This window comes from Macadamia integrifolia, unplaced genomic scaffold, assembly GCF_013358625.1.
Source record: "Macadamia integrifolia cultivar HAES 741 unplaced genomic scaffold, SCU_Mint_v3 scaffold1432, whole genome shotgun sequence".
Classification (NCBI taxonomy): Eukaryota; Viridiplantae; Streptophyta; class Magnoliopsida; order Proteales; family Proteaceae; genus Macadamia; species Macadamia integrifolia.
Genome location: NW_024868203.1, coordinates 779 through 69057, shown reverse-complemented (window position 1 = coordinate 69057; position 68279 = coordinate 779). Strand labels below are relative to the sequence as shown.

At 37.7% G+C, this 68279-nt stretch overlaps 4 protein-coding genes across 7 annotated transcripts; 1 reads left to right on the top strand and 3 right to left on the bottom strand.

The window, feature by feature from the left end:
• Positions 1-12326: 12326 nt before the first annotated feature.
• Positions 12327-18280, bottom strand: LOC122063728 (transmembrane 9 superfamily member 7-like). Of its 2 annotated transcripts, XM_042627430.1 has the most exons (7): positions 17109-18280; positions 15899-16063; positions 15581-15690; positions 15267-15366; positions 15080-15192; positions 13991-14129; positions 12327-13904 (listed from the first exon to the last, which is right to left on the bottom strand). In XM_042627430.1, the coding sequence occupies exons 1-7, from the start codon at positions 17214-17216 to the stop codon at positions 12747-12749; spliced, it is 1893 nt and encodes a 630-aa protein (XP_042483364.1). In that variant the 5' UTR covers positions 17217-18280; the 3' UTR covers positions 12327-12746. The 2 variants fall into 2 exon arrangements, with proteins under 2 accessions (XP_042483364.1, XP_042483365.1); XM_042627431.1 differs by lacking the exons at positions 15581-15690; positions 15899-16063.
• Positions 18281-18415: 135 nt separating this feature from the next.
• LOC122063727 (transmembrane 9 superfamily member 7-like) lies at positions 18416-23385 on the bottom strand. The gene is made up of 7 exons (XM_042627429.1): positions 23007-23385; positions 21874-22038; positions 21548-21657; positions 21229-21337; positions 21041-21153; positions 20025-20166; positions 18416-19947 (listed from the first exon to the last, which is right to left on the bottom strand). The coding sequence occupies exons 1-7, from the start codon at positions 23112-23114 to the stop codon at positions 18790-18792; spliced, it is 1905 nt and encodes a 634-aa protein (XP_042483363.1). The 5' UTR covers positions 23115-23385; the 3' UTR covers positions 18416-18789.
• Positions 23386-26013: 2628 nt separating this feature from the next.
• On the bottom strand, positions 26014-55563 carry LOC122063729 (WD-40 repeat-containing protein MSI4-like). 2 transcript variants are annotated; one of them, XM_042627432.1, is made up of 15 exons: positions 55328-55563; positions 45423-45486; positions 44574-44660; positions 44367-44429; positions 42892-42957; positions 42660-42734; positions 41988-42063; positions 41510-41726; positions 41020-41101; positions 37270-37343; positions 36974-37085; positions 36730-36804; positions 31996-32075; positions 29186-29285; positions 26014-26437 (listed from the first exon to the last, which is right to left on the bottom strand). In XM_042627432.1, exons 1-15 carry the CDS (start codon positions 55453-55455, stop codon positions 26336-26338), a joined length of 1401 nt encoding a protein of 466 aa, XP_042483366.1. In that variant the 5' UTR covers positions 55456-55563; the 3' UTR covers positions 26014-26335. The 2 variants fall into 2 exon arrangements, with proteins under 2 accessions (XP_042483366.1, XP_042483367.1); XM_042627433.1 differs by lacking the exon at positions 55328-55563 and adding an exon at positions 46823-46990.
• Positions 55564-63316: 7753 nt separating this feature from the next.
• LOC122063726 (uncharacterized protein At2g29880-like) lies at positions 63317-66856 on the top strand. 2 transcript variants are annotated; one of them, XM_042627428.1, is made up of 3 exons: positions 63317-63800; positions 65748-66084; positions 66175-66856. In XM_042627428.1, exons 2-3 carry the CDS (start codon positions 65755-65757, stop codon positions 66736-66738), a joined length of 894 nt encoding a protein of 297 aa, XP_042483362.1. In that variant the 5' UTR covers positions 63317-63800; positions 65748-65754; the 3' UTR covers positions 66739-66856. The 2 variants fall into 2 exon arrangements, with proteins under 2 accessions (XP_042483362.1, XP_042483360.1); XM_042627426.1 differs by lacking the exon at positions 63317-63800 and having other exon boundaries at positions 65574-66084.
• The last annotated feature ends 1423 nt before the right edge of the window (positions 66857-68279 follow it).

The window sequence follows — 68279 nt, the reverse complement described above, 5'->3', positions numbered from 1 at the left end:
AATGTAACCAACCCCATGGATTTGATTTGAACTTGATAAAACTGTCCATCTGGTTTGTTTCTCTCTCTCTCTCTCTCTCTCTCTCTCTCTCTCTCTCTCTCTCTCTCTCTCTCTCTCTCTCTTGTAGTCCGTTACTTCTTTCTCTCCAATCTTTGGATAAATGAAAATCTTCTCCCATAACTGTTGGCATCCTTTTCTCTCTCCATATAACCACATAAAATTCAAATAATTAGATATTTGTCTGATTTTTATTCTGGAAGTTTCTTATTCGGATATGACAATTGTTCTCTTAGGATCTGGCCTTTGGATTTGATTTCAGTTATAAGAGATCTGAATCTTCTTCCTCTCATTGTTAAATAAGCCCGCCACCTGCAGGTCCATTTAGTCGATCTGCAATACTTAACCTCAAAACTAGGGACTCGTATGGTGGTAAAGGGATACCCGTTGCATATCTATTCTTGACAACCTAGATAGAATCCTGCTCAATAATTCTCTCAAGCTTTGATGGATTTGAGCACTTTTGTAGTTTAGTGAACCCAAACAATGATAACACATCCAATGCCTCTGGTGGTGGGTTTTTTTGTACTGGAAATTAATGTAGGAATGGATTGGAGAACCAAACCAGATCCAAGATTGCAGGATTTTATAAACCATAGAACAACCAATAATCACCCAAAATTAGGCAGCAAACAACAGTCCAGAAGTAAGAGTCAAATAGTCCTTGTAAACCAGAATTTTCAAACCCAAAATTTGGAATTTCTGAAACAGAGATTACACCAAACAAATAGACTAACCAGCAGCAGATATAGAGTACTAGATAAGCCACAATCAGAAACAAATACCACAGGAGCAGGTAAGTCAAACCAGATCTGAAATCTGGGTAGAAACACAGTCGGCTAGAAGTATTTAACACCTCAGATCAGACAAACCCATAGTCTGATTGGTTCCAAATTAAGGTCAAACCTCCCTCTTAATAAACCCAACAATCAATCAAAAGGGGAGGGCCATCGGCTGGCTAGATCTTCAGAACAATATAGGGGCAGCAGGAGAGAAACTTGAGATTTTCAGAACCAGAAATCAAAAGCAGTTCAGATCCCTTACCTGGTTTGAAGAACTTTGCAATTAACTTTGAAAAGAAAGAAAGAATAATTGAAGAGACCTCTTGGACTTCATGCCACAAACAGTCAATTGGACCAAACACCAATTCCTTCAGCCTTGATCAAACACAAGACAACTCTTCATGAAGAAGACAATAGCAACAGCCATTAATTTTTTTTATCAAAATCATTCTGGCTTTTAGGAGCCTCATCTTCTTTATTTATAATGTTAATGGGGGAGGGAATTACAAAATAGAAGGTTCCTCAAAAAGGAAACCAAATATTCTCCTAATACAATAGTTACTAAAAACTGAAATTAGAAACTAGTTGAAAAATGAAACTAACTACTAATGACTTGACTCAATTAATAACTTGACTTCTAAGGAAACAAATATAACCCAAATCAAGCCCAACTAAAAAGGAAACTAATGAAAATGGAAACTTACTAGTAATCCCGTACTCAATCTTAGACCCCCCCTTTTAAACTCATAAAAGTGGTCTATTATACTCAAAACACATAGGATCAAAGGCCCAACATGTATGGAACCCAACCCTAAACTTATTCCTAATAAAACAAGCCTATTTTGATAATTAATCTGCATCACTAAGATGTGCTGATTCATGGTCGAAGCCCTCTCATTGGAGTCTCGATTTGTCTATGGGAGTTAAGAAAGTTTTGGTTGAGGGAGACAAGATTATAGTATTTCTGAGCTAGAATTTGATTGAAATTTGGAATGGGACTTCCAGAGTCTGGGCTCAGTAGTCCTGGATTATTTGGGTTATCTTGGTTATGAAAGAAAGACAAGACAAAGGTGCTGAGAATGGGCCATAGTTTATAGCTGAAATGTAGCCAATGATCAAGGAATTTGGTTCTGGAGATAAGGTTTCTCCATGGGAGATGGTTAAAATAAGGCATGGACAAAGGGTAGTGTGAGGGTTCACTGTGTTTCTGCTGTGTTGTAACAGAGAGGAAAGGAGGGGTGGCATTTTAGAGATATTAACTAACCTTTTGTTAGTTAAAAGGCCTAGTCTTTAGCCTTTATTTGGGCTTCAAACTAGTTAATTTGCTTACTGGATTTATCATATAATGGGTTGGCAGGTTTTTGAGGGAACCTTATCTTTGTAGAGTCAAAATTTATCGAGTGTAAAATAGCTTAGGACTGTGGAACTGCTGATACAAAAGCGAAGACCATGTCATCATGCACTCAACTTTTGGCTTCAGAAGTATTAAAAAAATGAGTTCATTGCTGCCTCAAAATTTCGCTTTTACATGGGATTGCTTCTGTCATTCATTCATTTAAAACTTTCTAATTAAGGCCCGTTTGGTATCGTTTCTGTTTCAGAAACACCATTTCGTGTCAAAAACAAAAATTTCAATTTCTGTGTCAAAATGCAGTTTTTAAAAGAAAAAATGGTGTTTCAAAATTTCAGATTTTTATCGGGAACTTATTTTTTCTTTTTGTTTGTAAAATGGAACGAAACTGGGAAGAATGAACTCCAAATGGAGTTCCGTCTAATCTCATTTTTTCAGTTTTTTTTTTCACTTTTTGTTCCAAAAAAACAGAAACTGACCATAAGTGCGCCAAACAGAAGATTCCATTTTTTCGTTCCAATAAAACGAAAAAACTCCAAAAACGTTTTTTTAAAACGATACCAAACGGAGCCTAAGATTAGTTGCAAGTATATTTCACAGCTATAGATCTTTCTACTTTTACTTAATTTTCTGCCAGTTATTAATAAATTACCTTATTGCTTTGATCTATATCCCAACAACTATATCATCTAGTTTGACAGCTTTTTCTTAATCTAAATCCCACCATCATCAATCCCTAAACCAATGGCATTTTATTCCTTCAGACCTCATTATCACAGAATAGAGATTCGATTCCAGTCTATGTAAAAAAACTCTGAAGCCCTCAACTATCTCAGACAAACTTCGAACTCTATCCTTATATCCAATCCAGCTCCAGCCTTTCACATGTTCACCTAATCTCTCACTTCATTCCTTTTTTTCGACCTTAAATTGTAAATTTAAGTCAAAACCCATTATTTTAACCTCTCCTTTTCACATCTCCTGCTATTTTGCAGTCAAACTTCAACATGACCCTTCCATTAGTTTACGAGAACCCAAGCCCAAAATATTAAAGCACCATTCATAAATTTTAAAAGCCCATATCCTGATCATGTACAGAAATACATGAGCTACACCAATACGTATATCATAAAAAACAAAAAAATAAATTAAAAGGGACACTTAAAGACTAGAGAACCAAAAAAATAAATTGAAAGGGACACTTAAAGACTAGAGAACCGAAAAAATAAATTGAAAGACGGCCTCAATGCATTCAAGTCTTTGGACTTGAACAAAAGGTGAAAATAATGATTATGTAACACATAATTAACTTGAACAAGGCATTGTTAATTCTGTATTTTTTTATATTTTGGAACCACTATTTTAATTTGGTATCCACTACTTTAATGTTGCCCCAAAAAATTATCAATTTATAATATTACTTTAATTAGTGTTATTTTTGTAATTATTGATTTTCAAAAAAAAAAAAAAGTTTCATAAACAAGCCTTACCACGACACAACTGTCGTTTCTCCATTCTGAAACTCTCTGAAACAGATTCATCAAACACCTTTTTTTCGTTTAAAAATAACATTTTGATACAAAAACTGAAATTTTCGTTTTTGACACGAAACGCAAACGATACCAAATGGAGCCTAGGTCTTTAATTTAGTTGTTTGGAACATTGAGTCTCAAGCAACTAAAGTGAAAAAGTGTATTGCAAAGCATAAACTGATAAGGTTAGTCAAAACCCACGGGGGATAAATAAAGATTGGATTTTCCATTCTATTTGTCCTTCTAGTTATAAACAAGTTTCAAGCGTTAAAGGTCAGGATTGGATTTGTTGGGAGGATCACAAGCATCCAAATAATTTACAAATAAGATGATTGACTTCCCCAGACGTTATTGATCGGGTTGTAATTATTCATGAAATTGCTATTCAATTGTTAATTTTAATTAGGTTTATATGGTTAATTTGATCACATATTGTGATGATATTTGATTGTAGAATTTTCAAGTGATGTGCATAGATTTGATGCTAAATGGATGGAGATGGTTTCGTCTAGAAGCAAGGGCAAAGGATTAAGGGCAGATTTGGAGTTTCCAAGAGAAAAAAGAGAATAAAAGAAAATAAAAGAAAATAAAAAATAAAAAATAGGGGAAATTGAGGAGAGAGAACCCACAGTTCTCTTTCTCTCCCTATTTCACACGCCCCTCTCTTCCTCCCTCTCCTATTTTCTTTCTACTTGTCCAAATTAGATTAGGATATCTCTACCTCCTACAATTTCTCTCTTTTCTCTCTCATTTCACATGCACATCCTCTCTCTCCCTATTCTTTCTCCATCTCCCACCAATTATCTCTCCCCTCTACACAATTTCTCTCTCCCACAAGTCCATCTCCTCTTAGAACTCTCTCTCACGCCCTCACTTCTCACGTTCTCTCTCTCTCTCTCTCTCTCTCCTTTTTCTTTCCTACTCCAATTCCAACTCTCATCCACATACCCCTCTTTCTCCCTATATATCTCTCTTTTGGTCCTTCTCATTGGAGACTCTACACACACATTCTCTAAGATATACGTTGCCCATATCAATCCCTCACATACATCACCCTTTGCTGGTTTTCCTTTTTGGTTCTCACAGTTCTTCATTCTTTTTGGATTGCACCCTCTTGTGGACAGATTTTTCTGGACAATATTGCACAGAGGACATTGCCATTGTAACGAGGTTCCATCACCATGATCATCATTATTTTCCTTCATTCATTAGTACCATGAGCGGCTAAGTCCCCTTTCTATCTTTAGGTTAAATGAAGTTTTGAGTTATTGTTATTTAATTTCTAGTTGAAATTCATACTTGATTGTTTGATGTTAAAAACCCATTCCCATTGTGGACGATTTTTAATGGTTAAATTAGTTTAGAATATTTGTCTCTGTGATTCAGTTATTCTATTCAAGCAATGGTATTTTATATTGATTTTTGGCATACATTAATGATGGCCTTTAACCAATCAAACTAAACGTGTTAAGTGAAAGCGATAGACAATAGTGCTTGACAGAATAAGTTATGCTTAGGGTAGCCAGAGATTATATGTGATTGCATTGGAACTTGTAGTTTCGAGACTTAAGGATAGTTTCGTCTCTTTAATTCTTGTTTTGGTTAATTGGCTTACTTAGTTTAATTTTAATTCTGGATTTTTTTTTTCAAAGCACATTTACCTCAATCTTAGTAGATTTAACCTTCTAACTCCCTGTGGGTTCGACCCCTTTTTCTTTTTTACCACTATCTCATAATTTAGCTAGACTTTATTTTGATTCATTCAGCAATCAATTGTTGCTTCAGATAGCAAAGGAAATCAAGAACTATTCTATTTTTACAATAAATGTAGGCAAAGCTTAGAAAGAAAATTATTAAGTTAGCGAAGCAAAGAAAGAGCAAGAGAAAGTTCTTCGCTCAACAAGCTAGCCAAGCAAGTAAGAGTAGTAGCCCTAATTGACCGGATGGGGAGAGTTTTCCCAATCATTGAGTCACAGTTGAGCTGGGAATTCTTAGCTAAATATCCATTTTCCAGATGGGGTCAAAAGAGCTTGTGCTATTGGTTGAGGTGGAATATGATATTTAAAATATATAGATTTTTAGAGAAAGCCTACCAGCTTGCACAAAAGAACAGACTGTGGTTCAATCTCCATAAAATTCATCATAAATGTGAAATATTTAATAAAAAAATGTGGGAGAAATAAAAAAGATGCAAAGTCCTTTGTCTACCTGGCTAGTCAAGATCAAGTTGATAAGGATCAAAATATCCCTTTTATTTTTCTACTGGTCTTTATGATCATCGATCATAGGGGCCCCCCTCCACCAATATGTATAAATGGGTTATTCTATTTTTTTGATATGGTAGAGGGCCCATCTAATTCTTGTTTGTCTATTCTTTCCTAATTTTCTCTTTAGTGCAAGGTAGAGCAGCTTGCTATCTCGCAAGGCTAAAAGGCCAGAGGTAAAACCCTCAGTAACAGAGCCACCACAAGGGCAGTGAAAACTACTAGTGTATAACTCTCCCTATCCTATGGCTTTTGTGGACTTGAGCTTGCTGGAAAAAAATGTGTTATTCTCCTCCTAGTACAGTCAAATTACATAGATAGTCCTTCATGGCACCATTCCTGATTATCAGCAGAGTGATGGGGAGGCGCTTCCGCATATCTGTGATGCTTGTAAAAGAGCTTAATAGATGTATCAAGAGGCATCAAAACCTACACTTCCTATTGACTAAAGCCAGCACAAGTATTAGTAGCATAGCAAAAATGCGCTCCTTGTCATTAATATGTTTGCTCGTAGTACTTGTCCCCTCTGGAGAGAATCGATGATGCATCTTTGATGCGTTGCTAGTACTTTGTCATGGAGAATTAATAACTGGCTAGTGTAAAAATAACCCTAGGGCATGGGCTATGGAAACAAAGGATTAATCCCAATCTAACACTAAAGTATTGATGGTGATTCTCAAATATCGCAAAACAAAATGTAATATGATGAGATAGAATGCAATAGGAAGAAAGAGAGGGAACATGTTTCCTACTATTTTCCTATGAATAATTTATTTCGTGTAATTTTGTTCGTATACATATAATACTTTTATTGCACAACGGAAGAACCTAGAAGATGTAAAAGATCCACCAATCCCAAGGATCCACATATGCTGGGAATCCAGAAGGAGAGGCAGGTCCAATTGGTTTCCGTATATTTCTCTCTCTCGCTTCTGCCTATTTGGGATTCTTCTTTATCGATACCAGTCCCATATCGATCTGGTTTGTCTTGGATTGGATAATATTGGACAATATTACCCTTAGAGCATAACCCTTCTTTTCATAGGATGTGATCCCATCATCACTTCTTTATTTTAGTAGTCTTTCATTTCTCTATATGATGTTTATATGTGATGTAATCCAGTCATCACTTTTTTTATTTATTTTAGGAGTCCTTTATTTTTCTATGTAATATAATTCCCATCGTTTTAAGTGGAATCAATAGAATGAAATTGTACTTTGGTTACAGTCTCTATGAGAACTGAAATGAATAGAATGAAATTGTAATTTAATTAGAGTCTCAATGGGAATTGGGTTATGGGATCATCCCTATATATTTGTTTGATTTATTATCAGAATAAATTCATATTTTTATTCTAAATTTTTGTAGATTGATTGAATTAAATATATAAATTTCATTTATGTTTGATTTTCATATCAAAAATAGAATTTTTCAGTTCCTATGTCAAAATGATATTTGATGAATGTGTTTCAAGAACAATGTTACATTTTTACCGTGTTTTTTCCCCTCTTCATTTTGAAAAAAACAAAAAACACTACGAGCCTGTTTGGTATCGTTTTTGTTCTAAAAACAACATTTCATGTCAAAAATAAAAATTTCAATTTTTGTGTCAAAATACAGTTTTTAAACAAAAATGATGTTTCAAGATTTCATATTTTTATCGGGAACGATATATTTTTTATTTTTGTAAAATGGAACGCAACTAGGAAGACGGAACTCCAAAAATGGAGTTTCGTCCAATCTCGTTTTTTCAGTTTTTTTTTTTCACTTTTTGTTCTAAAAAAACAAAAACAGACCATAAGTGCACCAAACAAAAGATTTTTTCGTTCCAATAGAACGAAAAAACTCCAAAAACATTTTTTTAAAACGATACCAAACAAAGCCTAAGTTGATACTGAATGTTTAATTATGTTTTTTTTATTCGTTTAAAATAAAAATATATTAGAAATATTTTTTTTAGATAACTACCAAACGCAGCCCTATGCCATGTTGTTGTTGTGCTCGTTTTTACTTCTGTGAATTGATGCTTATTAAATGTTTTTAAAATTCTGTTCAAGAAAATGAATCGAAAGTATTTTTCTTTCTTTGGTCTGCAGAAGAAAGAAACAATAAAACTACTATACTACTGTATCATTCATTTCTGTTCACTACACAAGTTGATTGTTCGCAAAGATTAACAGGAAAAAAGATATAAACAAAAAAAGACGACGACGATGACGACTCAGTAAACAAACTACACAAGACCCAAGAGGAGGAACAGTGGAGCCCGGAGCCCCCTTTTCCTCTTCTTCACTACATCTCATTCTCTGATTTATTTTTTTCTCTGTTCTGTCTACGATAATACCCTATTATGTTCTATAGACAAATGCAAAATGCTTCTCCACAAAATTAAAAACCCAGAGGTAAAAGAGTCTCACTTTCACCTCTACTCCACAAATTCAAAAGGGGTTCCACTGAGTACACGACCCAACCACTCGTCGTCACTCTCCCCAACCTCAAACTCAAAGCCCTTGTTCATCTCTTCTTCTGAAATTGTAGAAATAGAGACCTCCCCGATTTCCGGCCAACCCTGCTCCTCTTCCGTCGCCACCGGTAAATCCATGGGAACACAAGGGAAAGGGCCGAACGAACCCTTAGTGGGACCCATGAAGTATGAAATGTTAGTACCACCCATGTCAATACTCGCCATCACGGTCGACGATGAGTCGGAGAAGGAAGGCCCACAGCTCTCTTCGTTGCCGTTGATAGTCACAAACGACGACGACGGCGGAGAGTACATCGCTGAAACCCCATTATTAGCATTAGCAGGGCAGTTTATTTCCTCCTCCAACGCCTTCATGATCTGCATAAGCGTTTCTTCTTGTACGGAAAACCCAGCTAACAATAGCTCCTCTTCGTCCTCATCCTCTGCCTCAGACAACGCCAGAGTACGTGGTCGTTTTCCGACGGCTTCAAAGGTTCCGTCGTACTCAGGCAGTTCCCGGATCTGTTTCATCATCTTCTTCTCAGCAACACTGAAACAGTAGTGGTTGAGGAAGGAGAGGAGAAGAAAGCTTTATATAGGGGGAAACCGGGGAGGGGTTGAATGAGAGTTACCGAGGAAGGAGAGAGTATCTGCCAGGGTGGCAGGTATTTTACGACACGTAGGATAAATATCAACCACGTGGCACGATAGTAGGGATTGACCTGTCATTGTTGCAGAATTGGCGGGAATTTTGTAATGGAAACTGCGGTGCGGAAGAGTGAGTCCAGGGGGATATGTCGGTGGGCTGTTCTGGGAAATTAATGCTGCCTCGAAATATTCGCTTGTCCATTCGTTTCTTTTCTTTTCTTTTCTTTTCCTTTCCATCACCGATCATCAAATTTACCATCTTGCCCTTGGACTATATATTCCCTACTAAATTCTACTCACGGTTGTCAATGCAATTGGTCTGTCAAATCAAATAAAACCAAATTTAGAAAATCAAATTGGAACCGAAAACTAAACCGTTTTCTGCTTGTTTTCATTTTGAGATTAAATCAAATTATTTAATTTTAACTTGGTTTCGATTTGTACATATTGTATCATCATGAATTAAAACGAAATTGAAACGAAAAAACCAGAACAAAACTGATTCGATTGAAACAAATTTCCTTCTTTGTAAAGGGGTAGGAAGAGAATTTGGTCATTTAGAGAGGGTAGGGACTAGAATGAAGTGTAGAAGATCCAGGGTCTTTTATTTATGCTTTTTTGTTTTTGGTGAATTAAGATTAGAAAAGGAAAAAGTAAAAATGCATCAGGAAAAGACAGAGAAGCAAGTCCCGAAACCTGAAAATGGGGTTTTGAGTTGATGGGTCTATCACTCTCTCCCTCTGTCCCTCAAAAGTCTCTAGTTTAAAGTCATGAAAGTGATAGTGGGTCCCGCTTCCGAGTGATCTTTTCGAGAACGGATCAACTACTCGTACTATGAGTTAAATTGGTCTTACCACGTGAATAGGTGCCATGTGTTTAATTTGAGTAATTTCATATTTCTCAAAAATAAAAAAAAATAAAAAAAATTTTTAAATTTTAAATAAATTAATTAATAAAAAATTGGAGAGGGAGATTGAACACATGGCACTTATTTAACGTAAAACCTTGGTCTTTTTCCTTTGAAGAACAGAGAACGGAGAACCTATCTCTGTTGCCCATCACAAATGCTGACATGGCAACTGGAGATGGACGACCGTGGCAGCAAAGTAGTACAGAGAAACAGATAGCCGTAGAGAGGGGAACTCGGGAAAGATAGCCACGTCCAACGATCCTCTCCAGTCACTGTATCTGTGAAACGAAGTGGAGTTCTAGAGCCTGTTGGACTTCCTAGCACCTACTCTGCTGTGTTTTTTCAGTACCTTCTGTTGGATCCTTAAATCATGGTCTCTCACATGGATGGTTTCACAGGCAACCTCTCCCAAATTATTGAACTGATTGACGGGTGATTGAAAAGTAGAGAATATGAGATGACCAAACCCTGCCCTTGACATTAATTTGTCAAAGGATTGAGGAAGGGATGGGGTTGTACAGGGATTCAGTTTTTGTAATCTATCTGTTTTAACATTTTGGATAGAACAATGAGCTCTGAAGTCTGAATCCCTCTGCCCAGCAGGGATTGGTTTGCCTGTGAATTTTATATAGATTAGAATCTGGATTGGGAAATTACGTTTTATTCTTGAAATGGAACAGTGATCATACAACTTTTACCACTAGAGTCTAGATAGATACTACCAGAGATCTCATATCGATATGGGGGAAAACATATCTGAAGCTATCCCATCACTTCACCCTGTTTTGAAAGTTGTAAGTGTCCAATCTGAGTCTTTATGTTTGTCCAATCTCAATTCACAATCAATGGATCGGGAAGCAACTGGCTAGGGCTAACGGCTGCTTGTAGGCTTCTAGCCACTAACCCTAGTCCCTGACAGCCCCATTCTATTGGAATTTCCAAACGCCCCCATAAGGCCATAACACAACAGAGAGAAGTAGAGAGATGTGCCCCTTTTTTATTTTTTTCTTTCCTTCCTTCCCCCTAGCAAAGATAAGGAATAAAAAAAGAAAAAAAAAATATATATTATTTTTTTGATTTAAAAAATTCTCATTGTGCTGAGTCCTCTGTTTTTTTTTTCTTGTGAAATAATCGAGATAAATGAATTTTTTACCATATAAAGAATTTTTCTCCTATATTTATTTCTTTTCTACATATATGGATGTCACCAATCAGTAATAATAATACTAGACCCATCTGAATTATTATTATTATTTTTCCTATAAAATTAAATTAATAAATTTCAATTTGAAATTAAATTGGATACAAGAGAATAGTACATTTTCGCATTCGTTCTAAAAGACAAAAATCGGAGTTTTCTTATGCTGCCCAAAAAAATATTGCTTACATAAAATATATGAAAATAAAAAATATATATATTCTTTTCTTTTCTTCTATTAATAACTAATCAGACATAATTTTTTCTTTTCTTACCCTTTCATTTTTTTCTATTATTTTCTTTTCATTTCTTCTCTTCAGCTACCAAACACAACCTTAATTTAAAATGTGAGAAAATTACACTCCATGACCGTGCCACCCTTGCTTCAGTTAGGGGGCGAAGAGGGGGCACTCACATGAACATAAAAGAAGGGTGGATTTTTTAGGTTCTTGGTGGGGACATCATTTTGACTCTTTATGTTTGGACATGAAAAAAATAGTAAATTAAATTCAATCACATCAACAATGGAGTGAAGGGATTGAAAATCAATCCCAATTGACTTTATGAGAAAAAAATTTTGACCACACTCTTCAGTCAAGGAACTGTACAACAATCGATGGCCAGAAATATTTAATAGTCAAAAATACTCCCTAAGGTTGTTCAACCCTATGAACACTATCCAACCCCCTCGATCAAGGGATGAACTTTGTTTTCTTAATTTTCCTTTAGGCTCAGCTAGAAATAGTAATCTGATTTGTTTATTGGCTTAAGAAAATAATTACCTCATTGTGTTATGTATACATTTGAGAGTTCAGGTCTGCTTTTTTTTTTTTTTTTTTTTTTGGTTACCACAACAAAATTGGAGATCCAAAAAGGGCATAGACCACTGAGCTAATACAATCTTTGCTCTAAAGCAGGTATCAAAGATTGCTGAAGGTAAATCCATCGATCCACAAAATCACAGCCTCACCTGACCTGCCTCTTAGCATAGCAACAGTGAATCTGTAACCCGAAGGAGTCGAAGATCCGAAAAGGTAGCTGGTTCTGATCCAATACGAATAGGCCAGAATCGATATAATCCTGACTGTGATAAACTGATAAAATGCCAAAATGCCAAAATGCCAAGAAGAACAGGAAAAATAAATTACTCACAGGTTGCATGGTTACATTCAGATAGGATTCACAATAAAGATTAACAACAGATCCAATTATTTCCATGAGAATAGCTTTGTAAAAGCTTCTTGAACAAAAGCTAATGAAATATACAGTTCAAAAACATTAAAAGAAGAAAAAAGAGGGGGAGGGGAGAGAGTTAAACTAAGAAATAAACAACTACAGGAACAGAAAGGTACAAGCAAACATTCGCTGCAAAAAGACAGTTCGGGGAAATCAGAAGAGAGCTCTCCAGTGGAAGGTAGACTATTTGCACCAGCTGGTAAGGGCACATTCTTCCCCTTTTCACTCCCAAGCATCAACTTTGAGAAGTCTCATTTTCAGAGCTTACTGATATGCATCCTTCGAGCCCACTTCCTCAGTGTGTCAGTCAACTTTCGTAGACGAGTATATCTTTCGAACAAACCAAAAGCATGCATAGAAGCCTATTGTCCCTGTCAAGACAAAAAAGGCGCAGGACACAAGCAACATGTACCCAAAGTAAAAGATAATTGACACCAATTTCGTCATCTCCAACTTGGTGAAGAAGTAGAACACTGAGTAGAGGAAAAGATAGAGAGCAGAGGATCCGGCAGTCAAATAGGCTCTCCACCACCAATGGTAATCTTCACTACACAACTGGAAGTAGCAGAGAACTATTGTTATCTCAGCACAAGTAATTAGAAGAATGATAAAGACAATGAATAGGAAGCCAAAGATGTAGTAGAACTGGTTCAACCATATCGATGTCAAGATGAAAAAGAGTTCAATAAAGATTGCTCCAAAGGGAAGTATGCCTCCAGTAAGTATAGACAAGACTGGTTTCATGTACCATGCCTGCTCTGGTATCTGTCGAGGGATCTTGTTTGTCTTCACTGGGTCCTCAATGGCCTGCCTCTTGAAACCCAAATAACTACCCACAAAAACCAATGGTACTGATATGCCAAACCATAACAAAACAAGAGCAACCATGGAGCCAAAGGGCACTGCACCTGTAGACTGCTCTCCCCATATAAGTGCATTCAGCACCAAGAAAACTGCAAAAAGTATACCAGGAAACATGAATGCAGTTTTTAAAGTATTCTTCTTCCATTCTGTGCCCTTGAACATCCTATACAAGCGGGCCGAGGAGTAGCCTGCAAATAAGCCCATAAAAAACCACAAGAGAACCATGGCAGTCATGAATCCCCCTCGGTTTGAAGGTGACAGGAAACCCAGTAACGCAAAAATCATCGTAACAAGTGTCATTGCAAAGATCTGGACCCCTGTCCCAACAAAAACAGAGAGTAAACCAGAATTGATAGGGGCCCTGAAAACATCTCCATGGACAAGCTTCCACCCAGTTTCCTCTTGTGCTTCATCCTGATTCTCCAACTGCTTATAGTTGGCAATATCTCTATATAGAGTTCTCACCATTATCATAGCCACCATGCCAGAAAGGAAGAGAACAATCATCACAGATTTTATAATAGAGAACCAGTGGATTTGATCATCATTTGTAAGGAGATAGGTGTCCCAACGAGATGCCCACTTGATTTCACTGGGCTGGAAATGACAACCACATCAGGAACTGAAAAACAGCAGAGGAGAAGAATCATGCAAAAGGATTGAACTATTGAAGGAATCATTACCTTGAAAGAAACATCATATGTGAATATAACTTCCTTATCTGCTTCAACTTCCTGTGGGCCAGTGCTACTTTCAATTATAGTTTTGGTGCATGTTACCAATCCACTGCTTGTATTCCAAACCATGTTCTCGTGATTGTTGCTGCGTGCAGAAGACCAAATGGAAAGATAAGAACCAAAGCAAATAAGCCCAACAAAATCTCAAAATTCTAACAAATATATAGAAAGTATTGATGACACTCGAAAACAATATAGAAAACAAATCCACATCAGTGGTATGACCACTCCAGTAATTCGAGATAGGATTCCAAATCAGGTATGAAAAAGTAAATTTGTGAATCAAGAGCATAAGCAAGTTTGTGTACATTAAAATGCAATAATAAAAAAGTCACTTGTTATCTGAAATTCAAGATGGGTGAAGTCATTATCTGAAATTCAGTAATTATAACAAAAAACATTACACTAGTTTATAAAGCTATGCCTATTTATGTTACCAAAAACTTTGAAACATAGAAATTTAAACATCAACAAGTTACTCGCAATTGATAGAGGATCAAAAATAGAATATTAGAGTGATCTAGTCCACAACATGCAGCATTTTTTTTTTTTTATAGCCATCACCACCATAAAAGGGTCGTACAAGGGAGAAGTGAGAGAGTAAATAAGCTCACACACATACACGTCTATGATCGTTGGTTTTATTCCGACTCCGTTACCTCTTTCTGGGCTTTAATTGGAAGAGTTCCTCAGTGGGGATTCTAACTATTCAGATCTAGATCACAAATACCAGCGATGCAGAATGTTCCCAGAAACTACATCCCCTTCCTTCCTGAACTAACTTAAGTGTTTCTATAGCAGAATCTTCTTGTTTCCTCTCATTTAGGCCAGTCCCCACTTAAATCGAGAGCCATATTAAAATATAATACATTGTCACAAGCTCATGGTTGTCACAAGACCTAGGCAAAGCAAGACAATCGAGGGGGGAAATTTTAAGGTGACACCATCAAGGCGCCAGTCCGGGCAAAGCCAACGCCTTGACTAACTATGCACAAGTTTATATACTAAATAACACCAGTAACAGAAGTACAGCACCTGCTTGGAACAACCTCAAAGCCAACAATGCGAGCAGAATCAATTTCAGGATCTTTGTGATACAAGACTCTGAAGCTCAGGTGGTTGTTTATAAAATATTTCTCAGTATTGCTCTGCACAAGCACATTAAATAAAAATAAATAAATAACGATAGGTATTATGCAACAAATAAATTCATGATACTTACCCCAGCATAGCTTCCTTTGAATCCAACATGAAAACCATGTGCATATATTGACTGATTTCCATTTTGATGGAGGACTGCAACAGGAAGGTTATCCAAAATCCTGTAAATCCATTAAAGAGATGTCAGTAAGGGTTTCCTTTTCTCCTCCAAATAAACAACAGAGCAAATCATCATGGAGTATACAAGATTTATGCACTCAAAAGTCAGAAAAGAGAAAATAACTTCAGGAAAGAAAAAAAAAAGTACTACAATTATAATCATTGATATTCTCAACTAGATAAGTCATGAAAGGGAATCATATTCTAAGTACTTACATGTTCACACGATATTCATCATCGATTTTCTCCTTAAAATTCCTTGCAGATTCAGCAGTAAGCTTTACTCGACAGACTACCTTGCATGAGTCTTCCTTTCTCATTTGAAACTAGAATATACATGAGTATAGTTCATAATTTTATTTATTTTTGGTAGAGATACAGATCATACATTTAGGCCAATGACAAAGTGTAATGGTTATATAACTCAAATATTAAAATGCCTAGTTAAAAACTTGTTTTCCCGGTAACCAATTCAAAGGTGAACCTCACTATTTACAATGCTAAAAATACCAAAGAAGAGGGATAAAGGCTCACAGTATAGACAGAATTCTCAATGCGGTCACCTCGAAGAACCTCTCCTAAATTTTCTGCACTATTCACTACTTTGTAAGGCCGGCAATAGTGCAGGAAATAATAATTATAAGGAAGTTGTGTCTTCGTGGATGAAAGCTTGTTCACTTTGACTTGGAGGGGATCACCCTATGTGGAATGAAAACCAATAAAACGATATAAATAATTTGATCAAAGATTTGAAAAAAATAGAAGCAAACCTACATATAATGCATACGCCTAACCATCAACAAGGTCTGGCAAAAACATGGCAAGCATCTTCATCAGGTTAAGCCAAAATTAGTCAAGTTAGGCAAGGAACCTGGGTAAACGAGCCTTAACATGAAAAAGCTCAAACTCAACAATCAGATACCAAGGAAAACTTAAGAAAACCTTCTAACCCACCTGCTGTTTACGTTGGAAAAACAACCTGATCGCAAAAAAAAAAAAGAAAAGGTTCCTTTGAACTGACTATTACAGACATAGTTTAATCTTTGACATTAATGGTAAGCTTGCCTTCCATGCTGCGATTCACACATTTGGGAAAGAAATAAGGGAAGATGGACCTCTGAGTCGCGTACTCTAGAATAGATCTAGGAAGCCATTTCTTTTGAAATTAGAAACTAACTTCTTCTCATTCATTTGGTGAACCAAATACAATAAGAAATAGGCATCTTGCCTTAAATTGGGACCTCCCTCTAATTTCTCTCCCTCCCCCAAGTTTTTGATTTATCAACCGTTTATTGACGTTTCTTCCCTCCCCTGGCTTTTTATGTGTCATCTTTTTAAGTTGTTACTGAGTAGATAGAGGTCCCCCATTTGTCTAGCTTTCGGGCTTTGGCCTTGTAATCTTCTTGTTCACTTCATAAAGAAGCAATTGAAGACTACAGAGGTCGTCCACACCACCAGTAGGTACTTGATGCTACTTAGTAGTTACCCTAATAGCCAAGTAAGAACAAAGTATTCAGATCCACAAACAACTGCAGACTACGACAGATTAAAACCCAAAACCGAAGATCCAAGTCGTTCCCCTTCAGAAACGTTCATCATGAAGTAAAATAGATAATTTGAGATCGATCAATAACTATGGACTGTGAGGAACAGAAAAAGATAAGTATGAAACAAATCGAAAATCTGAAGAAACTTGAAACAAAAAGATACAAATCTTTTCAGAACAAACAAAATAAGACATTACCTTATTGAAATCGTGAGGAGCAACACCCGGGAGATAAAAAGCCTGCCCATATGAAGGCAGAAGAAGCAGAACGGCGATGATGGTGGCAACACAAGCGAAGCTACCCATCTTCTAGATTGGACGTCGGACACAGAGGTAGTCAAACTGGACAAGGAGAAGTAACTACTGATAGAGAGCTGATCAAATGAAAGAAAAAGGAGGCACAGAGAGAGATACAGAATTGTTCAACGAAGAAGATTATGGCAATTCTGACCATTAGACATAGGGAGTGGCGTGGGCTGTGGATTGACCAATTTCAGTCTTAATTCAACGTGTCTATTGGTATTCATTCCTATATTTTTTAATGCATTTCCACTGTTTCTACAGCAACAGTCAAGTCTCTTAAGCATGTTCGAAGAATCGAATAGGATCGGTATCGGCTCTGTCTGATCCCATTTCTTGGCCGATACTGTATCACTGGATCGATATTTTTGTCCAACCAGGCCAATATGGATTGGGATCAAATTGATACAGCCGATACACCCAATCCGATACCATTTTCAAAACCAGGGACTCTATGGATGGTACCATCCTCAGTAGTCCTCACTATCATTCGTGTGGCGTGTAGAGGTGGAAGGCTGAGCCTGAGTCTCAAATAGAGAATAAGAGTGACCCAACCCTGCCTTTGCTAACATAACTTGAGAACCGAATCAGGGGTAGAGGCCTGAAGATAGGATGGCGTTGTGCTCTGAAATGGTAGGACACAGTGGAAAGTCTGTTTGTACGAAGGACCAAGATACTCTCAAACCGCTGGGACACCCAACCAGGCATCTAACGGCTGAAGGACCTCGGGGCACATACCCATCATGTGTTGAGGTCCATGTCCAGGTCTTCCCAGCCGACGGATACCTGATTGGATGCCCAACCGGTTGCAGAGGAGGGGTATCTAAGAAGGAAGAATTGTTGGGACTCGAGACAAAAAGGGTAGCTTCTACTCTATTCTCTACTTTTCTGATCTATAGTCGGATTGGCTCCGCTGAGATATTTAGAATCTGTATAAAGTATGAATCATGAGACCAGATAGCTATCATTTTATTTAAAAAGGGAAAAGGTTGAGTATGTTGCCAATATCAAGTATGGTAACACCCATTGTGTCTATCTCTCTTTCTTTTTTTTGAAATGACCCTCATATCCTTCCTAAATGATATTCCATCATGTGATCCTATTGGTGTTATCCACTAGCATACTTGATATCGGCATATCTATCCCTCTCCCGAAAACAAAATCTTGTTCTTCATTTTACATGGGAACAAATAGAGCTATTAATATGCCAAATCCAGTCGGTGTGATTTAACTGATAAAATGCCAATAATAGGAAAAATAAAGTACTCACAAGTTGTGTATTTACGTTCAGATAGGATCCACCCTAAAGATAAACAACAGAACCAATCATTTCCAGGAGAACGGCTTTGTAAGCTTCTTGAACAAAAGCTAATGAAAATAACTGTTCTGCAAACATCCTAAGCTACCATCTGCAAAAAGACAGTTTGGGGAGATCAAAAGAAAGCTCTCCAGTCGAAGATAGACTATATGCACGAGCTGGTAAGGGCACATTCTTCCCCTCCCTCTCCCAAGCCTCGCCTTTGAGAATTCTCATTTCATAGCTTACAAATGCATCCATAGAGCCCACTTCCTCAGTGTGTCAGTCGATTTTCACAGACGAGTATATCTTCCGAACAAACCAAAAGCATGCATAGAAGCCTATTGTCCCTGTCAAGACGAAGAACACACAGGAGACGAGCAACATATACGCAAAGTATAATATGCCTGGCACCAATTTTGATATCTCCAACTTGGTGAAGAAGTAGAACACCGAGTAGAGGAAAAGATAGAGAGCAGATGATCCAGCAGTCAAATAGGCTCTCCACCACCAATGATAATCCTCACTACACAACTGGAAGTAGCAGAGCACTATTGTTATCTCAGCACAAGTAATTATTAGTATGATAAAGACGATGAATAGGAAGCCAAAGATGTAGTAGAACTGGTTCAACCATATCGATGTCAAGATGAAAAAGAGTTCAATAAAGACTGCTCCAAAGGGAAGTATGCCTCCAATAAGTATAGAGAAGACTGGTTTCATGTACCACGCCTGCTCTGGTATCTGTCGAGGGATCTTGTTTGTCTTCACTGGGTCCTCAATGGCTGGCCTTTTGGAACCCAAAAAACTACCCGCAAAAACCAATGGTACCGAAATTCCAAACCATAAGAAAACAAGAGCGAACATGGTACCAAAGGGCACTGCACCTGAAGACTGCTCTCCCCATATGAGTGCATTCAGCACAAAGAAAACTGCAAAAAGTATACCAGGAAATATGAATGCAGTTTTTAAAGTATTCTTTTTCCATTCTGTGCCCTTGAACATCTTATACAAGCGGGCCGACGAGTATCCTGCAAATAAGCCCATAAAAACCCACAAGAGAACCATGGCAGTCATGAGTCCCCCTCGGTTTGAAGGTGACAGGAAACCCAGTAACGCAAAAATAATTGTAACAAGCGTCACCGCAAAGATCTGGACCCCTGTCCCAACATGAACACAGAGTAAACCAGAATTGATGGGAGACCTGAAAACATCTCCATGGACAAGCTTCCACCCTGTTTCCTCTTGTGTTTCGTCCTGGGTCTCCAACTGGTTATAGTTGGCAATATCTCTATACAGAGTTCTCATCATTATCATTGCCACCATACCAGAAAGGAAGAGGACAATCATCAGAGAATTTATAATAGAGAACCAATGGATTTGATCATCATTCATAAGGAGATAGGTATCCCAACGAGATGCCCACTTGATTTCACTGGGCTGGAAATGAAAGAATCTCATCAGGAACTGAACAGCAGAGAAGAAGAATCATACAAAAAGATTCAAGGAATCGGTACCTTGAAAGAAACATCAAATGTGTATACAACCTCCTTATCTGCTTCAACCTCTTGTGGGACAGTACTACCTTGAACTATATTTTTTGTGCATGTTAACAACTGAGGGTTCTTATCATCCCAAGCCTTGTACTCGTGATTGATGCTGCATGCAGAAGACAAGACGAGAAGATAAGAACCAAAGCAAATAAGCCGAACAAAATCTCAACATTCTGACAAAAATAGATTTAAAAAAAAAAAAAAAAAAGGATTGATGACACGAGACACCAATATAGACAACAAATGCACATCAGAGGTATCACCACTCTGGTAATTCAAGATAGGATCCCAAACCAGGTATTGCGAAGTATATTTGAGAATCAAGAGCATAAGCAAGTTTATGTACACAAAAATGCAATGATAAAAAAGTTACACTTGTTATCTGAAATTCAAGATGGAAGAAGTTATTATCTGAAATTCAGTAATTATAACCAAAAAACTTACAACGTTTATAAATCCTTACCCATTTATCTAACCAAAAACTTTGAAATACTATATATTTAAATGGAAATGATAACTCGCAATTTGATAGAGGATCGAAAGTCGGAATATGAGAGTAATCTAGTCCACAACATGCAGCATTTTTTATAGCCATTACCACCATAAAAGCTGCATATAAGGGAGAGGCGAGGAAGTAAATCAACAAATAGAAATGAGATTGTAAATGAGGATATCTCTCTCACACACATTAATGATCGTTGTTTTCACTCCAATTCCATTACCTCTTTTTGGCCTTAATTGGTAGAGCTTATGTGTGGGATTCTAACTCTTTCAGATCTAGACCACAACACCAGTGAGACAAATTGTTCCCAGAAACTACATCCCCTTCTTCTCTGAACTAACTGAAGTGTTTCTATTGCAGAATCTTCATGTTATCTCTCATTTCGACTAGTACCCACCTAAATCGGAAGCCATAACAAAATATAAAACATTGTCACAACCTTATATGCTAAATAACACCATTAACAGAAGTACAGCACCTGTTTGGAGCAACCTCAAACCCAACAATGCGGGCAGAATCAGTTGCAGGATCTTCATGATACATGACTCTGAAGCTCAGGTGGTTATTGATAAAATATTTCTCAGTTTTGCTCTGCACAAGCACATTAAATATCAAACAAAATAACGACAGGAATTATGCAACAAATAACTACTTTGCGATACTTACCTCACCATAGTTTCCTTTGAATCCAACAAGAAAACCATGTTCATATGTTGTTGACTGACTTCCATCCCTCCTTTGTCGAAGGACTGCAACAGGAAGGTTATCCAAAATCCTGTAAATCCATCAAAGAGATGTCAGTAAAAGGTTTTCTTTTCTCTTCCTCCTTATAGGTAACAGAGCAAATCACCATGGAGGACAAAAGAATCATGCGGCAGTCACAACAAGAAAATAACAGGGAGGAAAAGAATAAAGGATGGAAGTATTACACTTATTGATATTGTCAACTAAATATGTCACAAGGTATTATATTCGAAGTACTTACATGTTCACACGATATTCATCATCGATTTTCTCCTTAAAATTCTTTGCAGATTCAGTATCAAGCTTTACTCGACAGGCTACCTTGCATGAGTCTTCCATTCTCATATGAAACTGGGATATACATAAGTATAGTTCAATTTTTTTTTTTTTTTTTTGTGTGGGGGGTGGTGTGGACATATCATACATTTAGGTCAATAACAAAGTATAACGGTTATATAACTGAATACTGTCCCAAGTTTAAAGCTTATTTTCCTGCATCTAATTCAGAAGTGAATAGCTCGCTGTTTACAATGCTAAAAATACCAAAGAAGAGGAATAAAGGCTCACAGTATAGACAGAATTCTCAATGCGGTCACCTCGAAGAACCTCTCCTAAATTTTCTTCACTGTTCAAAATTTTGGAAGGCTTGCAATAGTTCAGGAAATAATAATCATAAGGAAGTTGCGTCTTTATGGATGAAAGCTTGTTCACTTTGACTTGAAGGGGATCACCCTATGTGGAAGGACAATATGAATAATTGATCAGAAATTAGTGTAAACAAATAGAAGCCACTTACTTATAATTCATAAGCTTAACCATCAATGAGGGCGAGCAAAAACATAGACAGCATTTTCATCAGGCTTAGCCAAAAATAGTTCTCAAGTAAGGCAAGGGACCTCAGTAAACAAGAGTTAAAAAGAGAAAAGATCAAACTCAACAATCAGGTACCAAGGAAACCTTAAAAAAAAAACGACACATTGTAATAATGTTGGACACCAAACAACCTGATTACCTGAATGCAAACCAAAAAATCACTTCCTTTGAACTGACTATTATGAACATAATTTAGATTTATCCCTTTCTAACTATAAATAAAAATAAATAAACTGAAACGAAACCAGAAATGTGGGAAAGGCATCGCGTTCATGGAAAATTGTACAGTGAAAGAAGCAAATCGGAGACTACAGAGGTCCATCGTCCACATCACCAGTAGGTACTAGATGCTAGTTAGTATTTACCCTAATTGCCAAGTAAGTACAAAGCATTCAGGTGCGTAAACGAATAATGAAAATTGAGAAGAAAGTCACGCAAAGATCAAAGAGACATTGATGGAAAACAGTGGATGGCCCAAAAAAAAAAAAAAGATTCATTTCGAAGAGCCTGATCCCCCCCCCCCCCCCCCAATTCATCATTTCAACCTAGTTATTTTCAGTAATCAAGGGGGAAAAACTTAAATTTGAAACTTTAATGATCCAGAAAAACAAACAAATGCAGATTCCGACAGATTAAAACCCAAAACCCTAGATCCAAGTCGGCACCATTCAGAAATGCTCATTATGAAGCTAACAGATAGTTTAAAATCGATCAATAAATATGGACTGTGAGGAAGGAAAAATAGAAGTATGACCAAACGAAGATCTGAAGAAGCTTGAAATACAAAGATACAAAATGTAACAAGGATAAACAAAATGCCACATTACCTGGTTGAAATCGCGAGGAGCAACACCCGGAAGATAAAAAGCCTGCGCATATGAAATGAGAAGAAGGAGAGCGGCGAAGAGGGTGGCGACACAACCGAAGCTACCCATCTTCGAGATTGGAGGTCAGACACAGGGAGACAAACGGGACAAGAAGTAGTAACTACTGATCAAATGAAAGGAAATTTAGGACAAATAAGCAAGCAGAGAGAGAGAGTTGCAGACTGCAGAGTACGTATGATAGGAAATGAAAAGGGTACAATCTCAGGTTGATTCTTGGTGGGGCCAGTAGTAGGAAAGAGATCCATATGGAAAAAGTTCCTTTATTAAGCGGGTCACCTACACTGTTTCAAAAAACCGGAATCAGATTTGATTGAATCAGAGCATTATTTTAACCCCCAAAAAATAAAAAAATTAAATTAAATTAAATTAAATTCAGCCATGACAGATCCGATTCTAGATTTTCTGATCTGGTAGATTCTAGGGTTTTTCTTCCCGGATCGTTGGGTTTTCATATCTGAGGTGCCGATTTTAGGGGTTTTGAGATCGATCGGCACTGACAGACTAGATCCCTTCGAGAATTATTTCGCCATTATCAAGGAACTGTTTGACATTGTTACATAGAAAACAAAGTAAGGAATGTCGATCTTGGCCGTCAATCTTTTGATAATTTTGTTGTCCTTAAATTGTTCTCAAATGGTTCCCAAATCAATGATTTGGAAATATAACATCATTACAAAAGTTTTAATTGAAAGGATCTCCTAATTTCAATTGGAAGTTTACCTCAATTTCAATTTTTATAACCCTGGTCAAATTGGAGAAGCATCTTTTAGGAAATTTTTTATTTTTAGGGTAATTTACAATGCCACCCCCTGGAGAATACCAATATTAGAGAGACATTCCCTCTCTTTCACCAAATTGGACTTTGACCCCTTGCCGTCAGTTTATGTTAAGTGATATTGTGAAATGATAATTTTGCCCTTATGCGTAAAACACCAATATTATACTATTCCAAAAATACCCTTTAATCACTCTTGTCACTTATCACACTCTCTCCCTTGTTCCTTTTCTGTACCTCAATCTGTGAGTCTGACGAGATCCAGAGTACCCGAGTTGCTGTCGTCGGCAAGTTGTGCTCATTCCGTCTACGGCGAGTGGTGCTGCCTCTGATGGTGCCCTTGCAAGTCTCTATCTCCGGTATTTGGATCAAAATAAAAGATTTCACCGGACTCAGTTTCATCTTCTTCCTCCTCCCATTCCTATTCATGGCCATGACTGTTTCATAACCTTTACCTCTCTGCGACCTCTCTGATTCATATCCAATGAGGTCGGATCTGTCGGTAGCGGACATGGAGGCAAAGGCCGTGCAAACATGGAGGCAGAGGCGGAGGCGGTGGAGGAGGGGGTGGCGGCGGCGGTGGCGGCGGTGGAGAAACAGGTGGTGAGGGAGAAGGTTTGGCTTCCGACATCGGTGACAGCGGCGAACAGCACGAACTCATGGTGGTGACGGCAGCGGCATCGGCGATGGAACTCTCTCTCTACATCGGAGGTTCGACAGCGGCATCTCCCAAACCGTTGTCGCCGACACCGCTGCCCCCACCGCCGTGATCGTTGTCTTGATTCTCTCTTGATTCTGGTTTTTTTTAATTTATTATTATTATTTATATATTTTCTGCTCTATACAGTGATCTGGGTGTTCAGATAATACATTTCGTATGCGATGGGCATATTGACTGTAGCAATTTGCTCTCTGCTATTACAGGTAATCCCAATGCCATAGAGAGTGGTGGAGGAGTGGTGTCAGCGGCGGTGGTTTGGAAAACTCAGTCGTCAAACCTCCAGTGTAAAATCAAGAACCATAGAGAGAGAGTTTCGTTGCCGATGCCGCTGTTGTCACCACTGTGAGTTCGTGTTGATCGTCGCTGCCACCGATGCCGCTGCCCGCCACCGTTGTGAGTTCATGTTGATCGTCGCTATCACCGACGCCGCTGCCCACCACCACTATGAGTTTGTGTTGATCGCCACTGTCACCAATGCCGCTGCCCCCACCGTGATCGCTGGTGCTTGATTTGGGAGAACGATATAGGAACTATTGATTTGAGGATGAGACTCATTACATGGGCATTTTAGGGATTTCACATTTAGTAAGGGCATTTTCGTATTTCAAATAGAATATAACAACTGACATCAGTATAAAAAATATATTCCTTAACTGAGACTGACGGTAGGGGGTCTGAGTCTAATTTGGTGAAAGAAATAGAGTGTTCCTATAATACTAGCATTCTCTAAGGGGTGGCGCTATAAATTTCCCTTATTTTTATAGATATGACACGCTTGGCTCAATGGTAAGGTACGAATATAATACATTCGCAATTCTAATCATTAGATATAGGGAGCTGTGTGAATTAAAGAATTGCAATAAAATTGCAATTGAGACAACCTCATGCCAAGTTCGTTGCTCACAGACCATGCTACCCCTTTGGGTTGAGTGAGCGATCCTCCTTATTTATATAGAGACTTGAGGGATATTTGTAACCCACTGTCAAGTTTTGCCTAATGGAAATGTGGCTATTCCATCGTATCGATATCTAGAAAATGATAGATTTATCATATGACAAATTTCAAACTTCCTATGTGTTGCGTCGTTGGTGATTCCCTTGAAATTTAAGGGTTTTTTTTTTTTTTTTTAAACCTTGACCAACTCTATAAACTTGACATGTAAACCCACCTTGAGGTATATCTGTCCAAAAAACATACCAGCTCTATCCAATGTACAACCACACTATTTGTCCCCGCCTGGAGGTATATTCTTTTTTTTTATAAGAGGCAAAAGAGAGAAGCCATTGTTACCTGTAAGATCCAAGCCTGTTCCTTGCCTTCTGAGAGATATAAGAGGTAAGGTGTTATAACCCATATCCCTTCAACCCCACTTTTCCCCCAAACAATAAAAATCCTTTGGTAAGAGAATGGAAGAATCCAGGAAATCATGCTTAACCGCTACACCCAAATATGTAAAAGATGAAAGTAAGAAAACCGAAATCAATACACCAAGTGGTGCAACTCCAACTTCACACCAAATTCAAGTTTGTTTAAAACAGTAAGGCATTTAAAGTCAACAATACCCTTCCAACTAAGAAATATGTACCAGCTAAAATATCTACCAAAGCACTTTCAATTACAACAAAGTACATTCTAGTCTAAGGTCTTAGATGAGGATAGTCATATCCCCCCATGGAAGATCTGAGATTGCCAGTTGTCACCACACCGAAACATTTCATATAAGTTGGGCTCCAATAAGTTCTTCATCTTCTGGGATTCACTCATTCTCAATCTCAAGATTTTGAGGAACATGTAAGAACGTGCGCTTTGAACTGCTCCAGCTCAGCAAGAACCTCCTCTTCTGGTCTATAAATCAAATCGCTCATGCGCCATATCTGTGAAAAAGAGAAGCATTTATAAGGCACTGAGAATGAAACTACCCACAGGAAGAATAAAGAAGGATGAATTAGTATGTATGTGTGCAGAAGAAATGCCCCATACTACGTTTCATGAATCCAACACATAAAAAAAATAAAATGACAAAGATCATATGCCTGGTACATATGGGAGTAAAAGCAATGCTGGCGAAGATGAATTAGCTCAGCAAGCTGTCGCAATTTTTAACGGAAATCTGATTGTTCACTAACTACCCTCGCATGATGTCTCTAACAAGGGAGTATATTTCTATGGGCACCTTTTACTCCGTAATAAGTTCAAGCAAGAGCTGAAGACAGCTGAAGTTTCACATATGAGCATTTTCTAACCACATGGTGGGATCCAGGGTGTTTTATCATTGAAAAAATCTGTATCCAATCTGGTTGTATTACTAGTATTACTCTGACCAATATAAATTACCAAAACCTTGCCTTGTGTGCTTAACCTGTTCTGACTGCTCATCAGTTTGACTGATCAACAGACCTACTCAACTCACTTTGTCACAGAAGGTCCAAGCAATCTCTCAGAAAAGGCAACTGGTTAGGGGAGTGATCAACCTGTTTTGGCAACAGGGTCATAGAGGTCTGGATTGCCAAACTAGCCAGGTCAAAGGAGGGTGAGTTGCTGTACCACGATTATTTTTTTAGCTTTTATTTTTTGAAAAATTCATATACAAATAAATCCGCCTCCCTAAATTTCGAGCCCCCCCCCCCCTTTTCCAAAATTACTTTCCTAACCACTTTATACCTCCACATCTCACTCTATGCATAATATACTCCTAGGTTGCATGATTGCATCCCAACTATTTCACTTCACATCTCACACACAAAAATACATGAAGTATCTACTATAAAAATATATTAGAACTTAGATGCACAATGTGAATCGGGCCAACCTAGCTCGATTTTAAAAGTCCGGCAGTCCGCTATTCAGGTTAATGCAGATCCATCAGATCTGATTGGCCAGTGGGTAATGAGCCACTTAATGGAAGAGATTCCAATCTGAGAGTATTAGCCAAATCTGATCTCAGATCCAACGTTCAGATTAGCAATCGATGAGAGGAAGAAAAAAGAAATAAAGATAATATTTAAGAGGAAAAGAAGAGGGAGAGATTTATAGCCGTGAGAGAGGTGAGATCTGTAGCGCAGCAGCCAACCGCCTATTCTAGTAACATAATGAACTGGCACTCAAGCAAGTGCAGGCATGAGGCAGCGCCGCAAGGAACCCAGAGCCTGTGAGTAAGGATCTGAAAGACCTCAAAACACAAGTCAAAAACAGCATCGACACAGAAAGTCCTCGGTCATACTTGAAGCTGATCGATTACAAATACCTATTGCATCTTTAGTGGATTTGAATATCTCATTGGGATCCTATAAAAGAATCACTTATCCATTCCAGCGAATGATCCAATACAGTTTGTATATTAATTTTGTAATTCGATCACAAAAACAGTTCTTGAACGGGGAAGAACCATTGCGATGAAGGAGACTTTTACACTCTAAACCAGATTTGTCAAAGTAGCTGACGAGTTGATGGGTTTGAGAGGCTCCGGAGGAGCTGCAAAGGAAGGACAATTAGAGCTCAGTCCTGGTTCGCTTGATGACGGCGAACTACTCTATTCAGAAGCGGGGGACTGAGGTCCAGCCTTCTTTGGTAAGAAACCAAAAGATCAATTCTTTCATCAACCAACTCCATAATTGCAGGGGGGTGGTTACATATTAACAAACTATTAACATTCATAAATTGACTATCATAAGGACTCCTCCTTATTCTCGTACTCTAAATAAATAATCAAAATTAATAAAACTCTTCCTAACCTAAAATGACTAAGAATAGGGTTCATAGATAGCTAAGATAATTTCCTAAACTTGGACTCGAGACATGGGACGCTGTAGTAAAATATTTACTTCGTGCACCCCTTAAGACCTCCACTTTGGGCATTATATTTTAGCCTCATTACACTTGAAAAGAAGAAAAACTAAGGCCCAAACGAAACCAGTACTAAAACCTGACCGAAATTTAAAACTCGGCCAGCCTTTCAAGGTAGGTGGACTGGGTTGAGGTTGGCAAACCTCAGCAGTTGGATGTACAATAAGAATTGGGCCAACCTGGCTCAATTTTGAAAAAAAAAAAAAAGGCTATTCAGGTTAGTTTGACGGGGTTGGGGTCAGTGAACCTCAGCCTAAAGTCAGGCTGTGCTGCATAACAGCACAAGTGGCGGGTTTTAAGTTATGTACACTAAGGCCAGCTAAGGCTTGACAAAATCTCAGCCTAACCCAACAAGAGTTGGGTATATGGGATATAACCTGCCAATTTGATTGTTTAGATGCTAGGTCTTACACAGAGTTGTATAAAGCCTTAAGAAGCACAAGAGTAGCCCTTCATAAAAATCAGAGTTAACCTCATAGAAGAAACATATTTAGATGCAAAGGAATATGTATATAATAATGAAGTAAGCATTTACTAACTGATAGCTAATCATCTTTTCTGGCAGACAGCTTATCATTGTAGACTCAACATCATACTAGTAGGCCAAAGCATCAACATCATTGGAGAATACAATCAAAATGGGTATAGAAACAGGGTCAAATGGAAATGGCAGTCCGTACTTGAAGATAACGCCTCTGCACTTAACAGATAACAAATTTATTGGATGCAACTAGTGCTGAAAGGATACGCATTGCAGAATGAAAAGAAATATCTGGTACCTGCAATGTGCCACCTCCGCCAGTGCTCTCACAATCATCAGAGACACTAACAATTGTCCATGGATCAGATGCATTCCAGTGGAAGTCAACAACTTTATCCCTGCATACATCACATTTGTAGAAAGTAATTTGCTTCATGAGTAACACTTGCGAAGCCTAAATGCAAGAAAAGTAAAGCAAGACATCATCGATCACCAAAACCAAATTCCAGCGTAAGATAAGAGACTAAGTATATAAACCATAAAATGTGTGCTATTTTCCACTAGAATATATTTAAAAAAAAAAAAAAAAAAAAAAAAAAAAAAAAAAAAAACCCGCCAGTAAAGATGTCATTTCCCCAATTCCACAAACCCGTTTCATTAACTACACCAAAAGCAGTCATAGTGTCAACCCTACTCGCCACGAGAAAATACCCAGAATCATTGACCCTAATTGCTTTCATCAACCCACCAGAGTCACCAAAATGTATTTTTCTAACATATTCTCCTTTCCCATCTAAAAAGAAAAAAAAAATAATCTGCAGTTTTTATAAGCCTATTAGCAATCACAACCCTCTGTATAAAGTAGGAAGACAACTAAAAACCCCTAAATACCCACATCTAATAATAAGCAACAGTGCCCAGAATAGTGACATGAATAATACCTCCCCTTCCTAAAATTCTTTAACATCATGAAAAAATACCCTCCTGAAGTCGAGTAAAGATTAGCCTTCGACTCTTAAAAATAAGCAAGTAATTGAAGCTACACTATCCCAAGTCCCAACCCTTGAAAGTAATGGATTCCTGCCTCTTCTGATGATTGAATTATCAATCATAGAACATATGAACTGCTGGTCCAGTGGATGACTTATACATCACATCACTGCTAAGATCAGTCAAGCATCTACTTCATGCACAGTCAGCTTGCTAGGTTGGAATGGACAAAGATAAACCCTATTTCCGATATTAATATTTTCTGATCACATAGTTCAATGTGTTCTCTAACTGATCATTCTAATGGATAAAAGAAATGTCCTGGACAAAGAACTACATTCAAACTCATAGGAACCACACTGACAATCTTTGCATGACATGGTATGGCAAAAGATGGCTTTCATGTACCCATCAAACAATATATTGGACAGCCCATTGTCAAAGAAAATGAAAAAAGAGAAAAAGTCTGATTGATGATTCTTAAAAGTTCAATTTCAGCTCATTCCTTGTCATGCGCTTGAACCTAAGTTGCTGATAGAAAAAACTCAAATCCATGAGACAGGAATCAGCACTCAAATCTTCACCTCTACCATTTGCAGTTGATCAAGGCTTCAAAACCAGTCATGGATCAAGATCCCCAAGAGATTATGATGAAACAGACACACAAAACTAGCCCACCGCTAATGGAATGAACTTTGTAAGCCCCAATAGGGTTTGTGATTGGATCAGGTTGGGCTTCATACAGTGAAGTCATGGTGAGTCTGGGTAATGCCAAATACACAACATTGCCCTGGTGCTACACAACATTGCTTTTGCCCTGTCCTGTCCCACCCATCAGCAGGTTGTAGCAAAACCGAATTGGTTATGGGATCAGCCAGGACAGTTTCAGGTTTGTATCAAATCCAACCAGTCGAGATCTGATGTGATACTAAGGTTCCGGAACCCTACTGAGCTTGCTTATGGGCCCACCCAAGTGTGCAATAGCCAAATATTTAAGAATAATGGAAAATTTGTAAATTAACTAAAGTTGCAAAGTGGGGAATTGCAATCCAGTAAATAACCAGAATTGCAAAAGGATTACTTTGAAAGGTGGATGTGGATTAGGACACAATTGTCTTTTATACCTTTTTCTCTAGGGACAGAGTTGGAAGCAATTATAAAGGAATGTGACAAAAAAGAATTAACAGAAGAGAGAGCAGTAGTTATGGAAATCAATAAGTCGACAAGGGTTAAGGCAACACGAAAGGTTGTCTTCAACCTTCGTCTCCAAACAGTGGTGGTAGCCCTGATATCGAGAGGAATATCTCACTCATAAGACCACGGTCCAGTCTGCAATTTCAGGCTAAGGTTCTTCACTATCAGGCCTCTCAAATCCCAACTAGTGGACACCCAAAACCTTGATTGAAGAAAGGCTACTCAACCACTGAAATTGAACATAGCAGTAGGCTAAGAACCAGATCTGGGTTTCAACTGGTTTCTCACAACAAAGGAGGATTACAGGGTGGTAATCTCTAGGGTTTGAATATCCTATAAATAGGCTTCCTTTGACCCAAATCTCAGGTCGATTGGGCTTACAACCAGTGAGTTCTAATGATTTCTTTTCAACCCAGATGTACTGCCAATCGCAGGGAAAAGGAAAGAACAGTAACAGAAATCATTTTTAAAAGAAAAGGCAAGGGAGAAGGAGGTAGGAGGGGATGAAATACCAGTAAGAATGTAAGCTAGAAGGAGACAGTACCTGAAGAATTTCAGAATCGCAGACAAAGGAGAAGGCAGCCACATGGCCAATAGATGCACCACACCGATAACATTAAGCAATCCAAAATTCTTTCATTCCAAAAAAAACCAACTGAGAATCATTGGCTTACATGCTGTTTTATAGAATCAAACAAAGAAGTACTAATCCTATCCTGAAACTGAAAACAAAACTTGACTCTGATGGACTAAAAAGATAGGAAAAAAAAATTACATATATCCTTAATTAGTATCCCTATGCCTAACTGCATCAAGATTCCTATGAGGAGCAACTTTTAAGCATGTATAAATATTAGATGAAAAGGAAGTGAATCACATTTATAAGCCAAAGTAGACGCAAATATGAGCAGAAAAGCTTTACACCTGTGCCCAGCATGTTGGAAGAACAAGCCCGGAGGAGAATTTGGCATTCTTGTACCAACACGATCCTTCTTTTTACCAACCTGCAACATGATATAGAGCTTTGGATTGTCAGTTTCTTCCTAATTACATCGCAATATGAGAAACATAAATCAGATATATGGTTTCAAATCAGAAACTACGCCGCCTCAATATTTTCAGTTTTCATCCGATCCAAATTCTGGAGAACTCCGAATACCCAAGTCAGGTCAATTCTTTAAAATATCTATGTCAAAAGATCTCTCAGAAGTAGCCAAAGAATAATATGAAGCAACCAACCTAAGGTTTGAGATTTTGACAGGTAGGTCATTTTGATAGGGATCACAATCTCCTCAAAAATGGTCAAAATACAGTTGAAAGTTGGTAAAATGTCGGGAAATTGAGGGGAAACATTGCATAAATCCCTAAAATCCATGGTTGCCCAAGAGAGATCAGTCATCTTGGAGGAAGCGATCAAACACAAGTATGCCCATCCCTCTCCATGAATTTCTGTATCATCTTCACTATAATCATTATTTCTTTTAATGAAAATAAGAGGAATTTTTTTCTCTTAGGGGCAGGGGGCTCTGCTTGCCCACATAACAATCACTAAGCATTGCACCCTATGGCACAATGAACAAGTCAATTAGATGGCAGACTAATGTTTAATCCATCAGCCCTCTGCTTATTTGATAGCTAAAAATACATGGCAGAAAAATCAATTAGATGGTGTAGACGCCCCAATTTGGCCGCAAATACACACCCTTTCCAACATTCTTTTATTTGCCATGACCTAATGCCCAACTAGCAAAAAACGTATACAAGTAATAAATTGACAAAAATGGATTTGTGGATAGCCCCTTCTAAGCAAGGGTATTTTAGGTATTTTACTAATTAGGATAGGTTGCAAAACAATAGGGGTCATTTAGTCATAGTTAGAACTATTCACAGTCAAGGGGCATTTGAGTCTTTTTAAATAAATCCTAGATTAGAAATGATCTTTTAGCCTATTAAAGTTAATAATAGGAGCAATTTTGGAAAATAAAAAATAAAAAAGATGGGGACCATTTGATTTTGGAATACAACAACGAAGAAAAAGAGGGTTTTTTTCAAAATTTACTTTTAAACAAGATGAGAAATGGGGGGGTAGATTTTTTTAGAAGAGAGAGAGAGAGGAGGGGGGACCATTTAGTTTTAAAAAAAAAAAAATTTAAAAAAATAAAATTCTTTCAAGAAATTCATGTGAGTGAGCAAAAAAGAAAAATGATCATTAGACACAAAAGGGCAGCTTAGTCTTTTCTTATTTCCTTCTTTCTTTCTTATAGAATAAGGGAAGGGGCAAAAAGGGTTTTCACCCTTTTAGGGCTTCATCTCTCTGGAGGAAAAAAGGGTTTGAAGAAGGAGAAGAGGGAGGAGAGTTGCTTCTCTCCACTTGCGCTAGAGATGGAGCTTCAAGAAGCATCTCGAACCCCCATCTACTGCAACCGTCAGCAAGTTGAGGACGCTTTGTAACTCCCACAAAAGGAGAGAAAAGTGGGAGGAAGACCTTGAAGCTTCAAGTCAAACGATAGCCAACCAATAAAAGGGAAGGAGTGTTCACAGAAGGGGAGACACAAAGACAGGAACTCAGAGCAAAAGGAAAGCAATTTCGTGTGTTTAAAAGAAAATCCCAAAGAAGAAAAGGAAAAAGAAAAATAATAGTTTTCCAAAGAGTGGTTTTGAGATGGTTTTTTGAGGATAAGGGTTCCCTTGAGGCAATTTCTCTCTTGGAGGCTACGCCCAAAGGCTTTAGTGGCCATTCAGCCCTAGGTATTGAACATCCTTAAGAGCTCGACCACCATGGGAGTACATATCTGATCTTCTTCTTTTGATTTGTTTCATCAACCATCAACAAGTAACTTCTTATGTTTTCCTTCCTTAGTTCATAGTTAAAGAATTTCTGAGATCTATTATTCATTGATTTTAAATAATGTTAGAATGTTCCTTTTGGCTTTTGCAAATTTCTTCTTCTCCGTGAATTTCTTGCCTAGGTCATGAGCTTTCTTGTGGGTTTCATTTACTGTTATGCAAATTCTATTATTCTTGAAGATCAATCATGGTTCCATTATTTACTTAGATCTGTACCTTCAAATTTAAAATGTCATGAGTTTTCTTGAAGACCAATCTTGGTTCTATGCTTACTTAGATTTGTATCTTCAAATCTAAAATGTCATGGGCTACCAATAGGCTTGGCACATGAAATCAGCCCATTTTGCATAACAGTAAATAAACTCACAAAAAATCTCATGACATTTCATATTTGAAGGCACAGATCTAAGTAAGTAATGGAACCATGATTGATCTTCAAGAATAATAGGATATGCACAACAGTAAATGAAACTCACAAGAAAGCTCATGACATTTCAAACCTGAAACTAGGTAAGAAACTTAGAGAGAAGAAGAAATTTGCAAAAGCCAAAAGAAACATTCTAACATTACTTAGAATCAAAGAGTAATAAATCTGATAAATTCTTCAGCTATGAACTAAGGAAGGAAAACATGAGAAGTTACTTGTTGATGGCTAATGAAACAAATCAAAAGAAGAATATCATATATGTACTCCCATGATGGTCGAGCTCTTAAGGAGGTCCAATACCCAACGCTAAACGACTCTTGTGAAGAGCAATGGCCGTTGAAACTCTTGAGCACAACCTCTAAGGGAGAAATTGCCTCAATGGAACCATTATCCATAAAAAATATCTCAAAACCACCCTTTGGAAAACCGTCATTTTTTTTTTCCTTTTTTTCACTGGGATTTTCATTTAAACACACAAAATCTCTTTCCTTTCTCTCTCAGAGTACCTGTCTCTGTGTATTTTCCCTTCTTCAGCAAAAACTAACTCCCTTTCATAGGTTGGCCATCGTTTGGCTTGAGGCTTCAAGGTCTTCCTCCCACTTGTCTCTCCTTCTCCTATGGGCAGTTACAAAGCATCCTCAACTTGCCGATGGTTGCAACAGATGGGGGTTCAAGATGTTTCTTGAAACTCCATCTCTAGCGCAAGTGGAGAAAAACAGCTCTCCTCTGTGTTATCTTTCTTCAAACCCTTTTTCCTCTAAGGATATGAAGCCCTAACAGGGTGAAAACCCGCTTTGCCCCTTCCCTTATTATAAAAGAAATAAATAAATACAAAAAGATCAAGCTGCCCTCCACTATCTAATGATATTTTCTCCTTTCTTACTCACTCATGTGAATTTTTAAAGAATTTCTTTTTTTATTATTATTATTTTTTAAACTAAATGGTGCCCCTCTCTCTCTCTCTTCTAAAAAATCTAAGTGATCCCCCTAACTGGTTGGGAATGGTCTCCACTTTTCTCATCTTGTGTGAAAGTAAATTTTCAAAAGCCCTCTCTTTTTTCATTGTTATATTTCAAAAATCAAATGATCCACATCTCTTTAATTTTTTTAAATTTTTTAAAATTTCCTCTATTATTACCTCTTATAGGCTAAAAATTCCTTTCTAACCTAGGATTTATTAAAATACTCAAATACCACTTGACAATGAATTTTGCAATCAATCCTAATTAATCAGATACTCAAAATACTCTTGCTTAGAGGGGGCTATCCACATCCAATTTTGTCTATCACTTGTATATATCTTTTTGTTAGATGGGCATTAGGTCACGACAAATAAAAGAATGTTATAAAGGGTGTGGATTTGCGGCTAAATTTGGGTGTCTACAGATGGTTGACGATTCAGTTCAAGGTCAGCCATGAAAATTGGCTGTAAACCATCCAAGAAGTGCTCTCCTCATTCAATAGATGGATTAGCCACATCAGCCCTCCACATGGCAAAACCACGTTACTCACCTAGATATTCATCTCTAGGTGTGTTCACTAAGAGAAACTTTTCCCCTAACTTTCACAAGAGGAAGAATAGAATGTGAGAATCCTTGTTAAGTAGGGCTGGAGCATGCATTATTATTTGGCACAGGGTAGGCCTGGATGGAAGCAGGTGGGTCCATGTCATAGAAGACCCATAACCATCTCTCACTGGTCAAATTTTAGCCAGAAACAACTATGGGAAGTCTTTGAAAAACAAGTCTATAATTCAAAAATTCCATAAATGTCAGTTCATGGAAATAGACTCTAGTGGCATTTATGATTACACTGTCCCTGTCAACCCACTTTTTTGGACCATTCCCCCTAAGCGTTCCGTGTTCAAAACCTGACCAATAAGATGAGGTGTGGGTTCCTTTGTCATATGGACCTGTTGTGTTCATCCAAGTCTGTCATGTGGTAAATTATGACGGACACCATATGAGGCATTATCACCCTTATCAGGCCCTTCAGGCCCCATAATGACAATTAATATCAAATGAAACAAACAGCACCAATATTCATTCCATAAGTTAGTTTTGCTCAAGGCATAAAATGTTGATAGCCTTAACTTTTTTCGTTTAAGAGAGAGAGAGAGAGAGAGAGAGAGATTGTTGATAGCCTTCTAATAAGATGGCCTAAATGTGTCGACAATCCCGTGGACAGAGCCTTGCAGACAAATCCTTCAGGTTCTGGGTGCAACAAGGGCTGTTGTACCAGGTGATATAGCTTGGGGGTTTTGTATCAGTTGAACAAAGGCAGGCTGCAATTGTATGGCAGTATATAAAAACATTTCTAGGGGACGCCAAGTAACTAGTGAGAACAAGGCTGTCATGCAAACATGAACAGTGAAGTACTTGTACCTTCTCATGATCCCAAACATTTAAGAAACCATCCTCTGCAGAACTGCCAAAAACAGATGATTTATCCGGAGACCACTGCAAAATTAATAAATTGCATATTAATAAAACAACCCAATACCCAACCAAACTATAAAAGGGGTATTTTTGTCGATGGGAAGTGGGGTAAGCTACAAATGTGTTGAACTTAAAATGTAAAATTAAAAATACCATAATAAAGCGCTAACACAAGAATATTATCAAGTACCTGGACACAGAGAACAGCAGCTTTGTGACCTTCAAATTTATAGATAGGCGATCCGACACCACCAGAAGTGAGATTTCGACGGTCGAACATACGAACAGAAGTATCAGCTGACCTGCAGAAAAAGAGCAATGAATTAAAAATCCAGGCAAAAAGAAAACCACGAGCCCCCAGTCTAGGAAACGTACAGTATCAACTATCAATCTTACGTGAATCAACATATCTACCCTATAAATTCAATTCACAGCATATGGTAAGCTTGGCAGCAGACAACTGCAAGAACCAAAATAAGCACACACCCAGTCAAAATAAGGTTCTCATCATGTGGATTCCAATCAACGCAGTGAAGGTCAGCATTATGAGCTTTCTCAACCTAGCCACCAAGACAAATGACAGACAACAGAACATCAATATCAAAGTCTGAGTTGAGTAGAACAAGCAAAAAAAAAAAAAAAAAATTTTTTTTTTTTTTTTTGGGGGTGGGGTGGGTTGGAGGGGATCAGACATTCAGATAAAAATAATATTACAGGCTAAATGCATGTGAAAAAGGGTAAAGAGGGAGGGGGGATTTAACAGAATGGAAATCATAAAGAGGGGCTTATCCCATTTAACCCATAATCATAGAACTAAATCTCAGTTGAAACCGACTGAAATCTCCGAGTTGTCTCAATTTCGGGCCTGGTCAAAACCCAAGTTTCAACTTTCAACCCTGGGTTTCAACCCAGGGTTGAAACTTGAAACCCAACATCATAACCTTGAAATGAGAACAGGCACGTCTTTCAGGCCTGACCGAAACCAGGTTCGAAACTGAGATCTTGATCCTTGCCCATAATCACATTACAGCTACCCTGGTAGAAAATTACAAGATCTCATTAAACATGAAGTCATAAACAAATGCCCCAACAAAAGCAATATTCAAATCAAACATATATTTAAATGAAACAACAGCACCCATGAAATCTGGGATCTTGCAAAAGGGGACAATCATTGTGGACAGGGAGTATCATTTTATCAATGCCAACCAAATTGTTTCTAGAAGAGTAAGGGGAAAAAATAAAACGAACAAGGTTCATCGTCGCAGTCAATTGGAACATAAGAAGCTACTACTTAATTCTTTAGCCCCCAATTAAACTTTGAATGTATAGATCTTCTTGTAGGAGTCCAATAAAAATCAAAAAGTGTGATGATATGGCTAATTAGAGGATGAAATGAGTGTTTTTCCTTCAAAATAGGCTCCTTGAACCGAAACCACCGAGACAGCCGAGACAAAGTCAAAATTTCAACTGTCTCAACGAAATGGTGTATTTATAACACTTGGTTCGCCAAAACGGTACCGAAATTTCGTCCAAAATACCAAAATTTTGTTCAACACTTATTTCGTGCCTAATTTGGTTTCGGTGAAAAAAAAAACTACCTAAATCTGAAATTTTGGCAGATTTTGAACCATAGCCCCCCATCCCCCCCCCCCAAAAAAAATGAATAACAAATTTACTTTTTTCCTAACTTCCTTGCTCACACAAATACCTTATATTTGGCATAGATAATTTTTTTTATTTATAGTTTAAAGATTTTTTTTTGGGGGGGGGGGGTTGGGGGGATCTCGTATTTTTAGTAAAAACGTAATATATCAACAAAGAATAGTAGATATTGACAAAATACGGTACATGATGCATCACATATTTCTTATTTTCTGGTTATTCTATTTGTTTGCACTCATTTATGGATGATCTAACCAGGCATATTCAAGACTCGGCTCCGTGGTGTATGCTATTTGCTGATGATATTGTGCAGATAGATGAAACTGTGGATGGGATTAATATTAAACTGGAGCTATGGAGATCAAGCTTGGACTCGAGAGGTCTTAGGATAAGCAGAACGAAAATATATGATGTGCTCCTTCAATCAATCTAGAGGGGAGGGAGTTGTGAAACTTGGGAAACATGAACTACCCAAAAGGGACTGTTTTAAATACCTGGGGTCTATCATTGACAAAGAGAGTGATATAGAGGATGATGTTGCCCACGGGATTAAAGTGCGGTGGATGAAATGGCAAGGTGCGTTGGGAGTGTTATATCACAAAAAAATGCCTATTAAACTCAAGGGAAAATCTTACAAGATAGTTATACGACCAGCTATAACGTATGGAACGGAGTGTTGGGCAGTCAAGAAGAGTACCTTGAATAAACTGAGTGTAGCGAAGATGAGAATGTTGAGAGGTCTGTGCGGCAAGACCAGAAGAGATAGGGTAAAGAATGATCGTAATAGAAATGATTTGGGGGTTGCAACTATCCAAGACAAACTCCATGAAAGTCGGTTGAGGTAGTATGGCCATATCCAATAGAGACCTATGGAGGCTCCAGTAAGGAAGAGTGACCAGATTTATTTGGAGGGAGCTAGAAAAGATAGGGGCAAGCCAAAGATGACTATTAACAAAGTGGTCCGAAAAGATATACAAAGGGTAGGGCTCGACTCTAGTATGACTTCGGATAGAGTTGCGTGGAGGACAAGGACCCATGTTGCCTACCCCCTATAGGGGATGTTTCCATGATGTGCCTTTCTATATTGCTTTACCCTCTTCTCTTACCCCCCCCCCATTTTTCTCCTTTTTAACCTCTCTTTTATACTTCTTTATTTTCTAATTTCCACATCGGATACATGTAGCCGACCTCATTTAGTTGGGATAAGGTTAAGATTGTTGTTTTTGTTGTTGTTTGGTAATTCTATTTGTTGATAATAAAAACTTGATATACAAATATATTTGCTTAAAAAAAAAAAAAAAAAAAAAAAAAAAAAAAAAAAAAAAAACATTTGTTACCAAAGGGTAACCAATGGACATTTCTCATAGACACGTTTCCTTTATGTTCTAGTATATATAATTTTGGCAATATCCCAGGTTTTTAAACCTGAGACCATTATAATAGGTTTTGAGTTCTTATAACTTCCCCCTCAATCATGATAAGTAGATTGTGATGCATTATTTGGGCGTACAATGTAATAAAAAAGGGCGTTCAAACATGTCCATCTAAATGAATTAATGAATGATTAAAAAAAGAATTTCACTACGGTTCCAAAAGCCCCCAAGAAAAAGATCAGACTATTGGAAATCATATGAAATGCTGATTTTGGTCGCCCGAAACTTTAAGGTAGGACCCACTCAATTGTACATGTTTAGGTCTAATCATTTGAGCTGCAAGACCCGAGTACAAGTTATATTTGTCCAAACCCAAGATATTACTTGTAATTTTAATAAGGTAAAATGAACTCTATCCGGAAGTGTAGCATATGCTAGCACTTCCATGAGTCTATCTCTCTCCTCCTATGAAATGACATATGTGCCCCTCATTTTTGTGGAAGAAGAGAACTATACTCAGGAAGGTGATAGCATACACTACACTCCCAGAAAAAGAACTCAATCCCTTCTATAAAATTATGCAAAAAATATGACTGGATTCTCTATTGCTTTTTGACTTTATCGAGGATAGTTGTTATCAGAGAGAGTGATAGAGATGTCTGTCATGCAACTTAATAGAAAAAATTGTTTCCAATTAAACAGGAAAATAGAAAATAAAATCTAGTTAGTAACTTCTACCTTTATGATACAACAACAACAACAAAAAACTCAGCCTTATCCCAACTTAATGGGGTCGGCTACACGGATCCGTGTAAAACAAAAAGGAGAAATCTGAGGGCAAAACAAAATAGGAGAAATGAAAAGGTATTCCTGCTTCTAACAACCAGATTCCTCAATATTCTAAGAGCAACATGTGTTATGCATTCTAATATTATCCTCGAGAACTATATATGTGTGTATATATATATATATATACATACTTCATCAGAAGTGTTATTACTAGGAAATAACATAGCAAATGAATGAAGCTACCAAAGGTTTACGTAAACTAACGAGGAGGAAAACAGAACCCGGCTCATTAATATATAAATCTTTCAAGTTCATCAAAGTAAAATGTCTTGTGATTATAGTAAGACGCTCTCAAGAGCAAAAGAGAAGGGATAATTACAACAATAAAAACAAATAAAGAAAAATTAACCTTGACGGCTGGAGCAGTGCCAGCTCGTGCATCCCATAGTATAAGGCAAGAATCATCACCCACACTGCAGAACTCCTGCACACTTCAGCAAAGTAATAGAGACAATTTTAGCCAGGAGGAGAATATCAGGAAAATCAGACATGAGAATGCATGAAATAGCATGCAAGGAACTTCATTAAAATGATGAACTACTGATAGATGATCCATGAAAATTCAAGAAAGGGGGCCATGAGAGACAGAAAGCATTTCCATCACACAACAAAGTAGAAGATATGCTTAGTAAAGCAACCATAATAAGGTACAGAACAGAAAATCCTCCTTGTTAAGGTCTAACAATCTGTATGCGACCTTTTGTCATGTAAAAAAACAGATCCTTCCTCTATCTAAAACTTCCTCTATCTAAAACAGATCATAAAGGGTTTGTGAAATCCAGATTACTCCATATTAAACTCTATATATGGCTATGCATTTCAAGGAAACTGCCATATACCTAGAAGGGCAGAATTGCACATCTTCAACAGTATCCTCATGCCCTTGATAGATACCTCGGGGTCCAACAGATGGACTGTCTGAAGCTTTATCACCACCCTTTGAGGTATGTTTAATGCTTGAGCTTCCGGAACCTGGAGATTTTGCAGATACTGGTTCTGTGGCAGAAGCAGAGATATGATCCTGAATACTCCACATGACCACCGACTTGTCTTTTCCTGCCAAAAGCATTGACGACAAATTAGAATATTGATTGGAAAAAACCAAATGCTGTGATGGGAAGAGAGCTGCCTAACACTGGAGAAACGACAGATATCAGATATACCACCTTACAAAATTGGCAGTATGTATACAATGATGAAATTCATGCCATACAAAATTGTATTCAGTAAACATGAAGAATTTATTGCTCAAGGCTATATACTCTGAGATTACAGGAAGAAAGCAAAAGAAACCATCAGGACGGAAAAGTCCCCAACCTCCAGAAAGCACAAAAGGTTCAGTTGGACACATTGCAAGTGCAAACTCCGCATTATCTTGGTGTCCGGTCAATATCTGCAAGGTGACAAGTTCCTAGGTTAACTGCCACTAGACCAAGACAAAAGGACAGAAGAATGAAACAGGCAAAGCTTTCAAGTTTGATGAAAATAAATGATAAATCAAATGACCAGTGTTATCAACTATTCAACCAAAATAAGACAGTGAAAGCCTCATCCTCCCAGTGTTTAGACGCAATAGTTTCCTGACAAAACAGGCATCCAAGAGAACCCCGAGAGTTCCAAAAGTAGGGAAACAAAAATAATAGTAATGTACTTCAAAAAATTGGCTGAGATCGGTTCTCTAGTTCTCAGTTCTCACAGGGAGGATGAATTTATATTAGAGTAATAGAAATCTAATAAAATCCAGCAAAGGAATGACGGCTGATCACAAACAGACCAAGGCTGGACAAGGTTCAAATTGTCCAGGGCAGCGTAAAATTAGGCAGAACCTCAAATTTAATATAGACAATAATTTACCAACCATTAATCAGAGTCTCAGAGAAGATGAAATGAGAGGAAAAACAGGAAAACAAAAGGAACAAAGGAAAGAGCAGGGGGAAATGAAAACAATAGCACAGAATCCTGCAACAACAGAGTTTAGCCAAAACAAACCAGGTCTGGTCGAGAGTCTGCAGCTCCCAGGACAGCATGACGATTAGGTTGAGCCTCAACATCCCAAATGAGAACCTGATTACAATCCCAATACCTTAAGCCAGATCAGACTATGCTAGTACAGTAAACTTAAAAATGAACAGAAACAAAGATACTGCATGTATGTTTACATGATTCACTAGATTAGCAAACTAAAAACTATAGTAGAAACATTACTATGTAGAAACCTTACATCAGGACTATCAGTATGAGTTGCCACTATCTTACTATTTTGTGGCAATTCTCTAATTCTGTTCACCTGCAGAGTCATAACACCAATTAAAAGTTAAAACCAAGAAAATCAACCAGAAATAGGAAAGTAAAATCATGCGAGGACCCCCAATTGGAACAAACATTTAAGATACAATTAGAAAGTGATTGTCTTTATTACTTACTGGAACAGAATGACCACCAAGGATTAAAGTATCAGTATCGATCGGCCAAAATTAAGATATGTATGCTAAAGATACACACATAAATGGATAGGACATACTTTTTTATATACTTTAGCATTTAAAAAAAAAAAAAAAGAGTTAAAAAAAGCTAAATATAACATGTATTATGCATAAACACTAAAATGGAGAGCATCGCACTGAGAATCCAAGGTTTGTAGTTGCTTATGGTGTAATATGGATTCCCAACCTTGATTTCCACTTTAGTTAGAGAGAAAAATGACTGACAGTAACTAATTAACCCAACAGCATCAAACAGCAAGAATTAAACAACTGCCAAGTGCAGCTGCCAGTTGGTGAGATGTGGTGCGCAATAATAAGCCTACACTCACCAGGAGGTCTCGAGTTCAAGCCTCTTGGCTGTTATATACTTCCCCTCCCTATCTATTAAAGAAAAAACACCAAACCAGCAAGGATTAATATTTTATCACACTTCAAGGAGAGGTTTTAAAATTAAACCTTAATTTCTTTGGTGTACGTGTATGTGATACTCTATGTAAATCTGCACAATGATTAGCAGATAATGCTCGTCCCTGGCGAGTCAAACTGCCTATCCAAGGAACCAGCCTCAAAAAGAGGTGGGTTGAACTTGATATTGGCACCCTACCCCCAAACTGGGCATGACCAACAAGGTTCGGCAGTTTTGACCATAATAAAACGGAGTAATTTAATTTGTACATACGAGTACAATTTGGTAAAAGGAACTTACCCAAATCACATGTATATGTCGTTTTAAGAGCAAGCAATATAGTAGTCTACAGAACTAATAGCCTAATTTCTTGCCTATAAAAAGCTCCAGAATAGAAGAACCAAGTCCCACTGTTCCGTGCATCCCACTCAAGAAAACTTTACCAAAAACCACATTGAATTATCAAGATTTTTTCTCATCTTTTTTCTTTGTATATCTTTTAGTTGGAAGCAATCCATCAATCATCCTTGGTCCTCCAAAAATGAGACATAAGGTGAACTATCGGTGCTACAAACACAAGACATTCCCCTTACTACTGCACTCATTGGTTTGAACCAACGAGTGTTCAAACCAATCTTCAAGAAGAAACAGAGTGAATGGTTGGACCATTTGGACCATGGGCCAATAGTTTTACAGTAGTACCAAAGTCGTGGACAATCATTATATCTAAAAAACCAAAGAATGGCAACTGTACATACGACCAAAATGCACACACGCACAGCAGAAACTTATAAATTAGCTCCATACTTCTCCAGGATGAATAATAGTTTTGAACTTCTTTACAAAGGGAGAGCGTGCTTCTTCGTTAAACTGCAAAATAGGAAAGACAGGATCATTGAGACCAAAATACAGAATGGGTGATGAGATGAAAAATGAACATGAAAAAAAAAAAAATACTACATGAAGATCAGAAGAAAAAGAAAAAAGGATAAGAGGAAGAAAACATGATATCACCTGCGATATGTGCTCCGCTGCAGCAACCCTTGGTTTCACAACTTCACAATTTGCCAATACAAGAGTGTTTGGAACACTACCATCAGTCTGAAAAAGTTGTGTGAAAGAGACATAAACAGAAGCACTTAATACCAGTGTGTGTGTGTGTGTATTTTTTGGGGGGGGGCCGGGGGGGGGGGGGGGAATGCATCCATTCTCTGTTAGAACAATTTTGAAGTAACATCTTCATAGGGCTTCTTCATTCTTGATCAAACTTTACTGAACAGGAAACTATGAAAAAGTAATTATCAACACCATTGAATGTATCAGGAGAGATATGTTTTACCAACTTATGAATCTTTACTAGAATAACTAACGAACATTCTGTCCTTCATCTCACGGAAAATTAGCTCTGCTAGAAATTTAAAGCAGGTCTTTGGTGTGTGTGTGTGTGTGTGTGTCTGTTTTTTTTTTTTTTTTTTTTTTGAGGGGGGGGGTGGTGGGGGATGCATCCATTCTCTTTTAGAACAATTTTGAAGTAACATCTTCATCTCCATCTCTTCACCATTGAACTACCATCATCTATAGATTTAGTATAAGTACTTCTCTGATAATTTGAAAACATTACAATCTTAATGAACTTAAGTAACAACATTTTGATGCAATTCTGCCCCTAAAAACCTGCACTGTATACTTCTAAAATTTCATCATAATCTACCATGTACCTGGATATAGACAAATAACAAAACAAATACCTGACGAACAAAAGAGATATCAATTGTATGCAACCCTAAACAAGAAAAGGGGGTGAGAAAGGGGAAGAAACATCTGCCTCAACCAGAGGATTGGTTTTATGTCAAGACCACTTACCTGTTCAGAAAGATAGAGACGCTGACGATTCTTGTAAGTTGCTTGCTCTAGTTGGGGTCCCCACCTAATCCAAGCAGAATGGAGGACAAATGAATATCACAACATTGGCAAAGTTTTAACATGATCCAAAGACCTAAGGACAATCACGGCCCAAAAAATTAAGTACATACAGATCTTTACCCAATGATACAACAGATTTACAACATCTTTTGAGTTCAAAGTTTTTTCTTTTTGACTAACAGTTGATGAGGTAAATTTTCAGTATTAGAGTAGTATGTGGTTGTCTAACATCATTTGACAGCCAGATGGATCCTTGTACGGTTGTACCTATCATATTGACAGGCAATAAAAATCATTTATGATTTTGAAATCATAATAATTTCGGAATTACCATAGTGGCCCAGCTGTGGTTCTTGTTCCTATTAAAAAGTCTCCTTATCTAAAAGTAATAAACAATTTCTACAGAACCATTTGAGATTTGCATATTTTGTGAAAGATTGTGTTTAATAAATATTCCACATAGATTGTACATGTTGCATATTATTATTGTCGAGCTGATCCTAAGTTACATTTTTTCTGATAAGTCAAGTATTTTACGTTATTAAAAAAGGCCCTCTATGCTTCTAAATTTTCCAATAGAATGCTGCACAAAAGAGAGTATATCGTATATGCTGTCTTCTTCTCTTCACAGTATATAAAGGTAATTTTTTTTTTTTTAAAGATCTTTAACCCCGTGTTGGTGATATTTAAGTTATTCTACAAATTTTCAGAGAGAAGCCCTGTTATATTGCCTTTAACTTAGCCTTCTGATCTACTCTAAATATTGGTTCATGGCAACCATCAAAGGCCAGATACTCCTCTACTGCCAAAAGGTCCAAAAAATTGCCCAATCATCAATGACCAGAGCTTGCAGATCTGTCAACTTATGAATCACCTTCATATCCACACATTGATTAGTGAGTTCTTTTCATTCATGTACTGTAGGAATATATAGCTAAAAACTGATATTTTCCATTCAGATTTTCTTAGATCATTTATGCATTAAAATGTGTTTCTATACATACTAGTTCTCCTTCACATCTACATACAGCAAATGTTTACTTAAACTTCTACCTTCCACCTTCCCCCACATACCCCCAACCACCAAACCCCCCCCCCCCACACACCCAAAAGTTTGACAAAAAAAAGAAAATAAATAAATAACAATAATGATAATAATAAAGGAAATACATAAATGAAGAATACTTGAAAGCTAAAAAAGGGTTTACCACCTGGTAAAGAATCAGAAACATAAAATGGATGTGAAACCCTAGAACAGTTATGCGAAGTAAAAAATACAAAACGACCAAAGAGGCAAATGCAAGTATAGAAACCCAAGAGTGAAAGAACGAGAGACAGACCGGCAAGAAAGAGAAGGCCAGACAAGGCTGTGGTGGGCAAGCCAATCGTAGACGATGGGAACCAAAGACTTCCATTGTGTGTATCTCTCGTTCACCGATGGCTGACCTGCTTTCCCTCTCTCCATCATTCTTTTGGTTTCTCCACTCCTTCTTCTCTCTTTTCTCTCCCACTCCTAAAACCCAAGCCCAAAATAACAAATCGCCGCTTCTCTTTCCTTTTATTTTTAAGAGGAGTTGATTCCTATGTGAGACACTGACGGTGGGACCATGACAGGAAATGAGCTGTCTTGCAAAGTGTCGACGCACACATCGTATTTGGATTTTAGACAGAGCCCAATGTTATCCAAATATAGGTCCTTCCAGATGTCATTGTACATAGTGAAACATAGCATTTCACTATTTGCCACGAAGGAATACGTCTGTTTGTAACTAAGGCTCCGTTTGGTATCGTTCTAAAAAAACGTTTTTGGAGTTTTTTCTTTCTATTGGAACGAAAAAACGGAATCTTCTGTTTGGTGCACTTCTGGTCTGTTTCTGTTTTTTTGGAACAAAAAGTGAAAAAAAAAAAAAAAAAAAACTGAAAAAACGAGATTGGACGGGAACTCCATTTTGGAGTTCCGTCTTCCCAGTTTCGTTCCATTTTACAAAAAAATATATATATATCGTTCTCGATAAAAATCTGAAATTTTGAAACACCATTTTTTCGTTTAAAAACTGCATTTTGACACAGAAATTGAAATTTTCGCTTTTGACACGAAACGGCGTTTCTGGAACAAAAACGATACCAAACGGGCTCTAAGACTTTGTAACCGGACTTATTTGTCCCCATTTTTATGTGGATTGAAGGGCACATAAAGTAATTACAGACATGTTAAACTATGTTTTTCTTTTTTTCTTTTTTTTCTCTTCCGTTTTTCTTCTTCCCGATTCCATCGCTGATACGAGTGACATCTTTATTTTCTGAAATGACTAGAACCTCCCCTACCCATCCAAGTGATGAGTAAGAATCCCGAAACAACAAGCCTTGGAAGCTAACCCATTGGAGAGGGTTAGTGATGTTTCTCATCCTGAAAAACTGAACGCGACTTAGTACAGGATTTCTGATCGACCAGATGGTTCTGAATCTCCTTGCAGCACTCGGATCATTTCTATATAGGTTTTAAATGTAATGGGACCTCTACCTAGAGATTATAAATGAGGTAAAGTGTCAAGGAGAAGCCAGCAGAAAAGGTTTTGGTAGTCGACCCATTATTTATGGAACCTTCAATAGGTGGCACCTAGAGTGGAGGAGGTGTACGTGGATGTGGGCAGAGAATAGAGGTGGTAAATTAACTCGATAGGCTGATGCAGACACAGCAGAGCATGTTCAGTGGGGTTAAGGTAAAGACCCTGGTGGCTGGCTCGGCTCATCTTAGTGCAGCCCAAGGGTCTTCTTGTTGGAGAATGGAGACAACATGACGAGTATGAGAAGATCGATATGCCTGTATGATTTATTCAAGTTGTTGTGTGGAGATTTAAAAATTGGAACCTCCCTTGTGAGTGGCAACCACTATCCTTTCTAACAAAGAATCCACGGGAAACGAAATCTGCATCGTTTTTTTCTATCCTAAATTCAACATTATTTTCATTGAAAAAGCAACAAATGGTCCCTTTTTTTTTTAGACAAATGGATACTGATCTCTTTCTGCGATTACCAGCCTAGCTGAGGTGGACATTAGGATCGTCGGCATCACTACCGCTCAGGGCGTGGTGGCCGATTAGATTTCTGTCATTTCCTTGTGCTAACTTTCCCTCACATCACATCTTTACTATTCAAGCTTCGGCTCCTTATCCTATGGCAATACCTTCATCCCAGCCATGGTCGGAAAATTCAATGGTTTCAATCGAGACTGGAGTTATCCTATAGTTCATTCCAATGCTGTTAAGTGTGTCGAGGAATGCTTGGCAATTGCTTTCTATCTTCCTTGCTAACATCGCCAGTATTATCATAACCATTGCCTCTCTCTACTATAGGAATTGACTGATCGAATAACGTCATCCCTTCCTTCATCCATGGAAAGGCTTCCCCTAATCGACTGACATCATTACTTCCTTTGTCCATGGAAATAATTGGGAAACAAAGCAAGGAAAGCCCAAGGGGAGGGATATAAGAGACAGAGAAGAAGGGGAAAGAGAGAGTTTCATCCATGGAAATGATCGGGAAACAGAGCAGGGAAAGCCAAGGGGAGAGGTATTGGAGACAGAGAAGAAGAGGAGGGGGAGAGTTAAAAGGAGATAGTGAAAATTATAAAAAACATCCTTACTTAAAAAAGAGAGTACACAAAATTAAGAGTAAAACAGGAAATAAAAAACGATTACAACACTCACTTGTAACTACCTTGGTTACAAACAGAGTATCCATATACTTATGTACATGTGATAGAATCTTACGATAAAAAATATATATATAGAAAATATCGCTTCTTTTTTTTTTGAGAAAAAAATCCTAACAGTCTAGCGCATGAAACACCAAGACACAGCATCCGCAAAATGACCGTGTTGCCTCAACCCCCAAGTGAGATGAAGATGCTCCCACATGTGCTCTCATTGGCTCGGGCATCTGGCAAGGTTCTTTTGCCCATTTTTTTAAACTCCATTTAGGGCTCATAGGCTGGGGCATGGGGGAGAAAAAAGTCTCAATCATGAGACATACCAATTAAATTGAGGAAAAGCACAATTTCACTACTTAGCCCCATCTAGGGAGAAACAATTGTTATTTACGAATCAAAGTCATCATTAAGGTAGTAATAAAATGCTCTATTTCTGGGCCCTTTTTTTTTTTTTTGGGGGGGGGGGGGAATTTTTCTGTGCCTATTATGTTCAGCATTATGTGGAGCATAGAATCTCAAAACATAGGATGTTTTTTATAATTAAGGATTCTTAATGTGGAACATATAGCACCTTGTCTACAACAAAACCATTCTTCTTTGGAAACACTTATCCTAGAAGGTTTTACCAAAGGTTCATATGCTTTCCTAAAAGGTAAATATTAAAATCCTAAAAGGTGTTTCTATACATACTAGTTCTCCTTCACATCCACATACAGCAAATGTTTACTTCAACTTCTACCTTCCACCTTCCACCTTCCACCTTCCACCTTCCCCACATACCCCCAACGACCCCCCCCCCCAGCACACACACACACACACACACACCCAAAAAATAAATAAAGTAAATAAAGAAATGAAGAATACTTGAAAGCTAAAAAAGGGTTTACCAGCTGGTAAATAAGGAACATAAAATGGATGTGAAACCCTAGAACAGTTATGATAAGCAAATAATACCATAAAACGACCAAAAAGACAAATGCAAGTATAGAAACCCTAAAAGGAAGGAAAGAATGCGAGACAGACCGGCAAGAAAGAAAAGGCCAGACGAGGTTGTGGTTGGCAAGCCAGTCGTAGAGGAAGGGAACCAAAGACTTCCATTGTGTGTAACTCTTGTCCACGGATGGCTGCCCAGCTTTCCTTCTCTCCCTCATTCTTTTGGTTTTCCCACTCCTTCTCTCTTCTCTCTTCTCTCCCACTCCTAAAACCCAAAATAACGAGGAGTTGATTCCTCTGTGAGACAATGATAGTGTGACCACGATAATACACTTCTCGGAAATGAGCCCAATGTGGCCCAAATATAGGTCCTTCTAGACATCATTGAACAGGGTGAAACATAGCATTTCACTATTGCAACCGGACTTAATTGTCCCCTTTTTTATGTGGATTAAAGGGCACATAATGTAATTTCACAGACATGTTAACTCTGTTTTCTTTTTTCTTTTTCTCTTTTTATCTCTTTCGTTTTTCAACTGTCCGATTCCATTGCCAATGTGAGGTTATGTTTAATTGCAAAGGAAATTAATGGGAAAAGGAAGTGAAATTTTCATACTTGAAAAAAAAAAAAAGTATATAATCATTACCCCATGTGATTGTATCATTAATTTCAAATCATTTCATATTTGGTTATAAAATTTCACTTTACTTTGCATTCAAAATCCTTTGCTATAATATGTAAAATCTATTATTACTAAATATAATTAAAAAAGTTAAGTAGTTTAGACAATCACATTAGATCACGTGGAGTAATGATTATAAATATTTCTTTTTGAATAATTAAAATTTCACTTCCCTTCCCTTTAAATTCTTCTTGCAACCAAACGGAACATGAGTGAAATATTTATTTTCCAAAATGACTAGAACCTCCCCTACCCACCCAAGTGACGAGTAAGAATCCCCCAAAAAAAAAGCCCTAGAAGCTATTACAGACGAGTTTTTTCAGTCCCAAGTGTGGTTGGAAACAAAGCCAAACCCATTGGAGAGAGTGAGTGATGATTCTCATCCTGAAGAACTGAACGCAACCTAGTACATGATTTAACCCCAAGGGGTAGCCAAGTAGGCAAGAGACATTCGCCTCAGGAAGCATGTGGTTCTAAGTTGACTCCGTTTACCTCCTTGGGGCCACTCACACGGCGTGTTTAGTGTTTTTCATTGCTTTCAGTGACAATTAAATAGTTCTTATTCAATCCTGATATGACCCAGTCCATGCAGTTGTGGGGTTAGTATGAACCCGCGGGAATAGTCAAGCCAAAGACTTGGATACCCGTCGTTAAAATAAATTAATTAATTAATTTTTTTTAAAAAAACCCTAGTACATGATTTTTCAACTCAGTTTCTTTGAAATTAAAGGTATTTTTTTAAGGCAACCTAGTAAAGGATTTTGCAACTCAGTTTCTTTGAAATTAAAGGTAATTTTGATCTCCTCACAGCTCTTGGCTCATTTTTATATAGTTTTTTAATGTAATGGAACCTCTATCTATAGATTATAAATGAACTCAAGTGTCACAGAGAACCCAACAAAAAAGGATTTGGTAGTCAACCCATTATTTATGGAAACTTCAATCTGTGGCACCGCACCTAGAGTGGAGGAGGTGTGTGTGGATGTGGGCAGAGAATAGAGGTGGTAAATTTACTTAATGGGCTGATGCAGACGCAGCAATTGGAGCAGAGCATGTTTAATGGGGCTAAGATAAAGGCCCTGGTGGCTGGCTCAACTCATCTTAGTGCAGCCAAGGGTCTTCTTGTTGGAGAACAGAGGGCAAAATGACGAGTTTGAGAAGATCGATTTGCATGTATGATTTATTCAGTTGTTATGTGGAGATTTAAAAAATAGAACCTCCCTTGTGAGAGGCCACCACTATCTTTTCTAACAAAGAATCCAAGGGAAAAGAAAGCTGGATCATTTTCTTTTATCCTTAATTCATCATTTTTTTCATTGAAAAAGCGACTAATGGTTCGTTTTTTCACAATTGGATATTGATCTCTTTCTACAATATTTAGCCTAGTTGAGGGTGGCCACTAGGATCATCACCGTTGCTACCGCTCAAGGCGTGGTGGCCAATTAGATTTCTGTTGTTTCCTTGTGCTAACTTCCTCTCGCATCATGTCTTTACTGTTCGAGCTTCGGCTCCTTATGCTTTGGAATACCTTCATCTCAGCCATGGTCGGGAAATTCAATGGCTTCAATTGAGACCGGAGTTACCCTATGGTTCATTCCAATGCCGTTTAGCATATCGAGGAATGCTTGGCAATTGCTTTCTGTCTTCCTTGCTAACATTGCCAGTATTATCACGACCATTGCCTCTCTCTACTATCGAAATTTGGCTGATCGACTAATTTCATCCCTTCCTTCATCCACATAGATGTTTCCCCTGATCAACTGACATCATTCCTTCCTTCGTCCATGGAAATGATTGGGAAACAGATCAAGGAAAGCCCAAGTGGAGGGACATCAAAAAAGGGTGTTAATTGGTTCGATTCGGTTCGGCGCAAGATTTTTTCGGTAAAACCAAAACCGCATTTAATGAACGGTTTCATATATTAAAATCGAAACCATTTATAAACGGCTTCGGTTTAAACGGTTTTCTTATGTTTTCTAATTTTTTATCCAAACAACTTCTTTACCTTTAAATTTTTTAGTGAAAAGGATGCAAATTGTAACATTGAATTTAATTGTTTATTTTTATATGCTTTTTTTAATAGTTTTTTAATGTAAACTTGAAATATTTTTTATTGAAATGTATGTAAACTTAGCATTGAATGACTTAAACTTACTACACATATGTTAATCGGTTTAATGGTTTATTTAAACGGTTTACCAACGATTTAAACTTTAAATCCAAAACCGAACCATTTAATAAACGGTTTCCCGATTTCAGTGTAAATGATTCGGTTCGATTTCGATAAACGATTTCGGTTTCAAATTCACATCCTTAGATATCACAGACAGAGAAGAAGGGGAGAGGGAAAGTTTCGTCCATGGAAATGATTAGGAAACAGAGCAGCTAAAGCCAAGGTGACGCGAAACCAGGTTTCTGACATTAGAATTGGTTCGCTTATGGACCCATTCAATAATGAAACAGCCAAGTATCAAAAATAATGGCAGTTCCGTAAATAACTTGAAGTTTCTAATAAAGGGTGGCAACCTGGTAAAGAGATGATAACTTAAACATAAGAGGAAATACCAAAGGGAAAAGCAACATACAAGATGGGGAGGGGTAGACTTGGAACTAAGAAATAAAATAGGACAACTGAGAATAAAAGAAGCAGAGAAGGGTATTAATGGAAATTAAACAAAAGAAAGTAAAACCCCTCACTTTATGAGGTTGTTTTCAACCTCACGACAGCCAAGGGAGTCACGTTGAACACCAAATAAGAAATCAAGCTTCAGCCCTTGGAATCTCTGTCAACAGCTCTGAAATTCCAGATCTACTGTCGCCTAAGCCTGCTGGACCAATCCAAACCAGTACAGCTCAAGGGTTCAAGCAATACTTGGAATATAGAGTTCTAAAACTTAGAATCAGCAGTAGTTACAGGTATGGCCTGCAACTGAGTTCATCTCTTGTGAATACTGGGTGCTTTGGAGGGCAATGGTCAAGGATATGGATCGCAGGCAGTAGCTTCACCTTCGGCCACAACCACAAGAAGAACGAAACCCTGTCAAAGGAGATCAAGCCTTCTTTCTTGGCTGCAAGTGTCGCCTGGAACAGAGACAGGGAAGAACGAAAAAGGAAAACAAGAAAGAAGGAAGGAAAGATGAAAGAAGAGAAGAAGATCAAAGGAGGAAAGGATATGCAAGCCTATCGGCAGCCATGGTTCAAGCTAAAAACCTCAATCAAATTTCAATTCTTCAAATCTGAAATCTTCTCCATTACATGGCTATATAAAGAAAAATCAAAGCATAACATTGGAAACTAATTAAAATGGAAACTAACCTAAATTAGCAACTGAAATAAAAATTGAATATTCCTACTAAATTGACCACACCCTACACAAACAATAAAAAAAAACAAATCAAAGTACTAAATTATTCCCAAATCATCCCAAGCCCAACTGCATCACAAGGGGAGAGGTATTGGAGACGGAGAAGAAGGGGACGGGGAGAGTTAAAAGGAGATAGGGAAAATTATAAAAACATCCTTACTTAAAAAAGAGACCGTACACGAAATTAAGGGTAAAACAGGAAATAAAAAAATGTTACAACAATCACTTGTAACCACATGAGTTACAAACAGAGTATCCCTATACTTATATTCATGCAATAGAATCTTATAATAGGAAAAAAAAGAATCTTATAATAGGAAAAAAAAAAGTATCACATCTTTTTTCATAGAAAAAAATCCTGTCAATCTGACGCATGAAACGCCCAGACATAACAGGCGCAAAATGACAGCGTTGCCTCTACCCCTAAGTGCTCTGAAGATGCTCCCACATGTGCTCTCATTGGCTCGGGCATCTGGCAAGGTTCCTTTGCCCATTTTTTTAAACTCCATTTAGGGTTCATAGGTTGGGGCATGGGAGAGAAACAATTGTTATTTACCAATTAAAGCCATCATTAGGTAGTAGTAAATGCTCTATTTCTGTGCTTTTTTTTGGGGGGGGGGGTAAATTTTTCCGTGCTTATTACGTTCAGCATTATGTGGAGCATGGAACCTCAAAACATTGGATTTTTTTTATAATTAAGCATTCTCAATGTGGAACATATAGCACCTTGTGGTCCTTGTCTACAACAAAACCATTTTTCTTTGGAAACACTTATCCTAGAAGGCATTTTTACCAAAAGGCTCTTATTCTTTCCTAACAGGTAAATATTCAAATCCTAAAATGTGTTTCTGTACATACTAGCTCTCCTTCACATCCACATACAGCGAATGTTTACTTCAACTTCTACCTTCCACCTTCCCCACATACCCCCAACGACCAACACATACACATGCACCCAAAAAATAAATAAAGTAAATGAAGAAATGAAGAATACTTGAAAGCCAAAAAAGGGTTTAGCAGCTGGTAAAGAATCAGGAACATAAAATGGATGTGAAACCCTAGAACAGTTATGATAAGTAAATAATACAATAAAACGACCAAAGAGACAAATGCAAGTATAGAAACCCTAAAAGAAAGGAAAGAATGAGAGACAGACCGGCAAGAAAGAGAAGGCCAGACGAGGTTGTGGTTGGCAAGCCAGTCGTAAAGGACGGGAACCAAAGACTTCCATTGTGTGTATCTCTCGTCCACCGATGGCTGCCCTGCTTTCCCTCTCTCCCTCATTCTTATGGTTTTCCCGCTCCTTCTTCTGTCTCTTCTCTCCCACTCCTAAAACCCAGAATAACGAAAGGCCGCTTCTCTTTCCCTTTTTTTCTAGTTGATTCCTCTCCAAGACACTGACGGTGTGACCACGACAGTACACTGTTTGGAAATGAGCCGTCTTGCGGAGTGCGGACGCACATGTCGTATTTGGATTTTGGACAGATCCCAATGTAATGGGTGGTAATCGGTTCGATTCTGGTATAGGCCATTGGGTTGGCTGCAACAGTTTTTTAGGTAAAATTAAAATCAAATTATTTAATAAACGGTTTCATATATTAAAATCAAAATCACTTATAAACGGTTTTAATTTAAATGATTTCAAATTTTTTATCCTTTTTTATCGTTAAAAATTTTAGTAAAATATATGTAAATTATAACATTGGATTGAATTATTTATTATTAAAATATTTTATTAATAATTATTTGGTGAAAATTTAATTTTTTATTGATATCCATGTAAACTTAATATTGAATGACTGAAACTTACTATTTATATGTTAATCCGTTTAACGGTTTATTTAAACAATTTACTAATGGTTTAAACTTTAAAATCACAATTGAATCACGGTTTCAATTTTAAAATCAAAACTGAAACATTTAATAAACAGTTTCACAGTTTCCACGTAATCGGTTTACTTCGATGTCGATAAATGGTTTCACTTTCAAATTCACATTCTTGGCCCAATGTGGCCCAAATATATGTCATCCTAGACATCATTGTACAACGTGGAACATAGCATTTCACTGTTTGCCATGAAAGATTGTGTCTGTTTGTAACCGGACTTATTTGTCCCCATTTTTATGTGGATTGAAGGACACATAATGTAGTCTCAAATACATGTTAAGTTTGTTTTCTTTTTTCTTTTTCTTTTCTTTTTTCCTTTTCTTTCTCCTTTTTTCTTCTTTCTTATTCCATCACCATCGTGAGTGAAATCTTTATTTTCCAAAATGACTAGAACCTCCCCCGCACCCTATTAAGTTGGGATAAAACTTTTTTGTTGTTGTTGTTGACTAGAACCTCCCCTGCCCACCAACTAACAAGTAAGAATCCCCAAACAACAAACCTTGGAAGCTATTACATACTTTTTTTTCAGTCAAAGATGTGGTTGCAGACGAAACCAAACTCATTGGAGAGGGTTAGTGATGTTTCTCATATTGCAAAACCAATTGCAACCTAATGCAAGATTTTCCAACTAAGTTTCTTTGAGATCAAAGGTCATAATATTGATCAACTAGAGGTTATGAATCTCCCTACAGTGCTCTCCTCAATTTTATATAGCTTTGCAATGCAATGGGACCCCTCAACCTAGAGTTTATAAACAAGGTAAAATGCCATGGAGAAGCCAGCATAAAAGGATTTGGTAGTCAACCCATTATTTGCAGAACCTTCAATCGGTGGCACTTAGTGGAGAATGTGTGAATGGATGTAGGTGGATAATAGATGTGAGAAATTTACTTGATGGGCTCATGCGGGCACGGCAGTTGAAGCATAGCATGTTAGTGGGGTTAAGATAAAAGGGCATTGGTGGCTGGCTCGACTCACTTTAGTGCAATCCAAGGGTCTTCTTGTTCGAAAACATACGGCAAAATTACGAGTTTTGAGAACTTTTTCCCATTTCAATGGCATAGAGGATACTACCAATTGGGTTTGTTGGGTTGATAACCAAACTCCTTAAGAGGAAAGCATGGAGCTCGCTTCATTTCACTTTGAAGGAGATGCATAATTGTGGTACCAATTATTCCACTAAGAGAAGAATGAGAAGGAACTTAGGAAGAAGTCAACAATGAACATGTCGATCTAACAAAACTGAACATGAGGTATGGACCCTCACAATTTCAATATTTTTTTGTCGAGTTAACAAAACTACAACAATTGGGGACCATCCAAGGCTATCATACACATTTCGAAAAGGTATTGTCTAAGGATGGACCACTACCTTCCTATTAGCAAGTTAGTCATTTCCTTGGCAGGCTCAAGGACAGCATATGGGCATACGTTATGGTTAGTCATCATGATTTGTTATATGCAGCCATTGGACTAGCAAGGCTATATGAATCTTGCAATTTGGCCTAGCAATAGAGTCAAATTTTTACCACTCATGAAGTCAAAAGGGGAGTTGCTATTACAAGGGAATCGAGTTCCAATAACTCTTCGCTTCCAATAAGGGGAATGACGCCAGCTGAATTGTAAGAGAGAAGATTGAAGGGACTTTGCTACAATTGCAGTAAACATTTTGTGCCTGGTCATCATTGCAAGAGGATGTTCTATTGGGTTTTGGGCTGCATTAATGCAATTGCTTCATATAGGCTTATAATGGTTCGACCCACTCTAATTTGGGATAAACCCAGCCCAACTATTGTGGGAGTGGTTAGGGTTGGGTGGACTACTATAAGTAGTCACTCTTGGGGGGTTTCTGCAATCACATTACATGATTCACAATTACTTACAAAGCTATAAGAGAGATCATGAGGGAGACTGCAAAAGACCCTAGAGGTTTGTTTGTGAGACTCATCCTCAAGTGCGAGGAACCTTAGTTCGTGGAAAAAGCTTTTGGAGGCTTCCCAAACTACACACATGTACGGTTCTAGTCTATAATCAATTCAAGTTCTTTGTCTGGACAACTATCTAAAGTTTACGTGTCTTATAATCATCGTGAGGGGACAATCTTTTAGATTAAAATCCCTAACATGTTCGTGATCAAAGGAATTTGTGAAGAAGTCGACAATAAACATGCCGAACAAAGACGTTATGTGCTGCATCATGGCCATGCATGCATGTAAACAGTCGTGTTAGTGGTTATTAGCATAATATGTTATTAATTTAGCTTTTGGGAAGTGGGAGTAGTTATTATGGTATGTGAAGGAGGTGCATGTTAGTGGGGGAAGTTAAAGGTTAATAGGGATAGTTATCCTAACTATGTTAGTGGGTGGTTATATGGGAGTACACATGGAGAGTATCGTAAGTCAGGTGCCATATGAGATCCATATCCCGACTTTGATACCAAGTTGGGTATGTGCATCAATTGGCCACACTTCCCTATTTCGAAGGTAATTAAGGTGATGGAAGGAAAATAACCACAACAACTAAATTGGCGTAATCGGGAGGTGGCTAACCTATTTTATCACGTAGAATTTGTAGGGTTTTAATAGCATATCTATTCCTTCATTTGAGATCAATGAATAGTTGCATATGAGATGGCAACCAACGGTGAAGTTTCACTATTGCAACATAATGGTCACAGGTTCAAAACTTTGAAGCAGCCTCTTATACGAAGCAAGCGGTAAGGTTGCGTACACTTGCACATCCTAGACCCAGCAGTACAAAAAAAAATCATCGATGATTTAAGCTAGTTATTGCAACATGTTGGTCACAAGTTGAAAACTTATAAGCAGCCTCTCATACGAAGCAAGAGGTAAAGTTGCGTACACTTGCACATACCATACCGTGCAATACAAAAAAAATCATTGATGATTTAAGCTAGTTTTGCAATTTGAAACCATGATTGAATTCTAAACATACATTTGTTACTTCTTTAGAAACCTCCAATAAGAATTACATAATCAAATTTTATGGAAATGTGATTCACTAAGCTTCCGCAGTTTTAAATCATAATTGAATTCCAAACATACCTTCATTTAAGGATGTGAATTTGAAACCAAAATCAACTGAAACGAACCATTTACTCCGAAACTGTGAAACCATTTATTAAATGGTTTGGTTTTGGTTTTAAAAGTGAAACCATGATTCGATTTTGGATTTAAAGTTTAAACCGTTAGTAAACCATTTAAATAAACTGTTAAACTGATTAATATATACATAGTAAGTTTGAGTCATTCAATGTTAAGTTTACATACATTTCAATAAAAAAAAAAAAAGTGTATATTAAACAACTATTAAAAAAAGTGTATATCATTAAACTATTCAATTCAATGTTACAATTTACATCCATTTCAGTAAAAAATTGAAAGGTAAAGAAGTTGTTTGGACAAAAAGTTAGAAAACATAAGAAAACCGTTTAAACCGAAACCATATAAATGGTTTTGGTTCTTATATGAAATTGTTTATTAAATGATTTGGTCTTGATTTTACCAAAAAATCCTTGCATCTAACTGTGTCGAACTACTTACACCATATTCGAACCAATTAACACCCTTACCTTCATTACTTCTTTAGCAATATCCAATTTGAAAAGAGCCTGAAGATACAGTTTGAAGGGCACCTCTATTTATAGGACCTAACCCACCAAGGATCAGCCTGGATTGGAACCACTATACAGTTTTACCACACCCCTTTTTTTTAATAAATTGGAATTACGTTAATACAATTGGTATGTTCTATAAATTTAATACAATATGGTCAAGGCCAATACATTTGGTATGGTCTTTTGTGTATGCAACACTAGATTGGTGGGGTTCTTTCTCCCCTATTTAAGATTTGGGCGAGAGAATCCTTCTAACACTAAACCAACAAGCCAATGGGAGGGTGCGCATGAGCATATTCAGCACACATCAAGAGGGGTATCGCAATCCTTTCGCACCTTGTATAGTCTAGTGTTTCTTGTGCTAGACTGACAAGGTTTTTTACACACACATACACAAAGTTCACTCAACCAGGGGATTCCTGGAAGGGATTCTCAAATAATTTAATCCACTGACCTCAACAAGCTTCCTTGCCTAGCCTGGGTGTTTCCCGCACAAGACCGACAAGGTTTTTTATACACGCACAAATTCAACCAGAGGATTATGGAAGGGATTCTTAGGTAATTTAATCCACTAAACTCCATGCCTCAACTTGGAATTAAATTTCCTAAGAAATCAAATCCCATGATCTTGAAATATATATCGTTGCATTCCTGGTTTACCAAAAAAAAAACTTGTTGCGTTCATTGGTAAAACCTACAAAATTTGTAGCTATCAAACTTGACATGTCCAAAGCTTACGACAGGGTTGAATGGAGCATTATACGGGCAGTTTTTGAATTCTTGGGATTTGGGGAACGCTGGTGTGACCTCATTAGTTACCTGATCTTATCCGTCACATTTTCCGTCAAATTGGAGGGTTCTTCTTTCGATTATTTGAACCATCACGGATCATTCGACAAGGTTGCCCATTAAGCCCTTTCCTTTTCATAACAGTAATGGAAGTACTTTCTCGGCTCTTATCCACCTACAGAGAGATGGGCCAATTCCGAGGTTTTAAGATTGCTTGGCATGCTCCAGAGGTATCCCATTTACTTTTTGCAGATGATACATTCATATTTTGCCGGGCAACTTCTGAGGACTTGATAGCCATAAAGGCTATATTATATCTTTTTTCTGACCTCACCGGTCAAAATATCAATTTTGATAAAAGTGGGTTATTCTTTAGTAAAAATATGCCAAATAGTGATCGATTAAGATTAAGATCTATCATTGGAATTAAGGAATTTTCCAATAATGCAACTTACCTTGGCACAAATCTACTACACCCACGGTTTAGGATTGCCAGCCTTCATCACGTTGTGGATAGAGTCCATGACCGACTCAGTGTTTGGAAAGCCCACATGCTTTCCTACGCAGGAAGGAAAATCCTGACACAATCGACTTTGTACTCTATCCCATCTTATCTAATATCATGTTTTGCATTTACAGCCAAAACATGTAAAGCCATTGATTCAATTTGTGCTAAATTCTGAAATGGCGGTACAAATAGGGGTTCAAAAAAATTACATTTTATCGCTTGGAAAAAAAATTGTCAACCTAAGACTTTAGGGGTACTAGGCATTAGGAATGCGGCTACTCATAACCAAGCCCTCCTCCTCAAATTGGGATGGAGATTGTTATCCCAACCCGACTCAATTTAGGCACAAGTTATCCGCTCAAACTATTTCCATTACAAGTCCTTATTTGACTCCAGAGTACTTCACCGCCGTGGCTCTTGGGTATGGAATAGTAAGGCATCAATTCTCCTTAACCTTCGACTATGTATTCGGTCAAAAATGGGCAATGGGAGGACCACATTTCTTTGGTATGATACCTGGCTGAACGAGGATCCATTGGTTAACTTACAACCAATGGAAGAATTTAACCCTTTAGAAAGGGTAAATTTGTTTATACGTGGGAACTCTTGAGATCTTGCTCCACTCTCTACCATATTTCCTCACATATTACCCATTATTTGGGCAGAATTATCCCTTCAGCCCAGGAGGATAAACGACAGTGGTCTCTAACAAAGAACAGAGTATTCTCTACCCGATCTGGAGCCAACTTTCTACAATTCAAGTTCTATCCTCCGACATTGCGACTCATGCTTGATCGAAGGTGGAAATTTTTATGGAAATTAAGAATTCATCCTAAATTCACCATGTTCATTTGGCGAACTATTAATAATGGAATACCAGTCAAAGAATGTCTGGGTAACTAGCTGAATATACCCACTACCTGCTCATTTTGCAATCAGCATCCTAAGTCACTCACCTCTTCTTACATTTTAATTTCACATCACATATTTGGATGGCTAGACCCTTTGGTCTCCGTTTATAGAGACTAACTAACCTCTCTTTTGTGCAAGTAGTGAGGTATTTTTTTATCCATAACCAACTATTTCCCTCTCTACGATCTTGGTTATTTAACATTTTTGCAATTACTATATATTTCAAAAAAAAAAATTTCCTGTAAAGTACTATATATTTCATTTGGAAACATAGAAATGATGTCATGTTGTCTCATAAGCAACGAAATCCCTTTTTTTTTTTTTGTTAACTAGAGGTGTCTGCGCCAGCTTACACGCATCTCGACTAATCCTCGGGGAGACTAGTACAACAATCCATCGCCATGATCTTCACTTAAATTGCAGATGCATAGATGGGGAATCGAATTGAGCATGAGACCGTGCGCCTAATTCACACAATCCCTAATTCGCCCTAACCATCTGGGCAACCCACGGGTGGGTACAGAATAAATAAGAAAACACACACACATACACACACACACACTCACACTCACACAATGAGTACGACAGGGTTCGATCCCACGACCTCCTCCCCTGGGTGCCGACTCCACAAGCTAAAGCTACCACCACTAGGCTATCCTAGTGTTCGTAAACCAAATCCGCTTATCATATTGAAAAACATTCAAAACTGGATTGGTGCACTTGATCTTTATAATGGTTTACTGAACAAATCTGATCACCTGCATACAGATGACCCACGAAGCTTGATTCCAAGAACTACTCTTCCTTTTTTTACCTGTACAGTTTTAGTTTGCATTGGTATATCTTTTGCAGTCAGATCCAGGATGGACCTTTGGGATCCTCTCACAAGGTGAGTTTAGGATTTTGGAGTCAGGTAGTACCAAAATTGATCAACAGGAAGTAGTGGAAGCAGAAGGCATTCTACAAGGTCTACTAAAGGCTAAGATGGGAAGTTGAGATGTAGCGGAAGCATGGTTCTCCAACAAGAAGCTAATCAACCTCATACATTATCCAACAAAGGGTGCTTGGCCACTACTTCATTTTGCTACATTTTGTAAAATATATGAACTTTCTCGGTCCATCACTTTTGTGTACAAAGATAGATCTAACACCGCTATAGCAGCTCTTCAGGGGACTGGGTTGACTCATGCTACTGCACAAGCGAATCAGTCGGTAGATAATGTGACCTCTTTTATATAATATAAGTTTTTCTTTTGATAAAAAAAAAAAGAAAAGGAAAATAGATTGAAGGAAACGGTGAGCTTCACAAGGCTCCTTTTGTTAGTTAGGCTCTGTACTGTAACATCCTAAAAAATCAATTCTGTTGTTTTTTTGGAACATAAATAGAGTAAAAGTTGTATGGTGAGTCCGGTTCAATTTCTTGTTTTTTTGTAATGAACCGGCACTTTTTAAGTTTTAGAATTCATTTTTTGAAGCATGAAAACCAAGCTTCTCACGATCAGAATCTATTCTGATCAAAAGGCGCTGAATGAAAAGTCCGACTTAAGTACGAAAGGGCAAAATCGACATTTGCCCTTAAAACATAAACAACACTTAAAACTTCAGTCGACCGAACCCTAAAACTCTTTCTCTTTCTTGGAATACCAGAAGAGAGACACAAGAGAAACCCCTTCCTCCTTCCTCCTTCCTCCTTCCTCCTTCCTCCTTCGCCTAACAGTCACTTCCCTCTTCCTTCCTCATCTCTTCATTCTCCTTCGCTCGAAACCCATCCCTAACCTCCCTCACTGGAAACGAAAATCGGTGATTCTTCATCATCCCTAACCTCCTCGACCAGCGGCGGACACTCCAAGCTCTCCTCGACCAGCGGCGGACACTCCAAGCTCCTGCAGAAATAGGTTAGAAACAGAGAAACCCCCTCTTTCCCTCTCCTTGTGCGCTACAGAATTTTTTTTTTTTTTTTTGGGTAACAACAGAAGTTGGTTCATACTCAATATGCTTGATTCCTGATTGGATACCTTCCCCAAAAATAAAAAAGAATAACTAGGAAGGCACAAAATAAGCAATAGGAAATCCAACCTAACTTCTCCATTTACATTACCATCTTGTATTTGTCATGGGGTTTAAAAATTTGTATTCGGACATCAGATCAGTCTCTTGACTCTGGTTTGAATCCACAAGATTTATTAAAAATTCAATTCTACTTAAATCTGGGAAACACATTTTTCACAATCAATGTCAACTAGGATCAGGATTGGTCCCTTTCCCTATTTGCTTTACCCTACCACTGATTCTCTGATTTCCCTCTTCATTATTTTCTCTTTCTTCTTCCCATTATCATTATTTCCCATGGTTCCTTCATCTTTTTCTGTGTTCTTGTTCCCGCCCCCCGTTCGCTGGTTCGCCATTTCCAATATCTAAGGACATCCTCCAGGTTTCATATTTTCAAATAAAAAAAAAAAAGATAATTATCTTTTTGTTGTTCGTCGAGTTCTCCGGGCATTCTCAGTCAAAGAAAGCAGTCGCCATGATTTTCTGAGCAAGTCCCCTGTCCTCTCCGGTCTCGAGATAGATTTCCATTGCACAAGTCCTGTAAGGAAGTATTTGATTCTGAAAATTCTCTCCAAAGATCAAAGTACTAGTAGTGGGAGTGTCAGATTCTCCTTCTTATTGTTTCTCTTTTTGTAGGAGGAAGGAAGTATTTGAATTTTTGGAACAGAGAGTGGGAGTGATTTGGAAATTTTGGTTGGTTAAGTATACTGCACGTTTGTTTGGACTTGGGGGAAGAAGAAATGAAGATTTGAATTTGGATAGTTGGATACTCGTACTAGTAGTGGGTAGGGGTTGCAGTCTTACTGGGGGATGATTTGAACAAAGTTTATTCTGACTTCTGAGTTCGCATTGCTTCTCAGTAATCTACAACGATTACTCTCTCATTTTATTGTTTTTTCTTTTTAAAGTGTTATGCGAGTTTTGATTTCTCTTTAACTTTTGATGTCTGATGTCGGATCATTTTTCATTCATAATAGTTGGACTCCTCTGGTTTTTCCTATTTACCTCTCTATTATTAACTGTTCTATATTATTGTTGTTGTTTCCTAGTTGAGGGTTCCCTACTCATGCTTTGATTCCCAAAGGGTCATATGTATTCCAGTATATACACAAAAGAGTTCAGGTTGACAATATTCAGTTTAACAAGTTGCTGAATCCAAATAAGGTACCACATGTTCAAATATTTACCAAAGATTAGAGTTTATGCATGAAGCCATCTCTGCATCCCAAGTAATTTTATGATGTGGAGTAAGTAGGTTATGGTAAAAGGGTTTTTTTATGTGGCACCATAGATTTTGTTTATTTTGGGAAGTGAACACTCCAATCTTATTAAGCATGAGCTCATCTCTGCATCGTACATTGACGATGTGGATGATCACCTTTTCGAGCTCACATCCATGTCTGGTTTATTGCTATTTTATCTGATGAATAGTTGCCGTTTCATATTTCATATTTAGGAGAAGAATAAAAGAGTCAAATAAGACACAAGAGAAACCTCTCTCCTTATTGTAGTGTAAATCCATTGCATTGTCTGTAACTCTTTATCCCTTGACAATGAATATTTTTTGTATTTTGCAACATTTGTTTATGTAATTTTGGATGCTGTCTGTGAATCCCTTCTGACACCAATGAAAGATAGAGGGTTGACACCTTCAATTGTTCTCATGGGGCTTCATTGTATCCTTATACCTTCTAGAACCTATCATAGATTAAGGGTTAGGGTGCCTTGGTGAAAATCAGTGTTTTCAATTTGGATTTTAAATTCATGTGCTTTTTTTTTTTTTGGTAAAATAGTGAGAAAATGTCAACTTCAAAACAAGCAGTTAATGAGACTGCAAAATGGAGCCAAGCAAATGTAGACACCCTTATTTTTCTGATGGTAGAGGAAGTTAAGAAAGGACATAGGACTACTTCGACTTTTAATAAAGCTGGTTGGAACAACATTGCCAATAACTTCAAAGAAAAAACTGGGGTCAACTATGCCATTGTACAGTTGAAGAACAAAGTGAACAAACTGAGGCAGGATTATAGTCAGTTTAAGAAGCTATTGGAGACAACTGGTTTTGGTTGGGATACTGCTTCAAGAACTTGTACTGTTGATGATGAATCCATCTGGGAATCGCATATTAAGGTATACTCAATTTGTATTTAATTTGAGTATTTTGAAATTCCAGGATATATCAATTCAAGTATTTGATTATGCGTATTTTTTATTTATTAGGATAACCCTACTTGGGCACGATTTAAGAAGCACGGACTACCACAATGGCCAGAACTATGTATGGTATTTGGTGATACATATGCAGACGGCGAAGGAAGTGGGACTCAAACAACCATATTGGAAACTTTGGGGGCCAATGATGCTAGGAATATGATTGAGTCTTGTGATGAGTCAAGTTCCGCTGATGAAGTTACTCCATTAGGTGACACTCAAACTGAAGCAGTGGAAAAAAGGCCAGTTACTAAGCATAGGCATGATAGGACTCCAAATGCGAAAAGGAGGAGGAGCAAGTCTAATGATTGGTCAATGGCATTCAAGGCAATTCAAGATATTAGTAAATCAAGGGTAGAACGAGATGCGAGCATGTCCACTGCTTCAACCCAAAATGCGGAACAGATGTATGGAATTACTAGGGCCATGGAGGTGCTTGAGTCAGGATATGAGTTAGATGAAGCACTATACGAGAAAGCACTTCGGAAGTTAATGGCTGACCCGCAATGGAGAGAAGCATTAATTTCCTGCCCTCCTCATCGGAAGTCAATACTCCTTCGTACCCTTCAGTAGTTTGCTTCTTGAAAAGTTCTTTTAATTAGATAGATTGATAACTCTACTTGGATTGTGCCTTGACCCTACTTTTAACTTTGATGGTTTGCTATGTTTTCCTTCACTTTTTAAGATGTTATGGATGACTGTGTCTTGACTTTTTTTTAAAACTGTAGTATTTGATGTCCTGAATATTTGATCATTGTACCTTGACACTACTTTTAACTTTGATGGTTTGCTATGTTTTCCTTCATTTTTTTTAAGGTGTCTTGGATATTTGTTCAAAATTATGGTTTGATGTGTTTTCATATTTCTAATTTTATATTATAGGAATGGATCAAAGAATGATCGCATCTAGGGAACACATTGAACAAATGGAAAGGGATGACACTGATGCAGAAATCATGATGTGTATAATGTTGTTGATGAAAGCACATGATTCATTATACACTAGAGAGCCCATACGAGATAGTAAATTGACAGGACCAGAGCGAGTGAGTGAGGTTCTAAACGGACATGTAGACAGATGCTATGAACAGTATAAAATGGAACGCCATGTCTTCCTCAACCTTGAAGCGTTAATGCGACAACGTGGTTGGTTGGAAGATAGTCGATATTTAAGAGTGGATGAGCAGTTGGCAATGTTTATATCTATCGTTGGTCACAATGATAGGTATAGAGACATAGCAGAACACTTTCAGCGTTCTCTTAACACTATAGGTGAACACTTTAAGAAAGTGTTACGTGCTTTCATACTACTGGGACAAGAGAATATCAAACCTCCAAACTTCAGTCGTTGCCCTAAACAGATTCTTGAAAAACCAAAGCTTTATCCTTTCTTCAAGGTATGTTGTTTATGATTAAAACAATGATTATGTTGTTTTGTGGTTATACGTGGTTTGATTTGATGAATATCCATGTATTGGTACTAGGACTGCATTGGCGCGATTGATGGCACTCATGTTAGTGCTTCTGTACCTCTATCCAAACAAATACCGTACAGAGGAAGGAAAGGAGATACGACCTGGAATGTTATGTGTGCATGTGACCTTGACATGAAATTCACTTTTGTGTACGCTGGTTGGGAGGGTTCGGCAAATGATTGTCGAGTATTCAATGAGGCATTGAATAACCCTAAATTTGAATTTCCTCATCCTCCACCTGGTACGTTCTAAATCTTAACATCAATAGTTGATTATGCTCTATTTTACATATTGTGTTGATTCATTACTTTTCACTTTACGTGCTAGGTAAATATTATGTGGTTGATTCTGGTTATCCATCTACTACTGGATTCTTGACGCCGTTCAAAGGACAAAGATACCATCTAAATGATTATAGGAATAGACGTCCAAGAACAGTAGTAGAGCTATTTAATAATAGACACTCTTCTGTTAGGAATGTTATAGAGCGCAGTTTTGGTTCTTTGAAGAAGCGCTTCCCAATTCTGAGCAAAATGCCATGTTTTCCATTGAACACCCAAACATGCATCGTCATTGCTTGTTGTGCACTTCACAACTTCATTCGGGAGGAAGAAATTGCAGACAAGAATTTTAAGGAGT

Excerpts from the sequence above, each read along its gene's own strand:
- LOC122063728 (XM_042627430.1), bottom strand. The coding sequence starts at position 17,216 with ATGGGTAGCTTCGCTTGTGTTGCCACCATCATCGCCGTTCTGCTTCTT. Across the intron at positions 15,367-15,580 it reads GATGAATATCGTGTGAACAT|GATTTTGGATAACCTTCCTG; the intron begins GTAAGTACTTAG and ends ATGGATTTACAG. Across the intron at positions 15,193-15,266 it reads TCAAAGGAAGCTATGCTGGG|AGCAATACTGAGAAATATTT; the intron begins GTAAGTATCATG and ends GTGCTTGTGCAG.
- LOC122063726 (XM_042627428.1), top strand. The coding sequence starts at position 65,755 with ATGTCAACTTCAAAACAAGCAGTTAATGAGACTGCAAAATGGAGCCAA. Across the intron at positions 66,085-66,174 it reads TCTGGGAATCGCATATTAAG|GATAACCCTACTTGGGCACG; the intron begins GTATACTCAATT and ends TTTATTTATTAG.
- LOC122063729 (XM_042627432.1), bottom strand. The coding sequence starts at position 55,455 with ATGAGGGAGAGAGGGAAAGCAGGGCAGCCATCGGTGGACGAGAGATAC. Across the intron at positions 32,076-36,729 it reads ATGTTTGGGATCATGAGAAG|GTTGGTAAAAAGAAGGATCG; the intron begins GTACAAGTACTT and ends ATCATGTTGCAG. Across the intron at positions 26,438-29,185 it reads GCGGAGGTGGCACATTGCAG|ATATGGCGCATGAGCGATTT; the intron begins GTACCAGATATT and ends TCTTTTTCACAG.
- LOC122063727 (XM_042627429.1), bottom strand. The coding sequence starts at position 23,114 with ATGGGTAGCTTCGGTTGTGTCGCCACCCTCTTCGCCGCTCTCCTTCTT. Across the intron at positions 22,039-23,006 it reads CTCCTCGCGATTTCAACCAG|GGTGATCCCCTTCAAGTCAA; the intron begins GTAATGTGGCAT and ends CCTTCCACATAG. Across the intron at positions 21,338-21,547 it reads GATGAATATCGTGTGAACAT|GATTTTGGATAACCTTCCTG; the intron begins GTAAGTACTTCG and ends ATGGATTTACAG.